We start from the raw sequence: 72089 nt of genomic DNA, 5'->3' as shown, positions 1-72089 counted from the left end.
TAATCTCCATTTTGGGTAATATATTTTATGATTCAAAGTCATTTCCACTGCACAGTGGTCCGAGAGATCTCTTGGCCTGATATTAATGAAACTAATACTTGTGAGTAAATTTTTTGTGGTCCATACCATATCAATACGTGACCACGTTTGATGTCTGTCCGAATAGAAGGTATAGTCTTTTTTCTCCGAGTGTCTCTCTCGCCACGCATCCTCTAAGTCAAACTCTTCCTTTAAATCTAAAAAGTTCTGTGGAAGTGTTGAAATTCTGCTTTTTGGGATTCTTTTTATTGTTTTACTTTTGTCCAATTGGCTATTCAACACTCCATTAAAGGCTCCCAACAAGATTAAATCATCAAATTCCACTCTGTGTAAATTTTCCTTTAAATTATTTGCAAATTTTGTCTTTGGACCGTTCGGAGCATAAATATTGCATATTACAATTCTTTGATTTCCAATTTTAATTGCAACCGCTACATATCTCCCCTCTTGATCCTTGAATACCAATTCAGAGGGTAAGTTTTCCCTGATGTATAAAACTACCCCTCTTTTCTTTTTCTCAAAAGAGGAGATAAATTCCTTTCCTAATCTTTTATTTATTAAGTGTGATGTGTGTCTCTGTGCAATATGTGTCTCTTGAAGTGCGATCACATCATAATTACCACGTTTCAAATTGTTAAAGACTTTCTTTCTTTTATTTGGGGAATTTAATCCATTAATATTTAGTGATATACATTTTATTTGTTGCTCATTCATCATTTTCCTTAGAGTAAGGGTCCAGTCCAGCCTTTTCTGATTCCTTTTCTGGGTCTTCCATGTCTGATTTGTCTTGGTCTTGGTCTGTTTCTGTATCCTCCTGCCCTGGTGAAGTAAATCTGGCCCTTTTTTTTCCCCCTGTCTTGGTGTCGGTGGTGTCTTCTTTTTTATTACCGGTTCTCCTAGTGGGGTTCCTGTTTCTCCCGTTAGTAACTTATAAAACTCCTTAGCCTTTTCAATCGAGGTGAGCCAAAATTTTTGATCATTATGAGTTGTCATGATTCCCTCATTTCTTTCCCACCTAAACCTTATTTTTCTCTTCTTTAGTTCCTCTGTCAAGAAGAAATATTGCCTTCTTTTCATCAGTATTGATTGGGGAAATTCTTTTAGTATTGCTACTTTAGTATCTTCATAGTGTAGTGGGTTTTTGCTATTTACCCGTAGGATTTCATCTCGTGTCTTCTTTCTAATTAAATGAACTATTATATCTCTGGGCATTTTGTTTTTTCTGGAGTAGAAAGTCGAAATTCTATAAATTTGGTCTATTTCTTGTTCCATCTTAATTAGTGGGAGATTCAGCCATGTTGCTAAAAGTTCTGTTATCAATTGTTGTATATTTTCTTTCGGATCTTCTTGAATATTTCGTAATCTCAATTGATATTCCAACTCCTTTAATTCTAATCTTTCTTGATTTCGTGCCAGCTTCTCATTTTTGGAGTCCAAAGACTTGATCTTTTCTTGTATTTTTTTCTGTGCTTCTTCTCATTTTAGTTCCCCTTTTTCTAGTTTTCTATAATCTTCTTTCAGTTGTACCACCTCCCTTTTAATTTGACCTACTTCTTCCTTTATTTCCTTTTTGATCTCCTCAAATTGCTCCTGGAAGAGCTGTTGTTGGAGATTTTGTTTTGTATTCATGTCACTTAGTTCCTTTTGGAACAAATCCTGTTTTTGAGAAATTTTCTGCAACTCCAACATCATATCTTTCAAGCTGACGTCTGCTGATCCCAATGAGGGTCTTCTTTGTAGTCCTAAGTCTCCTTTGGCCTTGAGGGATGCCATATTTTTTTATTTTTTTATTTTTTTATTTTTTTATTTTATTATTATTATTATTATTATTATTATTATTTTACAGTTCAAATTTATTTCCCCCTCAATTTAATTTCAATATGCTTCAATCTCTACTTTACCTTCTTCAATAACCAAATGTTACCCCCAATCCTAATTCTTAAATTCAAATTGTAAATTTGTACAATTGATCTGCAGTAAGCTTTATCAATAGTTAGTTTATTATCTTTAACTTGATTTAATTTATCAATTGATTCTTTAAACTATATTCTTGATTTTAATACAATTAATTTTTAATTTGAATTTATTTATCAGTATAACAGAATGTTCCGCAGTTCATCAATTTATCATTGCTAAGCTCTTACTCTAATAAATTAATTTAGTTTACCAATTCATTCCCTTCTTAATTATATATGGGCAAATAAAATATATTTCTTAATTCTTAGAATTTATTTCCTTCTACAATTAATTGCTTAGGACTCCTCTTTAATTTAATTAACCCCAGTTTTCCAATGCCTGCTCACGTCGCTTCTTGCTTCTATGCCCCTTACACAACCACGCTCCTCAGACCTCTACTGGAATCTTGACTCTCGTAGTCTTAGCTCTCATAGATTTAACTCCTTGTCCTACCGCTCTCCTCTCTGTTGTCAGATGTTTCGTTGTCGCCGTTACAGCCTCGTAGTTCCTTTAATTTGGCCCTCGTTACACCTCGCTGCAGTCTTCCGTCTGCGTCTGGCACCTCCGCTCCAGCTGATGTTGTTTCCCTCAATTAGGCCTCTTAACTCTTTTTCCTGCTTCCCAATATCCCCCTCCGTTTCACTGTTTCTCTGTAAACTCTGTCTCCGCCTTCCTTTTGCCCTTAGTTCTAATGGTCGCTTCAGTAACTTCCGCCCTTCCTTCTGCTCTTCCTCTCAAACTTTCTTTTGGATTGCCCTTTCCGGGCGCGTCCTCGACCAATATTCTTGTTTATAGAGAAGGGCAGTGTAGACCAAACATCATGGCGTCAAGGTCAGAGATTTGTTGTAATTTTCCTTTGTTTCAGCGGAGGGGGGATGAGGGGAGTAGGGCTTACAAACGGGCCAGCAGGGATTATTGTTGTTATTATATTATTATATTATATATCTTTGTTCGTTACTGCCTAGACCAGACCCTTTTCTCCCAATTCTCCTTTGCTCCTTTTGTTAATATACAAAAAAAAGAGAAAGGGCTAATGGTAATTAATTGATTGATTAATTGATTAGTTTAGAAGGAGATTTCTGTAAAGAAAAAACAGATTCAGCTTCCTCTTTTCACAGTGTCTCCATTTGGCACAATTGCCATTGATACAGTCCCATTCCAATGGCTAAGCTCTTCTTCTAACTTCTCTTATTTCTTCTATGTCTCTCTCCCCCACCGGGGTTTCTTACGCTAGGGCTAGATATTCTTTGATTTTGCTTTCCCACTCACCACTGGCGGTTTGAGTTGGGGCTGCTTTGTTTTCTTTAATTTCTTCAAGTCCGTGGTGCTGGTCGGCAGTTAATGCAGGAAAGTTTCCCGCTTCCCGCGGAGCAGTCCGCTACCCGCAGCTTGCCCTGTCCCACTTGATCTCCCACCCTTGAGGGGTGGGCGATCTTTGGGGTCTAGGGTTTGCCTCCCGGGTTTTGCGTCCCCTCAGCTACTCGATCCGGCTGAGGAGGGGAGCTATAGCTCAGACCCGACTGCTCAAACGCGGTGCTTTACCGAGAGCCCTCAGTAAAGCAGACCTGCCTCCATGCTGTCTCCACCGGAAGTCCTGTTATTGTTTTATTTTTAACACAAAGGAGAGCAAAAGGCATTTGTAAGATTTTCTGTTTCATATATCAAAAGAACTTTTTTTAGCTGGCTTTAGACATCATGAATCTTGACATGGGTAAGGAAGTGAAATGTCTTGGGCCCACCCTTTGCTGAGACACTCTTATATCTAACAGAGTATTATACTTTAGCAAAATACATTTTGAGACAGTCAGATTCAGCAGAGATTCATTCCTTTTTATTCACCTTTGTTTTTCTAAAGCCAAGTTCTGTATCCTTCCACTTTGTGGCAGCTGCCAAACCTGGACAGGTGTAACTTGCTATTGGAGAAGGGAAGAGGGTGCTGATTCAGACCAGAGCAAAACAGTTGGTCTCAATTCTAACAGGGTATAGGGTTACAGCCTGAACTGGATTGGGTTACACATAACTGAAGGCGCAGGTTCACAGTTCGGGAGTCCTCCTGGACTCATTGCAGAGCTTGGAACCCCAGGTTTCAGCGTTGACTGGGGGGCATTCACACAACTAAGACTTGTGCGCCAGCTGCGCCTGTAGCTTGGGAAATCTGGCTTGTCCGCGGTAGTCCTCACTCTTGTTATATCCCATGTAGACTACTGCAACACGCTATACATGGGGCTGCCTTTGAGGACTGCTCAGAAGCTGCAAATAGTCCACTGCAGCTATGTTGTTAACCGGAGCATCGCACAGGGAGCATACAACTCTTCTGTTGTGGCAACTCCACTGGCTGCCTATTAGCTACCGAGCATGATTTAAAATGCTGGCTTTCGCCTAGGTAAAAGTAAAGGTTTTCCCCTGACATTAAGTCCAGTCATGTCTGACTCTGGGGGTTGGTGCTCATCTCCATTTCTAAGCCGAAGAGCCGGCGTTGTCCGTAGACACCTCCAAGGTCATGTGGCCGGCATGACTGCATGGAGCGCCGTTCAAAGCCTATAAAGCCTTAAACAGCTCCAGTCCAACTTACCTGTCCGAACATATCTCCCTCTATGAATCAGTTCATAGATTAATCTCTTCCGGGAAGGTCCTGCTCTCGGCTGGTGGGGATGAGAGACAGGTGCGGCTGGTGGGGATGAGAGTCAGAGCCTTCTCGGTGGTGGCCCCATGGCTGTGGAACTCCCTCCCGAGTGGAGATCAAGTTGGATCCCTCCCGCCTGACCTTTAGAAGGAACCAGGCATTCTGCCCATCTTAGAAATATTTAAAGTGAAAGTGAAAGTTGAAAGTGCAATGACACAGGACTGTTTACTGACAATGGCTATGTCTTTGTGTGATATATGATGTTATTTTATGTGAAGTGTTTAATAATGTTTAATGTTTTATTAGGGGAGGGTCAACTTTGATGTTTTATACTGGTTTTTTTAATTGGGGGCATTGAATTGTTGCCAACACTGTGAATCACCCTGAGTCCCCATCAAGATTGAGAAGGGCAGTATATAAATACCACAAACAATAATAATAATAATAATAATAATAATAATAATAATAATAATAGTGAGATGAGGTTATGATCTCAAATACAAGGCACCCAGCTTTCCCTTTCCTTAGTTGCTCAGAGCAGCCAGATCTTCATGGTCCTAACCCTTTCATCTGTCAGGACCCAGGCTGCAGAGCACCAATAACCATGCACGGAGACCAGAATCTATCTAATATCTTTATTAAAGGAATATATAAAGTCAATAAAAACAAGTGAAGAATATAGTTCAGAAGTAGACCTTTCAGGAAAGGTCAAATATAGTCCAGGAAAACAATGTCCAATATGTGATATTAGAGTCCAAAGTTATAATCCAATAACCGAAACACACACTTTGCCAGGCAAAGTGTGGGGAAATGACAGGGTCCTTTAGTCCAATGAAGCTTGACAACAAGGCTGGAAGCAAACTAGATTCTTGGCAACAAGGCTTGATACGTGGCTACAAAAGACAATAAGCAAGAACAGGGTCCGTGGCGAGGTCCGTGGAACAAGGAAAGCTTGATGCTAGAACAAGGTCCGTGAAACAAGGCTTGGAACTTGGTCCTGGAGGCAAGGGACTGGAGTAGCGTAGTCCACACACGATCTCACTCCACAAGGTGACGAATTGCCTCCGCAAGGATTTCTTTGCGGGCAAACACCTATATAGGATCTTGTTTTCCCGCCAAGGAACACTTTCCCTGGGGAACAAGAAACGAAACCCATACTGTGTCCAGATGCATGACTCCTTAAAGTTTCCCAAGGGAAACAGACTTAATCAGCTAATTGTCTGGCAGCTATCCTGGCGCTCCTGCGAGTCGCCTCCCGAGCGCCTCTATCTCGATTATAATAATCCCGGCGAGAAAATGGGGGAGATTTCTGCTCAAGGCTTGTTTGGCTGACTTCTGGTGGGCAAACATCTTGCAGGTGCAAGGGCTCCAATTCTGGCTGAAACGGTGGGAAACCCAAGTTTTCCTCTTCATCTGCCACAATAGTACTGGGAACGGGACTACATGGCCCATGAGTCATCACATCATCTGGCAAGAAAAACAAGAAGCAGCTCTTCTCAGAAGCTGACAGCTTCCAGATGTGTGAGGTTGTAGATGGAGAATAGGGTTAAGATAATAAGGCATGTAATGACAGATGTTTGCACATGTGTACTGCACCTTGCAAGCCCTATAATGAGACAATATCAAATGAAACAGTGTCAGAAGTTTAGATTTCCAAGTCAGAAAGCATTCAGTGAAGTATCAGGGAAGAGCAGAGGCTGAATGCGAGTATCACTGTGGCTAATGATACAACTGCACTCAAGGCAAAAGCTGTTGATGTGCTCAGAGGTGAAAGAAAAATCAAAAACTGCACAACATAATTATAAAAACACAGACTCTAAGAAGCATAAATCAGGGCAAGTATGATAGACATTGTAAAACAAGAAATAGAAGGTATAAACGTTGCAATACATGGGGTGAATGAGCTTAAGTGGACAGGAATGGGAAAATTTGAATCACATAACCACATGGTTTTCTGTTCAGGAAGTGAAAAACATAGCATAAAGGGGTGGCATTAATAGAGAGGAGAGATATAACAAAAACAGTCAGGAGATATAATGCAAAATCTGATTAAATCATATCAATAAGACTTGTGGGGAAACCCCAAGTTTATGGTCCAACTAAGAGGCAAATGAGAAAGAAACTGTAAGATTCTGTACTGTAGTCCAGGAGGATATCACACACCAAAACAAGATATGGTGATTATACGCATTGGGATGCAGAAGAAGAAAACAGAAAAAACAAACACTGCAGGACAATTTTATCAAGGACCAAAAAATAAAGCAGGAGAGTAACTGACTGAATTTTTGTGTAGCCTGTTCAGTAGGTTGTTCAGGAAACCAAAGAAATGGCTCTTCAGGAAACCAAAGAAATGACTGTATGCATGGACATAACCTGATGGCCAACTGCTAATATTGAAAATTAGAGGAAAGCTAAAAAAAACAACTAAATGAATCATTTGGCCAAAATATAGTAAAGATAATGTAAAAATAGATTTGCAATATTAAACCTAACTGACTGGGAGAACCAGAACTCTGGACCAAAGCCACAGATGTTGCGAGGAAAGAATGCAAAAATGCAGTATCTGCATCCAAAAAGAAAGATATTAAGATGAGAAGCAAAGGGAAAGGGGAACAAAATAAGGCTGCCACCTTGAAAGCAACTGTTCAGTAACTTGATGGCAATTTTTTAAAAAAATCCAGCGACTGCACATATGCAACACAGGTAAATAATAAGACAGCAGATTACAGGTACAACTGTACTTCCATCACACATTCAATAATTAAAAAGATAATATCTGATTAAATTATTGCTCCAACTCTGAACACATGTAAAAGTTTTCTGGTTCTGTCTTTTGTATCCTTGGAAGGCATATAGACAGAATTAGTCTGGGATAATGGTCAGAAGTGACAGAATTCAACCACAGAAGCTAGAACTTAAAATCATTTGTGGTATATTCAAAGACAGCTCAAAGGATTAATTGGTAAAGCCCCATTTAGTCCATCGGTTAACATTTGGAATACAGCTGGGATAAACATATAAAAGTTTCTTTCTCAATCTCCTGAATTTTTATTTACTGACATCTCAATTTAAAAGCAACAGAACCAGAGGGGAGGGGGTTGTCATGGATTCAGTTAACTGAAATTTAAGGATGTGGAAGTGGCAAGTTTCCCAGCTACCTCCTTAGGGAATGGATCAGATCAATCTAAAATAAATAAACTATAAAAATGTGCAATATTTCTACAGTGAGATGTCTTTTAAATAACACAGTTTCAGGTTTTCTAGGAAATGGCCCTGTAAGTCCATTTCAGCATAAAATGTAGAGAAGGAAAGAATACACCATTGTATTCTTCCCTTCTGAATCGCCTTTAAGATTCACCAATTGTGAACTTTGGTTGATATCAATCCACTTCTTCAGCTATATCAATGGGATAGTAAAGCTGAAAATATTGACACTCAATTATTGATATGTGAAGGCAATAAATCTCCTTAACAATCTGCTTTAGTAAACAAATATCGCTTTCACACATCAATATTAACAGACTGGCTACTTGAAATACCTGTATCATATATCATAACTATTTCAAGATTTATGGCCTAGATGACTAACTGCCTCTTTCTATATCCCATTACATTGAATACATTCCAGTAACTGCTTAAATACCTGTGTCTTTAATGTCACTCTATCAGTGCATCTGAAAAATTGAATTGATAGTCACAAAAACTCACGCTGGAATAAAATTAATCTCAAAGGTGCTACTAGATTCTTTTTCCCCCTCACTCCATCCTTTCTCTCTCTCTTTCTCTTTTCAGGTTTCACTAATTTTCATTGCTGATATTTCTGGCTTCTCCAGTTTGTAGATCATTCAAGTTGAACAGCTCTCCATTGGACAGCAGTTGCATCTACATTGTAGAAATAATACAGTTTGTCACCACTTTACTTGCCATGGCTCAATGCTATGGAATCATGGGAATTATAGTTTCATAAGATCTTTAGTTTTCTCTGCCAAAGAGTACTGACACCTTACCAAACTACACATTCCAGGATTCCATTACATTGAGCCATGGCAGTTAAAATGATTTCAAACTGCATTAATTCCCCAGTGTAGATGCACTGAAAGTTAATCTTTTTGGATTCAATACTTATTATCGCTTTTTTACTCTCCGGAATGGTACATTGCAGTCAGTGGCTACAAAGCAAGTGGAGTCCAGAAAGGACTTGTGTCTGGAAATCAGATTCAGCTCCATGTCCTATTTAGAATTTCATTTTGAAATCTTTTATTGTTGAACTGTAACAATGAATTGTCTCTTACAGGTTCCTTCACCTTGAAAAGGAAAGTAAATTAAAGTGATCATATACAGAAAGTTCTCTTGTTCCTTTGAACAGCTCCCCCCCCCCACACACACACTATAGAGCATGCCATAAAGGAAGTATGGTGAAATTATGTCCCACTTTAGCAAGAGCAGGTAATAGTTTAGGCTTCAAAGCTTGGCCTGAAGGCACATGTCTCAATGTTACAGTCACTTTTTGGAAGCTAAGCAAGTCAGTCAAAACCTCTCGGGGACACTACTTGGAGATCTCATCCAGAAAACGAGCTCTGTTTTAGTGTATTACAGCTGGAACAACAGAAATATGTAACATCTTAAAGAGTAACCATATTTTGTTAAAACAAAAATAAAGATGGAGAAATGTCTTAGTTTCATTATTCCCAAATGTGACTTTGTAAAATCTCAAGTTCTATTTGTTCTGAAGAAAAAGAAAACATCTGTAGACTTTGGGAAAACCTCCATTTTGTTCCTATTGGGGTTGTCAGACTGAAAACTGGGGTGATCTCAAATATTAAATGTTTTTATAATAGAGGAAATTTCAGCAAGTACTGCTTCCTTGCAAATACAGTAGAGTCTCACTTATCCAACATAAACGGGCCGGCAGAATGTTGGATAAGCGAATATGTTGGATAATAAGGAGGGATTAAGGAAAAGCCTATTAAACATCAAATTAGGTTATGATTTTACGAATGAAGCACCAAAACATCATATTAGACAACAAATTTGGCAGAAAAAGTAGTTCAATATGCAGTAATGCTATGTAGTAATTACTGTATTTATGAATTTAGCACCAAGATATCACAATATATTGAAAACATTGACTACAAAAATGCGTTGGATAATCCAGAACGTTGGATAAGCGAGTGTTGGATAAGTGAGACTCTACTGTAGGTAGCAAGTAACACCTGATGAAAATCTCTCTTCTACCCACCCTTTATAGCAGTGCTTCTCAAATTGTGCTACTCCAGGTGTTTTGGACTTCACCTCCCAGAAGTCCCAGCCAACTTACCAGTTGTTAGGTATTGTGGGAGTTGAAGTCCAAAACATCTGGAGGAGCACAGTTTGAGAACCACTGTTTTATAATGATGGAAATAAATTATAAGTACAAGAGCTCTGTCTAGATTCCACTCTGGCTTAAGTCCATCCTTATGTTGCACCTGCCAAATTCAATAAGCAAATTTAATTCTAACATAAAGAGGACTGTGTTTTTCCTATGTGACACACAGGAGTTAAAAACACTGTATTCTTCTTGGATGTCTTCAAGTGATTTCCAGCTCATGCCAATCCCGAGATGCAACTATTACAGGGTTTTTCTGGCAAAATTTGTTCATAGGGAGAGAGCAGTACTTGGTCAAGGTCACCCAATGGGTTTGCATAGCTGACTGGAGGATTCAAACACATCCCCAGAGCTGTATTCCCAACACACATACCACCATCACATGTTGGTTCTCAAAAAGATGAGATGCTGCTCTAGAAAAAAAATTGAAACCTAATACTAATTTTCAGAATTATTCGAACCAAAGACTCTTTCAAACTTCACAATTATAGAGTTATGATTCCACTTTAACTGTCTATTGAATACTGGAGTTGATGAGGTGCTAGAGTTCTCTGGCTGCATGCCATAGTCTAAACAGTACATCCTAAAATTCCATATAATGAAGCAAATGCAATTAATAAAGAGTCATAGTGCTATAGTTGTGTATTGTGAAAAGGTCCCATACGTCCTTCAAGGATTTCTGTGTTACTACACATAGAGGACGAAATAACAGATGGCAGCTGGATGCAAAAACCAGAACTTCTTAGATTGTCCTTGCTACAAAAACACACCGTTACACCAAGCCATTTGTGTTTTTCCGTAACCTTTATAAATGACCCACTTTGCACATACTTAGAGGGATTTTAAATAAAGTTATCTGATACCTGAATGTGTTTTGCCCTTCACCACACAATTCTACATTGAGAATTATTATTGACATTTAAGAACACAGTTTTATGGCTGCGATCAAAATGAAATACGGGTAAATAAAATTGACATTATACCTAATATTATTCTCCCCAAAATGCAATACATAAAAGCGGCCCTACGCTGTGTTAATATTTAACACCCCAGAAAATGTATTACCCATTTCATCTAACTGGGACTAATATCTGTATATAAAAGAAAATGTTCTGGTCTCTTTGTGACCTAAGCCTATGCCTGATCAGCTACCAATGACATCAGAATTTGGCTGTTTCGAAAAGTTTGATGAAAGTAATGAGCAGTACAAAACAGCACTCGTCAAGATTTATGGGCTGGCATGCAAACAATAGGGAGTTCAGATATTGCTTCTGCCCTAAACTGAACAAAACTGAGGTCTTTGCTGGCAGTTTTGCAATTATATAATGTAGCTGAAGGCCCACTAGGGGCTGAATAAGCCACATTTTCCTGACATAAATCAAGACTTCAAGTCTTCAGCAATGAGATTCTTTAAATAAAAATGAGCAAAGAATTTCATATCTACAAAAAACATGAAGCTTTATTAAGGTGCTATGAAAACATGTATGTATATTAACATGCCTTTGTGGGTATGTTGATAATATATATGACACATTTTTTTTCTATTTTCCTGTTTTCATAACTAATGCACATTTGCTGCTCAGATCACAAATAAATACAAAATTCAAATATTATACAAAACAGAAAAAATACCAACATTGAGAAAAGGTGTGTGGCAACCCAAAAACATGTGAACTTAATCTACGATATAAAAACTGACTGCCTAGGGTATCGCAAAAAAAAAAAAAAAGATGAAACTTGAGGTTTAGACAGACACTAGGATGAAATCATCTGTTTTACTCTTTGTAACAATCACATTTTTAGACACAAATATATTCTGTCCTACTTCCACTTCAGTTTTGCAAATATGTTTTGCATGTAATATCCTCTAGCATGCACATTTTTGGAAACCACGAAGGATTAAAGAATCATTGAGTTGGAAGAGAGAACAAGGATCATTCAATCTATTATTTTTTTGTATGTAGTCTCCCCCAGTTTATGCAATATTGTACACGTTTCTTTGATTTGAGTATTTCATTGACAAGATTTGCAGAAAAGCAAAAGCTGAATGATAATTGTGTTCTAGTTCACTTATTAGCTAGGGAAGTGCAAATTGAAGTTGGTTCATATTAAAAGGAAAACTAAATTAATTTTTCCCTCATTCCCAGATGATACCTGTTCGCTTAATGAAGCTTCAGAAATTACACCAAAGGAGGGACCTAACAGAGACCTCTTTCTTCAATCACCGGGCAAATTAGTGTGAGAGGTCAGACTTACCCAAAGAGAAATACCTTTCAAGGTAAGAACCTCTGTTCCCACTTAGATGAGTTTGGGAAGGCTTACATGAGATCTCTTTCATGCTGACACATTGTTCCCACATTAGGAGGCATTCTCACACTAGAAAGTAATAACACATTGGGGCAATTTGATCAGTGATGGCTGTTCCACACATGAATGCATTCCCACACACATGGACTAGAATATTGCTTAATGCATGTTTGAAACAATAATTGTTGATCAAATAGCTTTAATGTCCTATTACCTCCCCTTAAACTAAAATATTGTGTCGATAGCAGTGAAAATAGAGCTTTGTAGATGGTGTGCTCATCTGTTCCTTGTCTGCAAGTTGCACATTGTGCAGTACGTATTGAGATGTGTATCCTATTATGTGTTGCATGACATGTATTGCTTAATGTTGCATATCTCCATATGTGCATATTTTTACTACTCTTGAGGTATGTTTTATGTTGAATTACAGCTGGTTGATTCACCATTATACTGTATTACATTGAACGGCACTTGAGATATTATCTATCTATCAATCTGAAAAGTATGATTCTTACAGCTTTGTGTGGACATTGGCCTGAATGTAGGAAAGCTAATGTGCGTTGAGGGGTGAGGCTGTGCACACTGGCTCTCAGTATGTCCCTTCCATCCTTAATCTTCAATTACATTCATTTGAATATGTCTGAAATGCAGTATGAAATCAAGAACCCTCAAAAATCTGGGTAACATTCTTTCAGACCTCCCTGCTCAACATGGAGGTTAAAGACCAAGTGTGAAGGGTTAGCACCAAAAGGGAGCAGTACCAGAAAGAATTCCCTGTCCTAGCCACCTACAGTTTCATTCATACCCCCCTACCATTTATAGCCCTTTAAAATGTCTAAACAAACATTACTGCTTTTCCCCCTTTTCTTTTCCATAATATCAGCACACACTATTTAATGTTGGTCAAAGTCAAAGTAATGCTAGAGAAGCATGAATCAATTTCTTAAAAGGTGAAATTCAATGATATTGCTGCTTATCAGGCCAGGTGTTAAAAATTTATTGGGCGTTAATTTAATTTCTTGACTGTCAACACTTGTCTGTATTGTAACACCCGCTAAACACTGTTCCACAACCACAAATTATGTCTCAACACAAAAACAGCTGCCTAATCAATATGACTGAGTGGGATATATGAGGAAAATGGAGTAAGCTCTGGAGGGCAAATGGGACCCAGAGGGATTAGACTTCAGTTAAAGTATACAGAACCATGACGTGAAGAGAAAAATTTAACAACACAAATGCTTAGCATTTGTTTTTTGTTTCGTTCTCACTGATATGACAGTATTTAATTGAAAGCCACCAACAATGATGCTGACTTCATATCCAGACGCATACATAAGGGCAAAGTCATACCTCATGTGATTTGTATAGAAATGCCCATAGCTTTTGGAAAATAAGTAGCTTACATGGGGTAAAAGGAATCTGAGAGGTCAGATGAATGTGAACACATTCTGCCTTTAAAAAGTTGAGGCCACCTTTGAAAAGGATTTGGAAATTAAGCAAGTGATGGGGAGCAAACTGCAAGCAACATTGTAACTACAGCTGGTGGACACCAATGTCTTCACTTAGATGTAGGAATGTAATTCTTCACTAGGTTTCTTCTCACAGGAAACAATTTTCTTCCTGCTGAGAGGAAAGCTTTGGCAGCCATTCCATTTTCAAGGCCTATTCGCAATTTGGGGCTTATTCTGCACACAATTTCCACATGGATGTCTACATTGAGATATTATTTCCTGTCCAGAGAATTGTGCTTTCTGCACAGGAAATTTGGTTTTGTATGCAAATCAACCATATGTATATTTTATAATGTTTATAATATATTAAAATAAAATACTTTGCAAAATTAATAAAATGGGGGTATTGGTGAATCAAGAGCTCCATATATTTCATCTTGGTTCTAGTTCTATTTAAAAAGAAAGAAAGAAAGAAACCATCCATAAATGAACAGGATGAATAAAATATTGATATATTATCTTTCTCATGCTCCATGTGGTTTACCCCTGAGCACTAAAACTTTCAAGCAATGCCTGCTAAAGAAAGACAGAAAGAAAGAAAAAATGACACTGTGACTGAAATATAGGAGTTGGGCAAGACTGATGGCTGAGCCACTGTTCAATTCCCTGGAATACTCACTTGTCATTTATATTGCAAAGCTGGAAAGAAATGGGAGCCAGTCTGTAGCTAAGGGATGTGCCATGATCTCTTTCTGTACTATACCTGTCTTCAACCTTAAAAAATGAACTGTAGTATATTACAGAGGTGCTCCTATAAAGCAACACTTCTTCACTTCACTTCACTTCACTTTATTTCTTAATTAGTCACTCTCCACCAGAGTGCTCCGAGCGACTTACAATTTAAAATATCATTCCACAATATAAAAACATTCAACATAAAAATATTCAACCTAAAAACACTTCTGCATGCTTTACTGCATCAAGGAGGAGAAAGGTAAGTTACTTCACAATCACATAACATCACATTTACCAATTAAACCCATTGACTGATGCACATCTCAAAACTTTGGTTATTTAGATATATTTATTAAAAGTAGCACAGCAGACATATTATTTTTAAAGCAGTAGCATCATTTTCATGGGTTATTCTATCCCAGAGACAAGACCAAAGTAATCAAGGTCCTGATTGAAGTGGCCGCACATTACTTTCATGTTGTTAAAAATAAAGAGGGAAGAAAACGAAATTACAAACACCATTTTGTATTTGAAAACCATAGGGAAAATTCTTAAAATCCACTAACCAGTCTATACACACAAATACATACACACATATACAGTAGAGTCTCACTTATCCAACATTCGCTTATCCAACGTTCTGGATTATCCAACACATTTTTGTAGTCAATGTTTTCAATATATCATGATATTTTGGTGCTAAATTCGTAAATACAGTAATTACTACATAGCATTACTGTATATTGAACTATTTTTTCTGTCAAATTTGTTGTATAACATGATGTTTTGGTGCTTAATTTGTAAAATCATAACCTAATTTAATGTTTAATAGGCTTTTCCTTAATCTCTCCTTATTATCCAACATATTCGCTTATCCAACATTCTGCCGGCCCGTTTACGTTGGATAAGCGAGATTCTACTGTACCTGGACCAAGACCTGATGCAACATTCTATGATGATGAAGCTACTTCACGGACACAATATAAAACCAAACATATAAGGGAATTGTGATGAAGTGCAATGGGGCACCATGCAAGATGTCCCATTGTACAATTGTGACTCTTGTTGCATAATAAAGCACTAAAAAGATGGTGACATTTTTCTGGCTTGGAGCAGGACACCTATCACTTTCCACTAGATTACCAGTCCTCCACGACTCTGTTACAAGCTGTTGCTCCCTTCTTCTGCTGTTGAAATTATGCAAGGATAACTTGTTATGCTGAGTATTGTACTGTTGCATTCATACTGTTGCACATTGTGACCACCACACAACAGCAAAATTGCTCCACCTGTACAATGGTTTTAATGGTGCAGCTACAACTGCACTCTGCTCCTGGGAATGTGACTGTTTCACAATTCTACTGTTCTAAACTGTGCAATAATGTCTTGGTTTCTGATGTTGTCGATTCCCTATGGCATGGTGACCATGGTCTGTTAAAATCTTTCAGTTGAACATTCTGACCCAAAGCAGAGTTGGATGGTCATTTCCTGTTTAGGCCCCAAAGAATTTTGAAAGGCAATACTGGTCCTTTTGAAGTGAATTTTATTAACTTCTTGACCAACCTTTTGTGAAATGGGGGAGCAGATCTGAACCTTTGAAACTTCAACAATTGTCTTAGGGTTAGATCTGGAAAATATGGAATGACTATGGAAAGGTCTGGACTATGATTATGGATGGCGTGATTTCTTATGTAATGTAATGTTTTAAATGTTTGATATATCTGTTTTTAATCTAATTTAATTTTAATTTCAATGTCTGTATTACATGTTTTAAGGCATTGAATAATTGCCTCCATGTAAGCCACTTACACCTTCGGGGTAGAGGATGGCGGGGTAGAAATAGAGCAAATAAATAAATAAATACATGTAGCAATGGGTTTGATTTTTCTCATTCCTCCTTTAGGATCATCAATTCCTTACTATACAGTATTTGATGAAATTTTTCTTTGTAAGACAGCATTTATAATGTAAGGGATCCGTTGCCAGGAATCGGAAGCCTACATTGCCTCCCTCCCTGCTGTCCAATTCTTTAAAGGGCCAACTTTTCACTGGGCCCTCCACTGTCTGATTTATTTTCAATAAAAATGAACAATGGGCCAAAGCCTAGAAGTATGGGTGCAACATCACTATATTTTTAGTGACTCCTAAAGATGTATTAGACCCTGGAGAGACCTTTATTTAACAAATAAATTAACTAGAACTCAACTTCCGAATTCAAGGCTCTTCTGGACTCTTGGACCAGTTCTTAAACACACTTCTGGAATGAGCTTCGTGTATTCCAAGTAGATTGGAATGTACTTGGTCCTAATCTTTTCTTATACTGGTTTTAAACCACTTCATTGACTGTGACTAGCTTAGTGTTTACACCTTTTTATTATTTAATATTTAATGCTTATTTTACTTAAGTGATATTTGTCTTTACTGTTCTAATGTAGCACAAATTCTATGTAAAATCATACTACGTATTTTGACATTAATATTGAAATCTGAAATATATACAGAAAGTCTTTACTTCGGGGGAAAATTGGACTTGATGTCCTAAATATAATTACTTATCCCAGCTAGGATTGATACAGTGAATCTATTTTTTATTGAATGGTGAGTTTATATAGTTAATTAAGTCCCTCATCTAGACTAGTTGGGACTAACAATTGTATTTAATCCAATGGAATATATATATAGAGAGAGAGTGGTAGGGGGATTGTATTGTTAGCGCTCATTGACAATTCACTTGTCTGAGCAATAGAGCCAGCTCTGTACAAAATGGCTGGTAATTATAATAGGTTAACACAATACTTTAAAATGTAAATAAGAAACCTGCTCTGATGTTCGAATACACTCTGACAGCAAACCATACTTTGTTTTAAAATGTTTTTGTTAGGCAGTATTCCCATAAATCTGTAGTAAGATTCATTCTCATGCTTGAAGCATTTTCTCTCAATATGCTGGAAAATATTTCCTTTCCCTTTGCAAACATTTACATCTCCTTTATAAATTATTGGTGCACTACAAATTATAACAACATACGCCAAGGAAATGTCCACCAACTGCTGCCAACTATTCTGAAATCAATTTAGGAGGCCTACATACAAGTCTACAATCAAATTAAGCAAAACTCTACAATGCTACAGAAATTAGATTATTTCAAATGCTTATCTTCCAATTTGTGCATTTGCTTCACAGATGCTGCTGTGTATTCCTTTCTGACTGTGATTTCATTTAATATCTTCCACTCCCGCCTCTCTTTTTTTTCAAAGCCTGTAATTGGGAATTCTTTTACTTTTCATAATAGCAGCAAAGATAGACAGAGATGGAAAGCGGTACGGACAACTTCTCCTTGTGCCAAACAGGTGCATCTTTGAATCACCTGCCAAGTGACCCTCATTTCACATGTCAACCAGAGTATTGAAGATGAGATGTAGGAGCTGGCAGCAATCAAAGTTGTACAGGGGATGCTGTAGAGCTATCCTCTCCTTTTTCATTGATTTCTCTTCTTTGCTGAAGTATTCTGTGTCAGACAGGTACAGGGGAGGCAGGGCGAGTCTGCAAACTCAAAGTGCTAGCTGAAACAGATGGCAGCACAGCGAGAAGTAGAAAATGATAGTCTAGGAATGAAAACTTGCAAGGCGATATGAATATTTCTGAGGAAATTCTTGGGGTCTGATATGCCAATTGACTGCAACATTCCCCCTCCCCCTTTTCCTAAAAACATGTGCTTAATAACAACTTTTATGAGAAGAATACAAAAAAGGGAAGAATAGCTATATATCAAGTGATGCATTGGCCTTCCAACCTAAACAGTGTGTTGCATAAGTCATGCAGCTAGATCCGTCTTCATGAGGAGAGTACATTTTGGCCCATGCAGGAAACTGAAGGCTGCCCAAAAAGCAACATGTAATGACTCTGTGTTAACAAAATTCCATCTGTTTTTTGTTTTTTTTTTGTGCTTGGCTCAAAAAAAAAGCTGCTCCTTAAAGCTATTTAAAAAGATTCACTCCCCCACTCTTCTGCATTGGCATTTCCATCATCCAGGAATTGAAATGTTATTTTTAGCTCAATAGATTGTTCCCTCAGGCACTGGCAGATTTTGTGACAAAGACAAACAAACAAGAAAGACAACTTGGGGAAAAATATTAGACCTTTCAATTTCAGCATGTCAGGAGCTAAAATTCAAGTGGGCTCTGCAACAAAATGACGCAGTGAAAACACTTTTTTAATATATTCCACCCAGCCAACGATACCAGTGAGGAAATCACTTATTCCATTTTCACCTCAACCCCATCTTTTGCTCAGGCCCCACAGACACAGACAGTAAAATCTGGCTTGAAGCCAGTTTGAGGTTGGGGTGTTCAAAAACATTTTATCCCCAATGCATGTTGCAACTTGCATCCACAAAGAAACTGTGTGATAAAAAGACTCACCACAAATCCAGATTCTAGCTACAAAATCTGTAGGATCCTTCAACTGTATAAACCAGGTATAAGAAGAATCCAGATGCTAAATACAAAGGACAAATATAATCAGAGCTAAAACTGAGTAGTTGTATTGTAAAAGCATTCCCAGGAAAATGTTAGCTTTTTCAGCCTCTGAAGCTAGCCTGGGGAAGATGTTTGTCCCTGCTGTTTGATAAGGAAAAAAAATCCCGGGCTTCGGTGGTCAGTCCGGATCAGAATGTAGATTAAGAGATCTGGTGGCTTTGTAAGGTTCCATGGGAGCTTGCAGACTGTTATGTGTGATACAGATATTTTAAATCCACGTTCTCAAATGTGGATTCTAGAGCAGAATGTGCATGGCTGTGTGGAAGCAGCCTTACTGTTCTGTCTTATTTATTCTTTACTGGATTGTTTTGTGATTAAATGGGATTTTTGATTAAGCGACATTGAATGTTTGGTTTTTTGTATGTAAACTGCTCTGAGTCCCCTCGGGGAGAGAGGGCAGTCTATAAATAAAGTTATTATTATTATTATTATTATTATTATTATTATTATTATTATTATTATTATTATTATTATTTCCCCTTCAATTCTTTTTCCAAAGATTGTTTCCCCTACTTTTGCAGGGTTTGTTGTTTCCTTGAGCATTTTAATGTCTTCTTGTTGCTTTTCAATAGAACCTGTTATTGCCATTCAAAATCATGATGATGATTATGATGATTTCTGACTTCTTTTTATCAGATTATCCATTGACGGGTTGGGGCAAAACAATCATTGAACTATCATAGAACTATTATGGGCTGTCTACTGTTACCTAACAATAATTACTGTTTTAAGGTTCACAGCATCAGGGCACGTTCATTAACATTTCCCCACCCCTTCTTATTTTGTCTCATCTTCTTTCTCCAGAGTTCTAAAGGAAGTGAATGAGAGAATGTTTACCTATTGTTTCTGCTGGGCCTCTCGAAACATTTTATACCATTGACTATAGTATCTCTGTGGGATGAGATTTGGGAGCACGGTTATTTAGTGGTTCAAGTTATTCCTGGGGGAACAAACTCTAAAGATGGTGATAGGGTTCTTCTTTGACACCCTGATCATTGGTCTGAGGCGTCTCTTAAGGCTATATTTTGTCATCCATACTGTTTAATGTCTCCATGAAAACTCTGCCAGAGGTCGTCCAGAGGTGTGTGGTTCAGTGTTACTAATATACTGATGACACTCAACTTTCTTTCCTTTCCATTTGATTCCAATGAAGCTATCTCAGTATTGGACAGATGTCTGCTGTAATTAATCACTACATTGAAGCCAAACAATCTGAAATGTAATCTAGGAAAAGACAGGGGTATTCCTCTTTGGTTAAAAGGCATATTATGGAATACGGACTCTGCCTGTCTGGATGGAGTTGCAATACCTCTGAAATCTCAGGATGACAAATTGGTATTCTCTGGGTTTCAACTTTGACATTGGATGCCCAGATTTTAGCAGTGTCCAGGTGTATGTTTGCACATTTAAAACTAATGCACAAGTTGTGTCTCTTCCTTGAGATGTTAGATCTGGTTACAGTGACAGATACTTTGATCACATTGTATTTGGAGTGCTATAACACACTCTATGGGGGGTTGCCTTTAGAAACTATTGAGAAATTTCAGTGGATCCAAAATCCTCTGCCCAAAATGCTGACGGGGCCAAGTTATAGGGAGACCATAACTCCCTTGTTGTAACAACTTCATTGGCTACAGTTCCACTGCCGGACACAATTCATGGTGCTGATCATTATTTATAAAGCCAGATACAGGTTAGATCTATATGAACTTGACATGATCTTAAGATCTACAGGGAAGGCTGTTATTTTGCTCCTGCCACCATCCTGAATTCACTCGATGAGGACACAAGTGAGAGTCTTCTCAGTGGCTCTCACCCTCTGGAACTCCTTTCCATGGAAGGCTAGACTAGCTTCCTCCTTGTTCCCTTTTTGCCAGCAGGGAAATACCTTTTGTTTAAACAACTTATAATATGTGCTCTCAGTGAGATCAATTAATTTAGATTGTGAGCTGCCATTGGTCCCATTCTGGGAGAAAGCCAGCGTATAAATGAAATGAAATAAATATTTTGCCTAAATATAAAACTGTCTATTAAAATAATAACCTGAAGCTACCTGTCTGCTATTTTCTAGGCTTGATATACTTTTTAGGACCTCATCAAATTTCATGTAGATATATAGGGGAAAGGAAAATGTAATATCATTTTGATTTCCCTATGTGTGCCAATAGAAGAGAGGTAATTCCAATTTCTGAATCTTGATCTGGATTCAAGATCAGGATCAGGTTGGGTCAAATCTGAATCAATCTGGAATGAGCTGGTACTGAATCCAACTTGGACTACATGTCAGATCAGGGGGCACATTTAATATTCCTTTTAAATTTCTCATTATAAATCAAACAAGCAGGTGCAGAACTGAAGTTAGTTCATTGCAATTTGCTGAATAATTGTGCACATATCTTTTAACAGGTTTACTAGGAGTCAATGTATGTTCTGATTTGCATGGTCACTCTGATTATAGTATTCTGAATAGTGAATACTTGATCTTGTCTGATTTTGAAAGCTGTATGTGGATGGCTTTTGCTAGTACTTAAGTGCAAGACAACAAAGGCCTTGGGTAGAGTTTTGGAAAGAATCTGCCTGAAACCTTGGAGAATCCCTGCCAACCAGATTTGACAAGACTAATAGACCAATTGTGTGGCTACACATAAAATAGCATTTGTTCTTTCTACTAATTTTTTTCAGTTTTCCAGTCTCCTGAAAAAGCTGGAAAGTTGAAATAAATTGTCATCTGTAATTTGTGTTCCTACACTCTCAGGGAAAGTAAGCAAAGTAGCCAATACTCCTTCTTGATATCTATCTGTATCTTGATCAAATCTTGATTTTTCTGCCTGGCTACATCCCTTGGGGATATAAAGCTTTATTTGACTCTACAGACAACTGAATGAAATATTCTGAAAGTTATCTTTCTGGTAGATAAAATGAAGTATTGTGCATTTTGTATTATTTTTACATGGAGGGCACATTCTGTTAAATTTTTAAAAGAACAGCCCTCTGTTGTTTTTTTAAATAAAACAGCCTCACCAGGACCACATTGGGATCACTGGACCATCATCTTACCTTTTGTGTTGCCCTCACCACTCCCATCCACAGAACTATTTGTAAATTCCTGGCTATTAGAGGTGCCCTGTTCTGACATCAGTAGAGGTGCCTGCATAACCAGGAAGAAGGAAGGGGGCCAATCTCCCCACCTTCTTCTTTCCCCAGGTGCCTCTTTTGATGTCAGAATGTGATGGCCATGAACTTGTTGGTGGCTGGGAGAAGCAACAGCAGCAACATGAACACAATCCATCCCCTGATGAGCACACAGACATGACGATGGTAACAATGTCCTATCTGAACAGCAAACTGGTCCAAATGAGACCTGATCTAGTTGTCCACATTGCCCTGAAACTGCAGAATACTAGAATTTCAAGCAAACTTCAGGGCACCTCCCAACTTTGGCTGAAGCAGGGCAAAGCCAGTTTAACCCAGGATAACTTGTGATACCACACATGCTGCAGTGCTGTGACAACAGCCAAGAGTCAATTCAGGATTAGTCCAGATTTTCATACCTGTAAAAATTGCCCTAAGTTTAATTGTCTTTATACACTAATATTTTAATACTTGTTAAATATGTAAAAAGAAAAAAGAATACATACGCATATATGTTTATATGGCAAGTAGAGGCATGCAGTCGTTGTTCCGAAAGAAAAAAAATCCTAGGATGGTAAATGCACTCTTACCATAATAAACCCATGAAACAAATAGTGATTTAGAAGCAACTCTTGTTTCTAGTACCAGATTAGAGCATAACGTTCCATGGGAAACCACATAGAAACATATACATACTGACGTCTCACTTTCTGTTCATACATGAAATTAGGGAATAAGTTACAAATTCCCCAGGTTAAAATGTTCAACGCCTCTGTTTAAGGAGCTTCACTGGCTGCCATTTACTTTCTGCGCCCAATTCAAGGTGCAGGTTATCACCTACAAAGCCCTAAACCGTTTGGGACCCACCTACCTTAAAGACCGCATCTCCCCCTATGAACCCGCACATTATCTTCGCTCGTCAGGGGAGGCCCTTCTCTCGCTCCCATCACCCTCGCAGTCACGGTTGGTGGGGATGAGAGAGAGGGCCTTCTCCGTCGTGGCCCCCCGGCTTTGGAACTCGCTCCCTAGAGAGATCAGGCAGGCCCCTACCCTCCTCTCCTTCCGAAGGAGCTTAAAAACCTGGCTCTTCCAAAAGGCCTTTGACGCTTAATTTGTTGTTGGATTGATCTATCTGCCCATTTTATAATAGCCCCATTCTTGAGGTGTTGCCATTGTTATACTGCATTTTATTGTCCATTTCAACTGTGAAATTACCTTCCCCATTTCGGCACATTCTGCACTTTGCCCGGGTTCTATGAATTAGTCTCCTGTTTTTAATATTGTATGCTTCATGTCGATTTTAACTATTGTTTTTACTGATATTGATGTTTTTATTGGGATAATTGTGTTATTGCTGTGTTATTGATATTTGTTTGTCTTATCGGGCAAGGCCCCATGTAAGCCGCCCCGAGTCCCTTCGGGGAGATGGGGCAGGGTATAAAAATAAAGTTGTTGTTGTTATTATTATTATTATTATTATTATTATTATTATTATTATTATTAGGTTTGTGGATGACACTCAATCAATCAGGCCTACTATCCCAGGCCTACTATAAGCACCTTCAGGAGTATTTCTTTGAACTGGGTGACTAGACAACAATAAGTAAAGTGAAAAGAACATGGTTGGGTGAAGAGTTGTTGCCTTTGCTCTTTTCTGTTTTGCAGTCACATACCTTTTTAACCTTAGTTTAAATAAAAGGTGGAAGGAATGTTGGAGATTTCCATATAATATTCTTACATGACTTCTCTGTTCAGTTTGTAGAAGCCCAGCAAACCAGGAAGGTCTATCACTAAACCTTTTCCAAAGCTCCTCCTCCTTAAGTAATAGTGCTCCAATAAGCTCTGTGCTATGGGATGTAGGGGCCACACAATTTAATTGTACTTGCTTTGAGTCTCATTTAAGAGAGTAAAGTGGGATAATGATCATGTTGATGATAATGGCACTGAATAAATTAAAATTGAGCTCCCAGCTATCAAGCCTAAATAGAGCACCAATGCTTCCGGCTGCTACCATTTAGGTCAGACCACCACACACCAGGATTGCAGTAGGGTCAACTGAAAAGGACTTTGTCAAAGGTCTTCCTGAACATAGAAGAAAAATTGTAGCTATGATTAACTGGCACTATCTACATTGCCATATGATTCAGTTTGAAACTGCATTATATGGTCAATGTAGACTCATTGAACTGCATTGAACTTCATTATATGAGTCTACATTGATCATATAATGCAGTTTCAAACCGCATTACAGTATATGGCAGTGTAGGTGGGGCCTATGTCACAGTTCTATTCTATTCTATTTAGAGTGTAAGATAAATCCAACATTAGTCCTACTTAAAGTAATTATCAAGACCCATTTATTTAAATGTATCTGCTCTCAATTGCATTTCATCTTGTGGTAGACCCTATGGATGTTGCTGAAGGTCAGCTCCTAACAGACCTAGCCAGCCTAGTGAAAGATGAGGGCTGTTGAGAGTTTGAGTTAAATAACATCTGGAGGGTCACATTTTCCGGCCTGTGAACTCACCTAATACTTTTCGTTGGAAGGATATTATGCTCAGCCATGGGTATCATTTCCCCAACCATGTTTTGAAAAATGAAAATCAGTGTTATATTCAGACAGAAAAGCAGGGAAAAATGAAACCATTTTCCTGTGACATTTTTCAGCTGGGAATCACACACCTCCACACAAGCTTTCTTTTTCTCTTATATTTTTCTCTTTAGGGGGAAAAATGGCATGAAAGTAAATATTTAATGGAAAAAGAAAAGAGAAACTGAAAAAGAAAAGATAAAAGGGTGTCTGTTGGGGGTTGGCATAGATCAATTTACTCCCCTTGAAATTTAAAAGAGGAATTAAATAAAATGAGAACTCAACTGACGAGGGAGAGAAGAAAACGAGACTGTTCCTCCCTCACATCCTTCTCAGCAACCATTCTTTTTGCAACAGTTGCTTTTGCAATACAAAAGAATTTGCATGCAATTTGGATAAAATTATAGTTTTGGATAAAATTATAGATCCAGGGTGCATTTGGTTGACCTGAAATAACTCCAAACCATAGAACCTGCACTGGAATCCCAGCCTAGTTTTCTCTCCAACAGTTCCTTTGAAATATTCTACATTTTAGGAAAGTGAATAAGTGAAAAAAAATGATTTCCTGAATTAGACTGTAATAGCTGAAACAGCCTGTCAAGCAAATGATGATTATATCTTTGCTAAATCCACTATAGTGACCCAGATATAATTCCGGAAACTCTCTCTGCCATGTGGCAGAGAGAGTTACCAGCCTATTTTACCTATTTTTCCTTTTAGAGCCTTCATGTACCATATTAACACATTGCTATTTCACATGGCTTTGGCATTGAAAATACCAAAGCACTGAAAATATTGTCTAAAACATATTACTTCCACTGATCAAGCAGCAATGTTGCTCAAGGCCTAAATCATTAGTCCTTTCTAAAGGAAAAGCAGAAAGGGAAATAGGCATTTATGGGAAATGAATACAAAACGTAGAATGGAAGAAACAAATAAATGAAGAAAGTGGGGACACAAGGTGATGTGTCACATGACTACCCAAATTATCATACAGAGGAGGAAAAGGCTCCAACATTACTGCACCTTGTTTGATGCCTTGGGAGAAATAAATGAATTACAAATTGAGCCATACAATTCTATACCATCATTTCCCTAGGTAAAAAAAAAAATCTGATGACAAATAATAAAACTAACAATAAAGTGATATATTCTTTTAAAAACACTGCAAGTTTGAAATAAAATAAAGCAATAACATAAGTGTAAGAATAAATATATAGCACACAAACACCATTCAAAGAACTTTATACACAAACTGTTAATTGAAAAATACCTGCTTACAAAGTCTTTCCTTGGCAGTGGAAGAGTACAGAAAAGGGCAATCCAAATTTCCCATGGAAGAGAATCCCACTGGCTGGGAGCTGCCACCATGACCCCATCTATACTGCCATATAATGCAATTTCACTGCATTGAAATTAAACTGCATTACAAAACTGCATTATATGACAGTGTACATAGGTCCCAAGAAAGCCCTGTTAACATGCCCTCAGAGACAGGCTAGTGATAACAGTGGGATTAAGAAAAAGCTTTTCACCAAGGACCTAGAGACTCATCTCTTACTCTTCCCCTAAAACAGACTTATGGCATTGGGAAAGATGGGCAGCAGAGTGAAGGAATTGCTTTGAGTACCCAAGGATGGTGCTGTGCATGTTGTCTTGGAGCATGTGACAGATATCAGTCCTCTGCACAAACTTAAATTGTGCAAAAGGCAGCCACAGGATTTAAAGTGGAATGCACACTCTATGCCTACTCTTTAAAATGTAGTGTGATGAGGCACCGACTTGGAAAATTGTGCATGACTCAACTAATTATCATTCAGAAATCAAAAAGGGCCATGACTCTATTGAAATGAAGAAACAGGTTGCAAGCATAAACCTTGTTTGTATAGACAGAAACGGATGACAGACAGATTATACATATATAGAGAGGGGGGGAGAGAAAGGGAGGGAGATAGAGAGAAAATATAAAACAACAGAAATTACTTGTAGAAAGAGGCTATCATATCTATCAACCTCATCACATGAGTAATTTTCTCCCCAGTTGAGCCCATCAGACGATGCAGTCTCACTTCTGACGGGACTCCGTGGTTCACCTGGGAAGAAAGCATCCCCATTATCTTGGCCCAGAATATGGGAGGCCTTCCTTGTTCCATTAGGAATCATGGATCAGTGAGGAGTTAGCTGTGCAACGATGCTTCCCCACATGTGATGGGCAAGGGTTGCTGCCAGGGAGGTGGGGTGTGGGGTGCCAGAATTGCCCCACTGCCCCACCAATTCACCTTGGAGGCTGGCAAATTGATTCAGGGGACTGATGGGGTCCTATGTCACTAGTAAGGGAAGAGTGAGAATCATTTGGCCCCTGAAACCTCCACCAATCCACCAATTCCGATTTTGTTTTGCAGAAAGGGACACCTTTTGTGCATGCTTTCCTCAAAACCATGTAGAAGTCCATAGAGATACACGAAGACACCGGAAAATATCACCAAACCACTTCAGGCCCCTACACAAACCCCAAATACCTCCATTTTCCTTTGCGGACCTGTTCAAATGGTGATAGGAAGTGATACAATGTTACCTCTTGTCATCACTTTGAAAGGGACTGAAGTTGAAAAAGAGGCATTTGAGCTTGCTATGGAGTTGGCCCACATATTGGGGGAAAGATATGACCCCAAAACAGGAGAGACAAATCTGTGCATTGGTTTAATTCATGCACATACTACGTAAGAACCAATGTGGTGTAATAGTTTGATCACAGGTGGGTGGGAGGTGACATGGGAGACCAGAGTTCAGCCCTGGAAACACACTGGTTGACCTTGGGCAAACCACACACACACAATCTCTTCCTCAGAGGAAGGCAATGGAAAACTCTATCTGAACAAATCATGCAAAAAAAAGTTATGATATTTTCACTTTATGGTTGCCATCAATCATAAACTCAACATGATCATAAACTCAAAGGCACTCAACAATAACCTTACTCCACAACAACCAAATTCAGTGCATCTGTATTGTGGAATAATTCCAGTCTTAAACCACTTTTAGTGCCATAGTTCTATCCAATAGAATTATGGGATTTGTAATTTAGTGAATCATCATTCTTTGGTAGGGAAAGAGAAAGATCCTGCAAAACCACAAATCCCAGGATTCTACAGGACGGAGCTACAGCACTTAATGTGGTGTCAAACTGCTATAACTCTGCAGTATCAATGCACCCTTAATCTATTTCACTTCTCACTTTTATCACTAATAAATGGATTGCCTGGTTTACATTAAGCTTTAGCAGCCTGAAGAATTGTTTTAAAGTTTCCCCCAAGTTTAACTTTCCAACTGTGCTCTTAATCTCCTGCTGAATATTGTTGGAGAGTATTAGTCACTAAGATTAACTGTAATGTGGAGAATTTCTTTTTTAGTAACTATGAGTAATCCTTTTTTTAGACATGAGTCTAAATCACATGTACTTTTAGAGATGATGAATAGCATGAGGATAACTACGTGTGAATTGATTTAAATAAAAATTAATTGAATCTTAATATCCTTATGTCACCTTATTTTTTCTAAATATTTTAATTTTTTGCATTACAGAATTACAGTTTATAATACTGCACAGTATAAACCAACTTAAGGTGGTAAGAATTTAATTCTGATCTCCTATTCTTAAATCTCATGTAATGCATTTTACAGATAAGACATATATAGCCTGCCTAATACACATGCCTAATGAGATTTTGATGTGAAAGCAGAAGGGAGAGTTGGAGCCTGATTTTGAAGATCATATTCTATTTCCTAGCAAAATGTTCTGTCAAAATAATATCAAAGCTAATATTTTAAAGCATGTGACCCAGTTTTTCCCATTATATTGTTTCATTGTATGCCATGTATATGCCTTCAAGTTATCTGATGGGCATCACTTGAATTTCATAGAGTGTTCTTTGGCAAAGAGCAGCCAAAGGTGATCCACCTTTACCTTCCTCAGAAATATAGCTTACAACAACTTCTATCCCTTGGTGGTCCTCTTATCTAGATGCTAACTAAGCCTGACTCTGCATAACTTCCAAAGGCCCATGTACACTGACATTATAATGCAGCATCAAGATGACTTGAAACCAAAATGTCCACATACTTAAGGGCATGCAGCACATTCAAGAAAGTTGCAGGAAAGTCCAAGTTGAGCCCTTGAGTGCGCTACAGCTGATCCCACTGTATCCCAGATAGCAGGGTGAAATTTGATCTGCAGAATGTGGAGCTCATTGTAGACACCCGCCCTTGCTGAAGCACTTTTGAAAATTTGAAACAAGGGGGTCCTGAAAAAGTGTCCCAGCCTTTGCTACTATCATTTTCTCCCCTTTTCCCCACCTCTGGGACCCTTATGCAACTCTCCCTTGGAAATGTGGGGAGAGAGAATCCCTGCAGAGTGGTCTGAGGCCAGGTTCCATGTTTACCCACCTGGCCTCAAATCAGCTCCAGACCTGTCAATCTAATAATCCACATGGAGAAACTGGTTCCTCCCAACCTGGTTCCAAGCTGCATTACAATGTCAATGTAGATGGACTACAAGCTCAGAAGGGACCTGGAGCCATTCGAGTATTTAAGCTGTACTCTTCATTGGATGGGTAACACTCTTTGTAAAATATCAGTTTTTTCATAATCATTTTTATTATTCACAGCTATTCAGAATCTGCATAATAAGGAGGCATAAGGGGACTGGCTTATAAAAAAAAGACATAGTAAGGTTTTACTATTTGGTACCAATATTCCACTATCCCAAAGTAGTGATCTGCAAACATGGGACTCCAGATATTGTTGGACTCCTAATAGCCACTGTTTTGGGACTGTGGAGGAAAGAACGGTCATTTATTTTATTCTGTCAACGTTTTGCTTGCAAAGAGAAGAAATCCCACTGATGTTTTCAATAAAAAGAAAATGGTAGAGGGTCAGTGAGAGGAGAAATATCTCTCCCGTGTGATGCAAAGGAAAACAGATAATCTGTAAAGAAAGCAGAACAGCGGAAAACATGCAATGGGGGTAGGAAAATCATTTGTCTAATTTCCAAACAGGACGTTGCAAAGTTAAAGGGCAAAACTACAATTCCCAACCCTTTCTAATCATGTGGGATGAAGTAAAAGAACCTAGTCTGCATGGCCGCTTGCATGATTGTTAAACTGGGCAACAGAATAGTTGAACAGGATTCTTGCTGTTTATGAAGAAAGATTATATTTTATGGCTAAATCAACAACACTGAATTATAGCAGTTTGGCACCACATTAACCACCATGATGTAATGCTATGGAACATTGGGATGTGTAGTGCCACAACAAACTAGAAACCCAAGGATTCCATAGAATGGAATCATGGCAGTTAAAGTGTTTTCAAACTGCTATAATTCCACAGTATGGAAGGTTTCTAGAAGGACTCTTTCCCCATTTTCCCCACTGCGTCTAGAGTGTATCAGTTTGATACCAATTTAAATATCATCACCTCATCCTATGGAATCTTGGGATGTATCCCTCGTAGACAGCTACTAGTGCAAGGAATGAGAGCTCTGTGGAGGACAATTGCCTTGGCAAACTGCAAATCCCAGGATTAAAGTAGTATCAAACTCCTTTAGTATAGATAGTACCCTCATATTTCATTAGATTTTGTGCACTGAGCAAATTGCATGGCAGAGTTAATCTATGGAGGGCAACAATGTGTTGTTATTTTCTCCTCAGTTTCTACCAGCATCCTATGAACTGTCTCTAAGTTTTATAAGAGCACATGGTAAAATGCTGCACTTATCACCCCAGCTTCCATTTCCCTATATTACATTCTCAGTATGTAATAGACAGCCTGATAGGACTTCCTCCTTCACTTTAAAAGTGATATAGCTCTGGCAGCCACAGCCTTTCCCACCTCGCAGATTGACCTGCGTTATAGCTGCTATGAGGTATAAAAAAGTAATCACAAGAAACACTCTCAAAATGCTCTGCTTTGCCATGCAATTTTGAGTACATCCAAGAGCTGACCTTTCAGCCTCACAGAAAATTGCTCTCCTCCCCCTCCTCCTCCCCTATATCTTTTCCCACATAGTGAAATATCATTGGCCTCCCTACTAAAATGGTGACCCTGTTTATAAACCTCTCTAATCCTCCTGCCTGCTTAGAGGCTAGGCTGCTAAACATTGTGGGAGGATGTGAGCCAGATGAGAGGCTACTGCTGTTGCCACTGCCATTCTGTGACTGAGAAGGGGGATATGATTTATTAAGCTACAAAGGAGATTTGGCAATGGGTGGGGTGTCTGCTCTTAGGACTTTATCACACAATGCTGATAAATTACTATTGTGGGCAATAGCGTATTTGGCCTGTCCTTATCATATGACATCATATATGTCCTGTTATCTCAGTTTCTAATACTGCACACCCTTTCAGTGATGGGAAAACTCATCAGTGGCTCTCCCAAATGCTGCTTTCCCACCTGTGCCTCTTGTGCATTAGGTCCCTTCTGCTGCAATCCTGATATCAGGAGTTGCATGGCAAAAGTATGATTCTTTTCCTATCCACTTCCCTCCCCCTCTCCACCTCACAATTCCCAAACAAGCTTATGTTGCTCTTCTTCTTTTTCCTTTCATTTTCCATTTCTTTTACAGGATTGAGTGGGAGAGGGATACCTTCATGTGGTAGTACAGGTTGTGTGTGTTCTGTTTTTGTTTTCTCTTTTATCAGGCTATACATACACAGAATCATAGAGTTGGAAGAACTATAAAGGGCATCTTGTCCAACCCTGTGGGATGCAGAGACATGAAATTAAAGCAATCCTGTGAAACGGCTATCCAACCTCTGTTTATGGACCCCCAAAGAAATTCCCACCGCCCTTTGAAGCAGTCTTTACCACTGTGAAACAGATATTACAGTCAATACATTCTTCTTAATGTTTTGATGAAATCTCTTTTCTTGTCACTCTAATTCTTTGTTTTCATGTTTTGGTCTCTGGAGTACCAGAAAACAAGTTTTCTCCATCTCCTACAAGATATCCTTTCAAATATTTAAAGATGGCTATTACATCACATCTCAATTTTCGCTTTTTCAAGTTAAACACATTCAGCTCCCTCAGTTGTTTTTCATATGGCTTGATTTCAAGACGTTTTAGTATCTTAGTTGCCCTTCTCTAGGTACATCTCAGGTTGTCAATCCCCTTCTTGAGTCCTGGAAAGGGAGACTATATACCTTCAGAGTCATAGTCCCATGTTCAAACCGCCATAAGCCCAGCACCCTGCGGTTCCATTCTTGGTTTCTACTCCACTGATTGAAGTCTTAGAATAATTGAATTGCACTGAAAACTCTTTGAGTCTGCCATAAGGTTGTAGTATTGCTGTCAGTAAGTTTTGTCTTTTTTCGGTCTTTTGATATTCCAGAATGGGAAAGGCCCACAATAATCATCTTGTCCAAACCCCTCCCATGCAGGAATGTGCAAATAGAGCACACATAAGAAAGCAACACCCAAACCCTGTTTAAAGACCTCAAAGAAGAGTCAATTACCTGCCAATCTATTTCTTTGTCAAACAGCTGTTATAAAGTTCTTCTTGTTTATGTAAAATCTCTTTTTCTGTAATCTGAATCAATTGATTCTTGTTCTAGTCTCTGAAACATTAGCATGCCCAGAACTAAATACCAGTATTCCATGTGAAATCTGACCAAAGCAAAATAGACTTGTTCTATCACATCCCTTAATCTAGTCACCTAGACTAGATTAATGCAGCCTAGAATTCCAGTTGCTTTATTGACTACTGCATCACATTGTTAATTCTTGTTTAGATTGTAGTCTACTAAGATCCCTTTCATATATATTGTTTTTGAGTAGGTATCACTTATCTTATTCTTGTGAGTGTCATTTTCCTTGCACAAGTATTCAGTGAGCAATACTACATTTGTCCTTGGTCAAATGCATTTTGTTTTTGCAAAGTTTGTCAATCCTCTAAAGTCATTTTGAATTATGATCTGTCCCTCTGGAATATCAACTACTTTTTCTAAGTTGGTGCCATATGTAAATGTGATAAGTATGCCCTCTCTTCGATCATGCAAGCCATTTATAAAGATGTTGAACAGTACTGGTCCCAAGGCAAAATCTTGGGGTCAAGGCACTATTTACTTCTCTCCAGTATGAAGCTGAATCATTGGGGAGTATTCATTGGTTTGGTCCATTATAACATCAAAGGGGAACATGTCCAGAGGAAAGCAACCAAGATGATCAAAGGTCTGTAAACCAAGCCTTAAGAGGAACACCTTTGGGAGATTTAGCTTAGCCAAGAGAAGAGTAGACTGTGATGGCATGACAGTTATATTTAAATATCTGAAGGGATGTCATGTAGAATTTGGAGCCAACATGTTTTCTGCTGCTCAGCAGACTAAATCACAAAATGATGAATTCAAATTACAAGAAAAAAGATGACACCTGAACTCCAGATTTTTTTTTTAATTTACTGTAAGAGATGTTCAACAGTGGGATAGATTGCCTTGGAGAGTGATGAATACTAAGAAATCTTTGGAGGTCCTTAAGCATTTTAGGCATGGTGCAACTGTTTAACAGTGGGGTTGGATTAAATGGTCCTTGTCATCCCTTCCAGGTATGATTCTAAAATAATATGATTTCTTCAACAGAATGGTTGAAATCAAGATCTCTTAAACTAGCAAGCTTGTGACTATCAGAAAAAGAAGATTAATATAGTATGTCTTCTTTCTCAGAATCCTATTCTGACTCTTAGTGATCACAACATTCAATTTGATGTGCTCACATACTGATAGTTTAACAATCTATTCCAAAAACTTTCCTAGTATCATCAAGCTGAACAGTCAGTATGTGCTCAGGTCTTCTTTTTCCTCTTCTTGAAAATGGGAGCAACATTTTCCTTCTGCCTGTATTCTGGAGGAAGACCTTCTTCCCAAATTTTCAAAGATTTTTGACAATGGCTCTGAGATTTTATATTCAAGCTCCCTTGAATGCAGTCTTTCAGTACCTAAAGAATCCCTTGACTATGTTTACTTTATTTATATATGTATAAGTTGACCTCATATATAAGTCAAAGGCAAGTTTGGGGATCAAACTCAAGTTTTTTGATATGATTGAAAGTCATTCCATGGAATGTAGAAAGCTTCAGAGTTACCTCGGGGGAGCAGCTGTCCTTGACTGCTGCTGCTGTCATTTGACTACCCAGGCATTCGAAAAGGCCTTTCATCACTCAGAAAAGGGAAGGGTTTCCTTTTTTAACAATATAAAAGTTAAGGTAAAGTATTAACTATTATCAAAAAAGGAACCATCTCCTTTGCTGACAGAGTAGTAAAAAGCAGGAGTTTAGAACCTAAAAGAGCACCAACCACTTCTACTGTGTGCCACCATTTTCCTGCTCAAGGATTCAACAAGGTTGGAAGTGACTTTGGATAGAATCAGAGTTGAAACAGACTACAAAAGCCATCCAGTCCAACCCTCTGCCATGCAGGAGTACAGAGGCAAAGTGCTTCTTTTAGGTTATTCTAGGATTAGAGATCTCTACTCAGAGAAGAGTATGGTTCTTTTTTAATAAGAGTTAGGGTACTTACATTGACCCATGCATAAGTTGATCCAGTTTTTGGAGGGTTGTTTTTTTGACTAAAACTTCTAGACTTATACACAAGTAAATACAGTATTCTAGACTAGTCACTTCACCACCTCATTTGTTCTGTTTTCTATAGATGGAACACTGTTTTCCTTTTGAAATGAGTGAGGCAAAGAAGGTGCTGAGAAGTTTTACCTTCTCTCTTTCCTGTTAGCATTTCACCATCCTTTCCAGTGATGCTATTTCCTTTTTATTCCTCTTACAGCAAGCACCGCCAACCCTACCTTTAAAATTACTAATACAGTAGAGCTGCGGTTATCCGAGATAAAGGGACGGGCCCCATCTCGGATAACCAAACAGCTCGGATAGGGTGAGGGCTCGCCGAGGGACATCTCCCCGGATCTCCCTCAGCCAGGCCCTTGCTGGAGGAGGGGGTTTCCTCCAGCAATGGCCTGGCTGAGGAAAACCCGTGGCATGCTCCTTGTTTCTCGGAGGGACACCTGTCCCTCTGAGGGGTGCTTCAGGGTGCTTCCTCCTCCCTCTCCTTCTCCCTCTCCTTCTCTCGCTCTCCCTTCGCTTGAGAGGAGAGGGAAATGCGGGGTGCTTCCAGGGCGCTTCCTCCTCCCTCTCCTTCTCCTTCTCTCGAGCAAAGGGAGCTTGAGAGAAGGAGAGGAAGGGACACCCCCAGTGGCACCTCAGATAAAGCGGATCTCGGTTAACTGGAACTCGGTTAACCGGGGCTCTACTGTATTCCTAACCTTCCTAACAATCTGAATTTTAGTTTTCCTGCCTTTCTTCCTACATGTACAGGTTACCCATGTGAATTCCTCTTTGGTGAGATGTCTCATCTTTCATTTTTTGTATATGTCTCTTTTAAATTATCATTACAAAAAGGAATGAGTTAGATCAAAATTTGAAAAGGAATCGCTTTGGTCTTGTTGGGGTCAATAGGAAGAAATCAATGAATTTTCATATTATTCTGGTTCAGTGCAATTGAAGATCAGGTGTTGCATCTTACCATTTTTAATTTCAGGCCAAGTTCTCTAATCTTTATAGGGATAAAAAAGACAGATGTTTGAATTATTATTTCACTAATTCTCTTTTGTTTCACTGATTTTACTTCAACCCAAATTCAGTAAGTGACAGATTGTCACACTGAAATGTATCAGTAAATATATTGCTAAAAAGATGAAGGAATACACACAGAGAAAGAAGGGATTGATAGATTCGATAGACAGACAGACAGACTATAGCTAGATATATCTAGATAATAGAGATAGATAGATGGATAGATATTAAAAATGAATGAAAGTTACCACAGTCCTGCTCAAATAAAAAGCCAGCACTGTTTCCTTACTTCCTAAAGATTGACAGTACGATTTCAGTTACGTTTATTGTTCATTCTAAACCATTACAAAGTGGAGTAAGAAAGAAAACAAATTTGATTTTGAAGTTGACTTTTTGTGCTTGGAGCATGTGATGAGGGAAAATGTTCTGACAGCTCAAGCTTACTCAAGCTTAATGACTGATCTAAATTGGAGCTTGGGAGATAAAAGAAATTCTTTAGTGATGCCTCAGTTGTCATTGATTGCTATGAGCAATTTTAAAGCTATTCAAAACGAGAATTGCCAGTTTGGTTCTAAAAGCAGAAAGAGTGGTACAGAGGCTGGTGCACATGGTATCTCATTAAAAAAAGAACAGGTTTGTATTACTTGTATGCATAGGTGATAATCACAAGTACCTATAGAGTGTCGTATATCAGTAGGAGATGACTCATTGGAGTACATGTTGTACTAGAGAAGATGGAAATGAAAGGAAACTGACTCGTTGATCCTTTTATTATCATCACTGGCAATAAAAAAGTTTAAAACAAAACATTAGATGTGAAAGACAAGCTAGTTAAGTATTAAGAAATTTCAAAAGAAAGGTTCACCTTGTAAATTACAATCTATGTAGAAAAGCTTTCTTGTCTAGGAGTTTGCCTCAAAGTTGGGCTTTAAGGTTTCTTTTCTCCATTACAATCAAAGAAATGAACTGAAATTCATAGACGCTTGTGCTAAAATAAATGTACAGGTGCCACTAGACTACTCCCTCTGTCTTGACTTGCCATTTATACAAAAACCATTTCAAATTGTTTTTAAAAAGAAAAATAGTACTTACTATGCTTATTAGTTGATGTATTATGTTTACTTGTCTTTTTATGGTTTCACATTGGTGTGGCCTTGGGGGCTATGTGGTGGTGGTTGGGATGTGGAGGGATGTGTGTGTTGTTTTGTGGTATGTGCCGGGGAATGCATTTAATTTTTTTGTGAAATGGCACAATGACAATCAAGCTATTATATTATAAAATGTATTATCTAAGCTGGGTATAATTTGTGATGTATAAGCAGAGCTAAAAGCCACAATATCTTCTGTATAAAGGAGGTAAGGACTAAAAAGTAATAAATAACAAGAAATGCTAATTAATCACATAAGTGACTTAAGGAAACAAAGAAAAATAAAGAATTCAGTAAGCATCAATAACAGAGAATGATAATAAATTGTGCCTGGTAGAATTTGAGCAACCTTAACCAGTATTATAAGAGTGTCATGATAACCATGTATAAGTCTGTGAAATGGTTTCATAAGGAAGAGGGAGCAGGCTTGTTTTCTGCTGCCCTTGAAACTAGGACTCGGAGCAATGGGTTTAAATTACAGGAAAGGAGATGCCACCTAAACATTAGGAAGAACTTCCTGACCGTACAAGCTATTCAACAGTGGAACTCTCTGCTTTGGAGTGTGATGGAAGATCCCTCCTTGGAAACTTTTAAACAGACGCTGGATGACCATCTGTTGGGGATACTCTTATTGCGCTTTTCCTGCATGGCTGTGGGTTGGACTATATGGCTCATATGGTCTCTTTCAACTCTATTATTCTATTATTCTATCAATACAGATGCAAGACAAGTCTTTCTATTGAGAGCACCACACAAATTGGATGCCATTAACAAAAAAATCAATTTATGTTGTGATTTGTCATCCTAGGTGATCACTTGTGGCTGACTATGGTTGTCTTCCATGTTTACAGTCTTGGTGGTGGGTCCATAATTGACTCTAGAGAGCTATACCAGATCTACATGGTCTTTTGCAGTGAGGAAATTGATTTCCAGAAGAAATACAGTCCTGACAAGGGTTGCTTGATGAGCCTTCCTTTCTCCCTTTCGCCCTCTGTCAGTGCCTCCATAGTGCTTGTTGGTAACAGCTGACCTCCAGTTAGAACACTTAATTGCCAAGGATTCTCAGTTCTCTGTGTTTATTCTACATTTCTAAATGTTAGATTTAAGCGCATCTTTAAATCTCTTTTGTTGTCCACCAATATTCCGATTTCCATTCTTGAGCTGAAAGTAAAGTAACTTCTTTGGGACAGTGATCGTACATTTGGACAATGTAGCCAGTCCAGCGAAGTTGATGGTGAAAAATCTTGGCTTCAGTGCTGGTGGTCTTTGCTTCTTCCAGAATGCTGACATTTGTCTGCCTAGGCAGCCACCTCTCCATAAAACCAACACTGATGCCCAAATACAACACTGTTTCAGCTCCTTGAGTACAACATGTTTTCAAATGAAGCAGAGAACATTTGATAGGGACATTCATAGGGAGACCAAGATGCTGTTTATAAAGTATTGTCCTGTTGTATTCCTGTGAAATATTGACTATCTACAAACGTCATTCTTGCCTTCTGGAATGATTCAATCAGTGTTACCTTTGAAAAATCCTGCAAATCTCCTGAATCTATGTTGTGTCTCCCAGAATGAAGAAAGAGGGAGACCCTTTTGATCTTCTGAGAGGAACATATAGGCATATACAGAAAGGGGCATTCAATCAGGCAATGAAGTGCCAAGCCAAATGTAGTTGATCTAAAATCTTATAGGGGAAAAAAAATCACAATACAGGTGTCCCTCCATATCCATGGATTCCACATCTATGGGTTCAACCATCCATGGCTTTAAAATATTTAAACAAAATCAATCTAAAAAGCAAGCCTTGATTTTGCCATTTTATATATGGCACACCATTTTACTATAACAGGGCAGATCTACTTAGTACTTGGGAGGGGAGACTAACAAAGTATACAAGGTACAGTAGGTTATATTCAAAGGAAGGCAATGGCAAGCCACCTCTGAGTATTCCTTGCCTAAGAAGACCCTATAAAATCCAAGGAGTCACCATACAAGATGACTTGAAGACACATTAACACAAAATAATAACTTCACAAATTCCTTCATGGGGAAAGTAAAAAACAAGGATGATATGGAGCAGAAGAAATAGTGCCATGAACCAAAAATGTGTAAGAAAAATCCCATCCAGATTAAAAATGTGGAACTACGACTAAAACCCAGAGAGATGGAAGATGTAACTACAACAAGAAAAGCTGCTAAGCAAGCAAAGAAAGTTAAGGACTGGTCAGATAATGAAGAAATGAAGCTCATGGATTTTAGCTGAAGAATCTAACCAACCTTCATCAGAGGTTAGCACAGCAGTTTAACAACTTATTGCAAACCACTTTTATTGACAACAGGATGACAAATGGAAGAACACTACTGATTATGAAAGATGAGGGGGGAAAGGAGCTGTTCCAGCAAATTACTATCCAATTACCTGTTTGCCAACAATGTTTAAATTATTAACTGGAATAATAGCTAGTTCAGTCCAGTCCCATTTAATTGAGAATTCTCTTTATCCCAAAGAGCAGAAAGCTAATTGCCCCAATTCTCAAGGAACAAAAGATTGACTATTAATTGATAAAATGTTACTGAAACAATATAAAAGATGACAACAAATCTGTACATAGCACCAATTTACTACAAAAAGCATTTGATTCTTTGCCACATACCTGCATTGAAAAGTGCTTACTTTTTTAGGAATCAGCAAAAACATCAGAAAATCCTATTCAGTGTTAATTAAATTATGGGGCCCTATGTTAACAGTAAATGAACAATTCGGCAAATTAATATTATGTTTGACTTTTTTCAGGGTGACTCCTTGTCTTCTTTGGACTCATTATTGCAGTAGCACCACTCTCAGTAATACTGAAGGGGAAAAAAATCAAGGATATGAAATATCAAATTAAGCGGTATGTATTTTGTATAGTTGATTTTATAGTCATATAGAAAATTCCCACCTCAGATTAAACCCCTATACAATGCATAAGAATGTTTAATGAAGAAACTTTAGTGGAATTAGGAATTGATAAATGTGCTATAATAACAATAAAAAGAAGTGAAGTGGTTATATAAGAAGGAGTAGAACTCCTCAGTGGAAATAACATCTAAAAGCCTCAGTTGTGATAGAAATTACACATATTTGGGAGGGTGGACAAAATTTAAGACAATCAGTATAATAAAGCCTGATAAAATAAACCAGCAGAAAAAGAAAATAAATGAGAAGGGGATCATCTGAAAATTGATACAAAATGAAACACTATAAAAAGAAATTGAAGATTGTGTTGAATTCCCACCCCAAAATAAAGAGACCTGACACAAAACATGGAGCTAAAGGGCAATTTTAAGACCTATTTATTTATTTCCTATAACTTCTGGGAAAACCAGCAAACTGAGTTAACCTGTCAGGGAAAAGAACTTGTAATCAATAAACACTTTGTTGCTAGTCATCTGGTGGGAAACATCCTTCTCCCAGGTGTCACTTTTGTTGACCACCCCCAAGGCCCTTCCTTGTACTAGCACCAAGTTCCTGAGGGCTATAGCTGTGTCCTTGGACAATCTAAAGTGGAAAGCCATCTTGAAGGTGCTCCCTCCCAAACCTCAGGATTTTTAAAGAGTGAGACACCTTCATTGCAGCCTCAAGAGGAATTCACAATTTACAGCACCTCGAGCCACAGAACCTAGAAAGATAGCTATGGGAGTCCACCCTTCATCCACAAAGGTGGGTGCCATGGTGCCTATCAGGATATCTGAAGACATTTATCTGATGACCTATTTAAATGAACCACCTTAAGCCAATTGCCACATATCTCTGAAACACTGTGGGGTAGCCCCCCCCCAAGAAACCTTGAAGGAAAAAAATTCCTACCTGGCCCTAATGTGACCAATCTGTACTCACATTGTCCATAGGATAGAAGGATGGGTCATGAGTTAACATTGGAAGAAGGTGTGGATCAGCCTTAAGTAGGCTCGACACCACCCCTCCCACATGAAACCAAATAGCCCCCACCACTGCAGGCTTCCTTCAAGGAGACATTCAACTCCCCCCCTCCCCCAGCCTCATGGGCTTGACCTTTCAGCTGTAGGTGGGGTTACTTACTTGTGGGTCAAGAGTAAATGCTTCAGGCAAATAGAATCAATTCAATAGAATTTTTTTAAAACTAAGAACACTACATGTCAACTCTGTAAAGAAAACAATATAAGTAATGATAACCTTATTACTGCATGCAAGAAAATCATATAGGTTGAATACAAGGCATGGTATGATAAAATGGATACAATGGTACACAGGGAACTATGCACAAAAATATAGTTTGCTGTCTGGAGAGAACTGAAGCTCTTTCCCACTACATAATGATAACACAATTATTTATTTATTTATTTACAGCATTTATATTCCGCCCTTCTCACCCCAAAGGGGACTCAGGGCGGATCACATTACACATATAGGCAAACATTCAATGCCTTTTAACATAGAACAAAGACAAGACAAACAATGCTGTGCTTTAGTTGCCATGGCAACATCCTATGAAATTCTTGGATGTACACAGATTTAAGTATCCACAGAAGTTGGAAGAGAAGCCCTAGAACCAAACCCCAGAAGATACCAAGGACCCACTGCAATGTAAGCTACTTTGTGTCCCATTTTATAAACAAGGTGGGATATCGGGGCCAGGCTGTGGTGCAGGCTGGTTAGCAGCCAGCTGCAATAAATCACTATGACCAAGAGCTCATGAGTTCGAAGCCAGCCCGTGTTGGGGTAAGCACCCAACAATTAAAAATAAAATATAGCCCCTGCTCGTTGCTGACCTAAGCAACCCGAAAGATAGTTGCATCTATCAAGTAGGAAATTTAGGTACCACTTTTATGTGGGGAGGCTAATTTACGACACAATAAAAATAATCCATCCGCCATTGAAATGAGGAAGTTGCCATCGCAGTGGATGATGAAGCAGCTGCTCCCCCTGTGGCCGGAATCAAGCGTACCCTCAGGAAGCTGGAAGCTGGAGAAGGTTTAAATTGCCTCTGTGTCTGTTTCTGTCTCTGTTCTATGTTATATGGCATTGAATGTTTGCCTTATATGTGTACAATGTGATCCTCCCTGAGTTCCCTTCGGGGTGAGAAGGGCAGAATATAAATACTGTAAATAAATAAATAAATATCAATCAATTAATCAACAGTCAGGAGGACTGGGGATTGGTACTCATCTCCAATTCTAAGCTGAAGAGTCAGCATTGTCCACGGACACCTTCAAGGTCATGTGATCAGCATAACTGCATAGAGCACCACTACCTTCCCTCTGGAGCAAATGTGAGTATTGATCAACTCACTTTTGCATGTTTTCAAACTGCTAGGTTGGCAGAAGCTGGGAATAACAGGGGGGCTCACCCCACTCCCCGGATTTGAACCACTGGCACCAACTTTTCGGTCAGCAAGTTCAGCAACTCAGCACTTTAACCCAATGCAATATATATATATGTCTTTTTTTTAATTCCTGGATCACAGCTTGTAAAAGACTGGGGTTGAGACAGAGTGTTTGCATCAAGTGAATCCATTACTGATGAGACATGTCACCTGGAAATTTTCCAAACCAAATGCTCACATTCCAACTGCTTTAACTAGCTCTATGAGTAACGGGTTCTAATGTCTGACCAAGGAAACCATCGTACTGGATGACTGCATGTCCTGCTTTGAAGAAAACAATTTCCTTTTTGAAAGTCTGCCGAATTCAAAAAGAGGCAAAAGCAGTGGAAGCCATGTAGTTGCCCATCAACATGTACCACTTGGGTAGTAAACTGATGCCATGAATTAATGTCATTTATTTAATGTATCATAAGCCAACCCCTATTATGGAGTCTCAAGGTGTATACTAACAAAAATAAAATATACAGTTTATCAACAGAAAAGTAAATGAGGCTGTAAAGGCTTTAATAAAAAGTTATGGTTTTACTTTTTTTTATTGTTGTTTTGTCATTTTATCCCACTCCCACCCTCCCACCCTCCCCTCCTTGTACATACACTTTATACAACAAACTACAGAAGTTACATTTGAAATATCTCAATCTTAATTTTTCCACTCCACATCTTAGTACATTCTCTAAATAGTTCTTAACTGGTTCCCACATCCCCTTGATTATTGCAATATTTTCAATTTTATCTATATTATTCCATTTGCAATTTGTGATTTCTACATTTAACATATCAACTATATACTTATACCAATTCGTCAGAGTCCATTTTGTTTTATCTTTCCAACCGCTCACTAAAACAATTTGTGCACATGCTATTAATTTGTCAATCATTTTTTCTTTTTGTATATTCTTCACTTCTGTTATCCTTGCATGTAGTACATTTCTATTAACTATTACTATTTGTAGATTTAGCATTCTATTGATTTCTCCTTCAATCATTCTCCAGTATTCTTGCACCCGATCGCACTCCCATATCATATGATTGAACACCCCTCTTTGTTCACAACCATGGCACCACCTATCTTTCATCCCTGGTAAAAACCGTGAAAGTTGTGCAGGAGTTCTGTACCATTTTTGTAACATTTTCCTTCTTGCTTCCCTTAATACATTGTACTTTTCTTTTGCTATATTATTTATTTCCCTTTGTATATCTTCCCTCTCAATTTCCATGTCCATTCTCCATGTTTGGAAAATTTCCTCTACTATTTCTTCTTTTACCGTTATAATTTGTTCATACAGATCTCCTGCCACCTTCTTTTCCTCTCTCAAACATTTCCTAATCACCTTCTCAAATGGACTGTCCTGTTCTCTAATTTTTTCTCTCAATCTAAAAATTTCCTGTCTTATAGCCCAGCTTTGAATCCAATTCCCTGATCCTATCCAATTCTGAATTTCTTTTTGTTCTACAGGGTCTCCATCTATTGTATACAAATCCTCCACTAACCTTTTCCCTCTACTTTCAATTGATCTCAATGTTCTGCCTATAATTTCATTGTTATTGTAATTAATTTGCCATATAGTTGCCATCTTATTCTCATTGCCTGGACTTAGCTTCTTCTTTCTTTTTTTCCACACTTTTATTGTTCCTTTAAAAGGTTCCTTAAATTCTGCTTCTTCTCTCCTACTCCATTCCCTAAATATTATTTCTTTTTCTTTAGTATTATTTATTATCTTCTCCATATTTGCCCATTTTTTTTTAGTATACTGTATTTCCAATAATCTTTGGATTTGAAACGCATCGTGATAGACTTCTAAACTTGGAATCCCCCAGCCTCCCTCTTCCTCTTTTGCATTTAACCATTTGTCCCTTATTCTGGGCCTTTTTCCTCCGACTGCCCATTTTCTTATTCTCCTGTCCCATGTCTTTAGTGTCTTCCTATCTACTGTGTTCGGTAATGTTTGAAATAAATATGTCAATTTTGGTATTATAAACATTTTTAGTGCCCTTATTCTGTCCACTCTTGTTAATGTTTTCCCTTCCCAATTCTTAAACTGTTTCTCTATTACCTTCCATTTTTGTTTATAATTCCCCTTGACTATACTCTTTGGGTTTTTATATATCCATACTCCTAAGTATTTCAGCTTCTTTAATCCTAATCTTAACCCTGATATTTTCCTAATCTCCAGTTGTTCCCTTGGTGGGGTATTAAGACATAGTATCTCTGACTTTTTAATATTAACGAATAGTCCTGATATATTTTTTAATTCTTCCAGTTTTTTAATAATATCTTTTACCATAATTAACGGTTGTAAATTTTTTGTAAATATTTTATAATATTTTATAATCTTGATTGCATAGACTAATGGGTCTGTATGACCCTGGTTGTGTTAAATCTCTCCCCTTTTTGGGTATAGTTATAATTTCTGATACTTTCCACGTTAGGGGGACTTTTTGCTTAGTGTATATTTCATTGAACAACTCTGTTAGGTGTGGTGCCAACTCTTCCATAAATGCTTTATAATATTCTGCTGGAAATCCATCTGGCCCTGGTGACTTGCCTCCCTTTAACCCTTTAATTGCCCTTATTGTTTCCTCTTGCGTTATTGGTTGGTTTAATAACTCTCTGTCTTCCTCTGCAATTTTTTCTCTGATATTTAAGTTCCCTTGCATTACCCTCTCTTCCTTATATAGATCTTTATAATATTTTGCCATTATCTCCCTAATCTTACTTTGCTCCTCTTGTTCTTTCCCATTTTCGTCTTTCAATCTCTTTATCCATGTTTTTTTCTTTTTTCTTTTTCAAATAGTAAGCCATCCTCTTCATTGATTTTATATTCCAACTTTGGGAATAGCTTTTAACGTATAGATATTTATTTATTATATTCCTTTCCTCAAATGCTTCTAATTGGTTTTTTTTTCTCCTTTAGCTCTCTCCAAATCTGTCTATCCTTAGTCCTTTTATGTTTGTCTTGCAGGGTTTCTATTTCTTTTATTCTCTTATCCTGTTCATTCCTCCATCTCCTTCTAAGATTTACCTCTAAACTTATACAGTGACCCCTTATCACTGCCTTACTTGCATCCCAAATTATATCTTTAGTTACTTGTCCATTGGCATTGGTCTCGAAATACTTATTTAGTTCTTTCCTAATTGTTTCATATTCTTCCTCTCTACTGTTTAAAACTGTGTTATATCTCCAGGTTCTTTCTTTTCTTTCTATTTCTAATTTTACTTTTACTCTTAATGGTGCATGATCCGATAAATGTATTGGAAGTGTTTTTGCCTCTAGAATCACTGATTGGTTTGTATTTTTCCCCAGAATATAATCTATTTTGCTATATATGTCATGTCTTCCCGAATAATATGTCCATCTATTATTCTCTGGTTCCCCTTCTAATAAATCATTCATGTTGTATTCCCTTATATTTAACTTTCTATTACTATTTTGCCTTGTTGTTACCAATTCCAGGTTATAATCTCCTGCACAATACACTTCTCCTTGTGCAAACTTATCAATTTCCCCAAATAGCTTTTTTAAATACTTTTTTTGATTTTTGTTTGGGGCATATATACACACTAAAGTGATTCTAATTTTTTCAATTTTCCCTTTAATCATTACCCATCTCCCATCTGAATCCCTTTTTACCATTTCCACTTGGAAGTCTATTGTATTTTTAATCAAAATTGCCACACCCCGTGCTCTATTTGAACCTCTCGATTCATACACCTGTCCCCAAATCCTATCATTAAATAATGGAGTATGGTCCTTTCTCTTATGACATTCTTGTAAAAGCAGAATGCCAACTTTATAATCCTTTACCATTTTCATAACTTTTGCCCTTCTTTGTGGAGTTGATAAACCATTAACATTATGAGACATTATTACTACTTCACCCATAACCAGGTATTATTTGCATTTACCCTCCTGTAGTTTCTTTCCCCTGTCTGCTTGTCTTCCCATCCTCCCCCATGCCCCCCAGAGTCCAGACCTCTCCCTCCTCCCATCAGAGGGAGACCTGAAAGAGTTTTCCCTTTGTTCTCTTCCATTCCCAGACTCCCTCCCACCGGTGACTGCGTTGCCATCCACTGCTCTCCCCTCCTGCATCTTCTTTTACCCCTTTAACCCCATTTGTTCAAATTTCATTATTCCACAAATGTTAGGCTGTTCATTCTTAAGTCTCTGTACAAGATCTCGTTTCAGTTCTTCTATTCTCCTCTCTAATTTTCTGTTTTTTAAGATCTCTTAATTGTTTTTCTATAGATTTAATTTGTTCTAAATCCAGGTCCTTCAAATTCCTTAAAGTTCTCTTTTCTTCCCTGTCCTTTGGATCTCCCATTGCAAATAGACTCTGAAGTAAGTCTGTCTCTGTTGGTCCGCCTCTCTCTGCAGTCTCCAGCTCCCTCGATGCTTCTTGTCCAGTCGGCTTGTCCTTGGTCTTATCTGATTCCTCCTCCAGACTGTCTGTTTCTTTTCCGTCTGTATCCAGTTTTAACTGTTTAAGCATTTTCCTCCCACTTTCCAAGTCAGAAGCTTTATATAATTTATTGTCTCTATATACAATTAGGGTGGCTGGAAAAGCCCAGGTATAACGTTGTCCTTTCCTTTCCAAAGTTCCTGTAATTTCCCTCATTTCTGCTCTCTTTCCCAATGTCTCTGAAGATAAATCCAGGAGTGGCCATACTTTACTGCCAGCCAAGGTCAGGTTCTTCATTTTCCTCAATTTTCGATAAACAATGTCCCTTTCAGCCTCCCTTGTGAACCGTATCAAAATATCCTTGGGTTTCCTGCCCCCTCTGAAAGCCCAATGTATCCTCTCGATTTCCTGCGATGGGACTTGAGCATTTGTTGTAAGCCATTCAGTTATAACTCCCTTCAGATTCTCCTTTATCTGAAGACTCTCTCCTCAAACGCAGATTGGCTCTTCGGGATCTGTCCTCGAGGTCAGCAACTTTATCTAGAAGTTTTCTATTAATGTCTCTCAGAATGATTAATTCACCTTTTTGTCTTCTGATCTCCGCTGCTGCCTCCTTAAACTTTGTTGGCATTCTTCCACTTTATTCTCTATCAGCCCGAGTTTGCTATTAATTTGTGTGATTTGCTCTCTTGTCTGCTCATTTCCCTGTCTTAAAATCTCCATGTTTAATTTAAGATGTTCCAATGTAGTTATAATTTTGTTCAATTTTTCTTCCTCCCCTTCCTTCTCCTTTCTGTCCGCCATACTCACAGTTGTCCGGACTTCTGTTTGGATTCTGAGATTTATGGCTTCAGTCACCTTTGATTGTGACCTCCCAGCCTTCTCTCTTTTCTCCTTTGATCCGGACTCCAGTTAAGGAGAGATTTATGACCCTTTATGGGCTTTTTGAGGCTTTAATTGCCTTTATAGTTAGGAGAGCAATTAGGCACGTCTACTCTCGTTGCCGCATGCGCAGCTCCCCCCAAGTTATGGTTTTACTTGACCCCAGGAAGAAACCAAGAATAGCACCATCAGGTCTCCAAGGGGATGGCATCCTATAAACAGAAAAGTCTCCAACCCATTTCTTCCTGCAGTGGTTGGACACAGTGGAAGGGTCTTCCAGCAGATTACAGTGTCAGTCTGTCTCTCAGGCCAGCCTGACATACAAGATAAGATAAAATTTCAGCAGAAGAACCAAAGAAAAATTCAGGCTTCTTTAAGCTTTTTGAAGAAAAGGTTGGAAATATATAAATAATGGCACATAAACCCACAAGTCAGCTGCATAGCCATCGCTATATGAAAAGTGCCAAGGTGGCTTCTAGATGTTTAAGCAGTAGGATTCTTTTTCCATGGCAAAGATAAAATAGAAACAGCAAGACTGGATTCTATAGAGTTTCTTCTCTTGACAGCAGAGATATCATTTTTTGACATGTGGAACAGGATGGAAAATGCTAGCCTTATAGATCAACATCTTTGTCTTGGTATTTTGCCTGCTGCCATTCCAGACATGTTTTGTAAATCTGACAAAGTAATGGTTGCTTTTTTTGATAGAAGTGTAGTTTTCCTCTTCAAAGCTACAAGTCATTCTAGACTTGAGATAGCAAAATGTGGCTTATCTTCAATAAGTAGGAGCTTAGCTTGGGCTAAAAGGGTGACTATGTGACATCATGTCCCAAGTTGACAGGGATTTATAACAAAATGTAGAACGCCATCATGAAGATGCCACATGGGGTTTTGTATCTGGCTCTGTAGGTGATGTTCATGGAATATTTTGCAACCAGCATTTCCTTGACTAGGATAAAGGTGTTCTTTGGCTTTAAACTTAAGATTCTCAGAGTCATACAACTTGTAAGCCAATCTTGTCCTTTATGATTGCATCAGAAGCTTAGGTCATTACATTTGTATCGTATGATATCCATATCTATAGGGGATATATTCAAAGACCCCCGTAGATACCTTAAACAATGGTTAATAGTGAGCTCTATATTTTGACTATACTGGGGCTGGAAGAATACCATAGAATTGCTCTGAAGAACATAGAAAGACCCATAAACACTTCTGTGGGGGATTTTTGGAAAATGAGTAGGTGAAACGGTGGATATTGAGTTCATACAAAGGGAGTTGGATGATACCAGGCTCTCAAAGACTTGGTTAAAAGCTTTATTAGGTCAATGCATTATATTAAAAATATTAGTGTGTGTCTGACCCACACTTTCACTTATCCATGTCCCAAAAAAAGTTATTTCTAAGCATTTTCTTGGTCATACAGTATAGTTCAATGATATGCCTCTATCAGAAAATGCTTAGTTTAATGGGTTGCTATTATCCACATTTTCATATTTCTACAGTAAGTCTGAGAATATATCTGTACATGAAAGCAATGTATAATGCTAATGTTTTAAAAAAACCATTAAATCCTCCTATTAAAACATTCATTTTAAATACATTTAAAATATAAGAAAGACTAAAATACTATTCTTCTGCCATAATCAATTAAAAGCTTAATAATAATAATAATAATAATAATAATAATAATAATAATAATAATAATAATAATACATTTGCTTGCCAGTGAAGAGAAAAGCAGAGAGTTCAACATAGTCTCTTGTGGAACAGAATTCTGTAACCTAGCAGAACAATCTTTCCATGTTCTAACAAAAACATATCTGTGATAATGGTGGGAGCAGGAGAAAGTAAATGTAAATCTTTACATTTATAGCAAGTATTTGTCCACCCACAATGAAATAATGAGACAAGACATCTGTGTTGGGATAACTATGGGCAACTTTTATTAATTGTTACCTATTTAACTTAGTTCATGAACTACAACAAACACTAAGTGGGGGTTGAACTTGAAGTTGGATAAGCTGAGGCAGTGGCCATGCCAGACATGCTCCTCAGCTAACTTGGGCGAGACACCTGAGTTCCATCTATTTAAATCAGTGGGACTGCTGCAAAACTACACTGGAATAACCTGTTTGAATATTAAACCCTTGGAAAATAAGTGGAAAATGTAATCTCAACAAAATTTAATTTGCACTTCATATTTAATGAACACCGATTTTCCCAGTAGGTGTTTTTCCGATGTAATTATTCTGATTTTATACATCGACCTACTGGAATTAAAAGTATAATAAAAATATTAAGACACTTGCAGCCCTTAGATTAGTTTATAATTAATTTGCAGTGTGCATTACATAAAAATCTGATTGGTAATCCTGATAAATTAGTCCTGTATGACCCTCTGGGCTTTGTTCTTCATTGCATACCTATCATAAATGCAAGTGCACTCATTTTCCTTTGACAGAAGACAAAAATATTGATTTTTTTAATTAGACAAGTTCCTTTAAACATGTGCAGACTTTCCAGAAGATATATTGTTTAATTTACTAAGTTCAGAATGCATATTTTTAAAATACACATGTGTACTTTTTATTCAGTACTAATTTTCAGTGGTATTATTTGTATCCTTAAAGGATGTAAATTAATTACATTGACATGCTTTTAACTGAATAGTGGACGAAAACAAAAAGAAAGCATACACAAAAAGGTGTGACACTCCTTCCGAAGGAAAATACATAAGAAATGCATTCAAACATTCATCTGACAGCATGAATTTTAAGCTGGTTTGCTTAGCTAAATTAAGCTGGAATCTTTGTCATTTATCTTAATCAAGTGACATTTATTGCAAACCATAAATAGCTCGGATGGTTAATAGGGGAAAAGATATTGTCCTGAGGCTATACAAAATAATCTTATGACGTGGTCTTGTGAGCAACTATGTTAGAAAATAAGGCTACGATCCTGCATAGTTATGCTGTCTAAATCCTATTGATTTCAGTAAGGTTTAAGCAGCTGTGCACTGGATTGCAGTTGAAGTGTCTGATATGAGGAATAAGATTTGCTTTCTTGGGGCAAGGTCATCACCAATGACATTGAGCCGGCAGGGAAACTAACCTGGAAAATCTGTGTCCTTCCATCAGCACACCCAACAATAGTTCAAAATGGGTTGAAGGTCAATAGCTGAAGGTGATCCATCAACTCAAGTTCATGAATCAGGCTAGGAGAAAAGTACAACTCTAGTGTCTGACTGACTGAAATATAGCCTTCTGTATCTCATGGAGCATATTCATGTCACTTATTAAAAAAAAATCATGTAGCTTGGGGCATTTACCTTTGTGTGGGTGCTTGTAATTTTAAATATTTCCAAGCTCTGGGTGGCTGCAATAGCCACTATGGTGTAGTGATTTGAGAATTGGACTATTGATCTTGAGAACAGGGTATGAATCCCTGCTTGACTATGGAAACCTACTGGGTGACCTTGCGCAAGTCACATACTCTCAACTCCAGAAAACACCATGATAGGTTCATGTTAAAATCTCCATAACATGGAAATTACTTGAAGGCACAAACAACATATTCTACAGATGCTATGCAATCTCTTTATGAGAAATTGTCTTAAGTGGTTCTGACTCTAGCCCAGTTGACATACAAAAAAAAATTAGGCAGCAGAATTCTGAGGTAGAAGAATTTACTTTATCACTTCAGCCCACAAGTAGTCGATGGCCTTTCTGAATGTCTACAGCACAACAGCAGATTCACTATGAGGTGCTTGGTAACTTCGATGACTGTAATGCAAAAAAAATCCACCCTAGGTTTTATTCTAGACCAGTGGGTCTCAAATTGTGCTCCGCTAAGCCCTAAGGGCTCCACAAAGCACAGTTAGGGGCTCTACGCTTCCCTCTTCCTCCCCCACTCCACTTCTTTCTCCAAGTGTGGGGTGGTGGGAAAGGAGGCACTAGTCAGATGGTTGCTCCTTCCATTGCTCTTGCCCTTGCTCTTTCCTTCCTTTCCTTTCCTTTCTAGACTTTAAAGAAGCTGTCCAAGGTACTGAACCCTGTCCTTCTGGGCAGCCTGGAAGTCCACCATAAAATTCAGGGTACATTTCATTGTACTACTAGCATAGACGTGTCTGGCTACTAGGGATGTACTTGTTTCAATTATTCATTTCCATAGGGAAGCATAACTGATTTAAATAGCTTTCTCCTCAGTGCATGAACATTTGAACTATTATAGCTGGAGATGTGGACTTGCCTGCCCCCAATTCCTTCCCACACACACACCTGAGTGTGGAAAGCCAAGTGAGAAAGCTTCTCTACCTCTAGCTAGCCAGCAATGAATAAACCTGCCCCCCCCCAACCTCAACTCACACAGCCATGTAATTTTTTTTCATGTCAGGAGCGACTTGAGAAACTGCAAGTCACTTCTGGTGTGATGAATGGCAAGAAGGAGGAAATGACAGTGAAGTGAAGAGGTTTCATCAGTTCTGGCTCTCATAGCAGGATATGGCTGATCCTCCTCCATTGGCACCCCCTGTTCCACCACACCAGCAAGGTCACAAGTCTGTCTGGAGAGAAGGGGAGGACAGCCAAGCTTCTCCCCCTGTAATATTCTTTCCGTCCCTACTGAGCACCCCAATTCACAATAAGGAAAAAGGCAGAATAGGACAAATAATGGATTTAGCCCAGTTTTCTCTCTCTGAGCTAATTTTCTACTTGAAGCAATTTTTATTATTATTTTAAAACTGGACAAGTATTGAAAACCAATACAGTGTGGTGGTTTTAATGTCAGACTAGGGCTTTGGAGGTTCAGATCCCTACTTAGCCATAGAAACTCCCTGGATGACCTTGGACAAGTCATGCACTCTCAGCCTAAGAGCAAAGCAATTGCAAACTCCCTCTGAAGAAATCTTGCCACGAAGCCTGCATGTTAAAGTTGCCTTATGATCAGCCAGAAATGATTTGAAGGCACACGACTATCGTGATCACACACTCCAGTCCAAAGTGGAACAGTCAGCTTAACTGCATGACCATTCTGCTACTCCATTTGAATGCATTTGTAGACTAGAATTAAATTCTCATTATGACAATGGAAAATGTTAGTGATATACACTTGAAGTGCAATTGCTTTTAAGACTATATGCAGTATACAAATGGTATGTTTACTTGGAGGGAAATCCCATTGTGTGCGCAGTGAAGAAATGTTGGTATGGGATGTCATTACTAATTGAACCCAAATAGTTCACTCACATTTCCACTATATTCATTTCCTTTATGTGTGGTTGACACTACATACACAGACTCCCTTTGTCTCAGTCCAGATGCATGGAAAGATTTTGTCCAAGGTGCTTGTATATAAGTTCTGTTTAAAATACTTTGCAAGCCATCCATTTCCCAGGGAGCTGGAATTTCTGAAATGGTGTGGTAGCCATGACAACAGGAAAAAACATACATAAGCACACATACCTGGAGCAGTGTATATGAGACTGAAAACATTAGCCACCTCAGCACTAGAGGTACTTGTGAAGGAGATTTGCATGACCTAAAGAAATATGTACTGGATACTCTTATTCAGAAATACAACATAATATAAGAGCGCCTGGGTCCACAAGGTCCCAATTAGGCATTGCAAAACTCAAAGAACAGTGTTGCTAAGCAATGCTTACTATTACCAAAGTAACACAATACAGCCAGATGCACATTACTATTAATTGAATCATATTTGGGCTCAGTTTCTCATTAAGCCTTCTTCCTTTTTTAAAGTAAAGGCCATCATGTGAATGAGTTGTTAGGGAACTTGAAATGACTGCAGTCAGATAAATGAGACAATATTTACAAAGTGCAATCTGTTTAAAACATTTAAACCATTTCAGAATCACTGAAAAAAGCTTCCTTTAAAGAAAATTAAAAATGGCCATGCATGCCCAGAATGATTGCCTTTTAGTCAATGAGCAATCTTTTTGGATACTCTTCAGCTGAAGTGCTGAAAATCCTGCATTTTCCACATATGCACACACAAGCGTGTAGAGGCTTGTTGAATTGTGGCTTGTGAAGGTGCTCAGCTCTCTCTGCCCGCTGGGCAAGTAGAAACAACACATCTGATGAACCCAGGACTTACTTTTTTCAGGCTTTGACCACCTGATGGATGAGAACTAACATCAACAACTCCCTATGTAATGGAGACTGGTGATGTCCATGTTATTGGATTAATCCACTCTGGGATACATTTACACAACACAGTTTGACACTACTTTCACTGCCATGACTCAATGCTGTGGAATCCTAGGAGCTGTAGTTTTGCAAAAAAAAAAAAAAAAAGGCAATATTGCTTGAGTGTATGTGCATGTCTTATGCTGCTGCCTCACCAAACTACAATTTTATGATTCCATAGCATTGAGCCATGGCAATCAAAGGGGTATCAAATTGCATTAATGCTACAGTGTAGCATTTAGGCTAAAGTTTTAGCACTTTAAGGAAGCTATCCAAGTGTTGAACCTAGTTTGTGGAGAGGGTTCAGCACCTAGAATAGCTCCCTTAAAGTTTATAGTAAAAACTAGTGGGAATTTATTCAAGCTCCAGATCATCACAGCTTCAAGGTATGGTCATTATTATGCTAGGTCATAGAAGAACTGGATATTCCATAGCAACGTCCCTAGCCCACATAGTTCCTATCACTCATTAAATTACGCAAATGTTTGAATTTTTGGTTCCTATGATTTCCTGTTATTCTCTCTAATGGGAAGAGATAATCTTCATTGGTATGAGTCTTTACCTATTTAGTTTGGCTAGGTGGCAGCTTTCTCCCATTCATCTACACTGATCCATAACCTAATGGATTCAATTAGCAAACAAATATTTAACCTTGTTGTGTTAAGGGCTTTCCATGCTTACCCAACTAACAAAACAGTGGAAAATTGCAGCTTGCATTGGAAAACCTATGGGTTTGGTCTGACAAAAGTTGTTATGAGTTCAGCCTATAATCATAATCCATTTCCTGTGCTGTCACTAGCATGCTGTGCAATTGACTCTTTTCTTTTCCACTTATTTTGTAGAGGGGAATAGGAACAGAATGGTTGCTCAGAAGACAGGACGTGTCTTTTTCTCTTATTTTTTTTAACCCTCTGTTCAATCTTATGTGCTGAAAATTTCAAAAGAGCTGCAAATAGCCTTTTAATCTAATATACATTACAATCTTTTCAGTTGGAAAATGTTCCAGTGATTCTCTCCTTCCCATTTTTCTCCATGGCCTCAGCTTACTTTTATTGCTGCAAAGTGGTTAAAAGTATAAAACTAGCTTCTGCTGAGAAAGTATGTCTTCTCCAAGGTTACCCAATGGGTCTTCATGTCCAAGGAAGAATTTGAACCTTGATGTCCCACAGTCCTAATTCAACACACAAGCCATTATGTTACAATGGCTCTCTAAATGGGGTACATGTATATGCACCTTCAAGTTGCCCATCATCTTATGGCAAGCCCAGAAATTTAATAGGGTTTTCTTAGGCAATGAATATTCTTTCTGTTCTTTCTAAAATATAGTTACCATATCTGATATTTCTTGGCAGTACTAATCAGGGCTGAATCTGCTTACTTTCTAAGATACACCAGGATATGGTGCCTTCGTGGTATTTACTTCTTAATAAGTTCCTATACAATTTCAGCCTAATATGATATAAATTATCAAACAACAATCTCTATAAAGATTGAAGATTAGTAAATACAGAAATTATTATTGCAGCGTATTGTAATTTGTAAGACTCACAATGTGTTTTGAAAGCTGACAACAGAAGTTACTTGCGGGAAAATTGAAGATAAGATAAGGCAAATTATAAGAGAAAGGGGGATTTAGCTAAGGAGCTTAGCAGAGTAATGCAAAGGTTTGTCTTAAAACCTCCATTCCTTTTAAACAGAGCCAATTGTTGATACTTCTCACACACAATCACAGAAAAGAATATAAGGTCAAGGAGACTAAGGATACAAAAGGGGAAGTAGGATAAAGAAATGGGAGTTCAATAAAATGTGTTGAATCTACTTCTGCACACTATATTATTTTATATAGCACCTGATGGTTTCTATTTTTCTATTTATATAAGTGAGAAGTAGAAAGTACCCAAACTACATTACATCTGCACATGTACACAAATGTTTGATACAGCTAGTTATGAATTATACATGTCAATGAATCTATCCTACACATGCAGAGTTTGTTTCCCAAATCCCCCCCAAAAATGGAAAATGAGTTATAGGTGGCAACACATTGTTGGAAAGGAGTAGATATTCTGTATAGATTAAAACTATCAAAATGTATCAAATCACTTTAGTACAGAGCTTGAAAAATTGCATTTTATAGCAAAAGAATGCATATCTGCAACCAATTTTTCTATTACTGTAAAATTTGTTCAGACAGATTTGGTAAGTTTTGGAAACAAGTTCATTATAATTATCATTATCATTTATTTGTATAGTGCCGTCATTTTAGAATGTAAGACCCTCAGTCTTACTGTCTGAAAAAGTGGGACACACACAAAAAAGAAAAACCCAGAATAAAAATGAAAAATTTACAAGATGCAAAAGATAGAGAATGAATGGCATTACCAAATATGAGACTATACTATGATTCAGCAGTTTTGGACATGGATAAAAGAGTGAGTTTTTCTTAAAAAAATAAATAAAATACTATTTATTTATTTACAGTATTTATATTCCATCCTTCTTACCCCGAAGGGGACTCAGGGCGGATTACAATGAACACATATATGGCAAACATTCAATGCCAATTGTACTACTTACAATTGAGGAAACTGATCTAAAATACAGACTCATGCATATCTGGTTTATGATAAAATGAAATCAGACTCTGTAGAGAAGTTATGTGTTAAACAGAGATTATTGATATGATTTTATTTATTTGTTTGTTAAAAGAAAAAAAAGGGTTATATATTAGCAAGGAAAAGCCTAACATGGAAACTAGCTGGAAGCAGCATTTGGTAGGTTGCCATGGTAACACAGCTTCTCTTGGGAGAAAAGGGGCGTGGCTAAGATGACAGTTGGAGCATATTCCTTTTTAAAAGTTCAGTTGCTGTGAGGGTTTAAAAAGGACAGTTGCGGTTAGGTTTTGAAAAGATTAGGAGCTGGGGAAATCAGCTAAGGATGGCAGCTTATGGTCACTCAGGGGAAAGGCTGGGAATATAAGTTGATCGGGAGTTTAGTATACTGTTTTAAGAGAAGTTATTTAAGAAATATCCATTCAAACAAGACGGCATTGTAACTTAAGATCCAGAACGTTTACTGATTGAAACCACACACGCTTATGTACCAAAATAAACTTGCATTTTGTTATTGTTCATAAAGATAAGTCTCCTTGCCTCTCTGTAAGCCTGTTACCTCATGTTGGTGGCAGTTACCGTACCTACCTATATAAGTTACCATCTTTACTCATTTAAACCCATCAGTTCTGTTATCCTTCCTTATCCACTAAATCCTCCCTGTCATACATTCACACATCCTCCATCCCTCCCTCTCACACGCGCGCACATCTCCTCAATTGGAGTCTCTTCAATTGGTGGCAGCGGTGGGATTAAAAAAAGGATTTCCCCCTGCCTGAGTTGAGTACCACAAATTGGGCTCTCTTCAGACTCCAACGTTAAGAAAGATGAAGTAAGAATCTCATTGATGAGAGTATGGCATAAATATAGAAGGGTTTTATATAAAATATCTGCATGGACAAAACCACAGGAGGCATTTCCACAACTAAAAACATCTAGGAGAAAATATCTACTTTATAAACAACTATTAGAAAAAGGAACTCTTTAGAAATTAAAAACACTACAAGAGCTAAAAAAAAAAAAAAAAAAAGATCCAACAATAACCTGGTTTCATTATAATTGACTTCAACAGAGACTTCATCTATTCAAAAAAAAGGGTGTACAAGAATCGGAGAATCAATGGAACCAACTACTACAGGGAAAAAATTAAGCAAACTGGAAAATTGTATCAACTTCTGAAAGATTTTACAATTGATGAACAAATAAAAGAACCCATGATTCAGTGTGCAAAAAATATAAGCCAAATAATATGTCTGGAAGAATTGGGGGAATTCTGGAAATGCAAACAAACACCTAGAACTTTCTACCATTTGTGGCAAACTTGTCTAAAAGCTAAAGAATTCTGGATAAAAATCCATAGAGACATAGAAAGTACAAAATCCCATTAAAACCAGAACTCTTTTTACTGGGATTATTAAATAAACAGATATTGAAACATCAAGAAAGGATCTTTCTTTTTATGACAACAGCAACAAGAATTGAATACGCAAAACTATGGAACCAACAAAATATACTAACATTAGAAGATTGGATTGCAAAAGTATCTGAAATGGACAAAATGGACAAATTAACTTTAGCTCTGCAAAAAAAACAAATACACAGACACTTCAAGAAGAATAGAAACCAAAGGAAGATGACCACAGCAGGATTTCTTGACAAAAATAGTATTCATAGTATATAGATACATTTTGTACTATTTATATACTTTACATTCAAGAGACCTTAGAGACTATGGATAATTGACCTGTCAGTATTCTTTAATTAGAATAGAAATGTTTTTAGCCTTGTTATTTAGATATTTCATAACTACATACAGTGTTCCCTCACTTATCGCAGGGGTTAGGTTCCAGGGCCATCCACAATGAGTGAAAATCCACGAAGTAGGGACACTATATTTATTTTAATATTTATACATTATTTTAGTAGTTATACACTATTTTAAGTCTTTATCAACCAACCGTGTGTTGATAAATCACCTCCTTCTCCTTCTGTTGCCACTTGGGCTCCTTTTCTGTCCTTTTCTCCCTCCCTTCCTCCCTTTCTTAGGCTGTAAATTGTAATTTTTTATGATTTATAATAGTCGTTTGGAGTTTATTGAAAAACCACAAAACCACGAATCCGCAAAAAGTGAACCGTGAAGTAGTGAGGGAACACTGTGTATATATATATATATATATATATATATATATATATATATATATATATATACACACACACACACACACACACACACACACACAAATACAAAAAGTTTGAGTAGTATTTTAAAAAAGAAGAAAAGATGACAATGTAATATAGTGAATTCTCACCTACACAATATTAAACTACTAATAAACGGAATTGAATTTTTAGATTTATATGGCAATCGTTAAAATTAGATAAAAGACATGTAAAGAACTGGAAGAGAAGATAGGAAGAACATTGGATAGTATGGGAAGACATGACTATCAGTTTTGACGTCGGATGACAAGAGTGTTATTTTCTGTTATAGAGGATATTTGGAACTTTCAAAGCTTTAGACAATGTCTATAATAGTATTTGAGTTCAAGATACAGATGTAATAATTATATAACAAATATAAGGTTTCTCTCAACCCCTTTCCTCTTCCTTGGTAGGATAGTAGACATTTATATAGTTCTAATTTACTAACTCCTTCTTTGTTCTACTTTTTAATTTGTGTGAATTTTTTGTGTGAAATGCATAATAAGAGTTCAGACTTAAAAAAAATGAGTTATCATTGTGTATGTTGATGGGGGCGGATTGTCTGTCAGATGCAGGCTATAAAAGTGGAGCTACATATCATGGCACACATAATTATGTGCATATAATTATATAACTTGCAGTTGGAACCCAAGTCTAAATACAACATTCATTTGCGTGTGCATGGGCAACATACCTCCAGCCAGCAGAACCAAGAAGATTCAAATACCAGGTTGGGATAACAAATGGCCACAACTTGTTTATTGATTACAGAAACAAGGGTTGGCTGGCATGCAGGGGTCCTGGATCAAGGATCCGGCATCCCACTGCTGACCGATACCACGAACCACACCAGGGTGCAGACTGACCAAACCGGGCCAACGTACCTGGAAACACCGGATGCTCCCTCCTCCTACCATTGGGGGGGGGGGGGGCGAGTAAGCAAGTCAGATCCAGGGCCCATGCCACATGCCACAAAAAGGGGGAAAAAATCGAGGCAGGCATGGTGCCTGCACTGGTCCTGGGCAGCCTTAAGTAGGCTGCCCAGGCCTCACCAGTGCCTGGCTCTGGCCAATCAGGAGGTAAGGCTGGGCACGCTCCCAATTGGCCAGCTGGCTGAGTGGTGGGAACCTTTCCCACTGCACAAGGAGCTTCTGGGAAGAAGAAACACCCTGCAGGTGCCATGCTGGGCCAGAGGGTGCCGCAACAGCCCTCGCCAGTAAGTCAGGCAAGGCATTTATTTTTTGTATGTACCTTATAAATGTCATCTGAAGATAATTTTTCACAATATTTTTCATTCGAAGTACTCAGGTTATATATATATAATGTGCTTTATCAGGGTTTTTGTATTCTATGATGTTTTTATTTTATTTTTATTTCATTTTCATTGTTTAGTCTTTATTTTAATTGCCATCATTTTGTTTTATTAAGTTACAATTAGGTTGTTTATATTGTCTAATGTGCTTTGTCTTGATATATACTGTTTGTATAGTTTGCTTTGGGCATTGAATGGAAACCACCCTGAGTCCCTTCAGATAGGACAGTCTATAAATAAAGTTTATTGTTGTTGTTGTTGTTGTTGTTGTTGTTGTTGTTGTTATTTTGTGCATAAAAACAAAATTTGCATTCATGGAACCATGAGAAATTTTGGGCTTTGGAGAATTTTGGATTTCCATATAAGGATGTTCAACTGTATTTGCTTCGGCACTGACAACCTATTTCCCCCAAAATGTATTCACAAAGTGGCCACAAGCATCCTGTTGCTCCCTAGAAGAGATAATTTTTGTGAGCTTTACATTTTAAAGTTAAATGCTAACTAAGAGTCTTCTGTCAATTTATTTTCCTTTTCTTTGGAAGTCAGAAAAGTATCTTGAGAGGAGCAGGAGAAATTATTGTGGTAGAAATAGATACTCTTCAGTCTCCAACAAAGCAACTTTTCTCACTTGGAGCAGAAACTATCCATCTCAGAATCCCTGGTGGGGAACTGATGCTCTGTGCATCATTTTATTTTATTTCTCCCTGAGAGCCTGAGAGGGCCATCTGCAGGTGGTTCCAGCAGGGATTCAGGATCTAGTTATTGCTGTCTTTTGTGCATTGCCTAGAAGGCATTATAGAAATGTAATGAATAAATATTTTCTATTTTCTTCATCTGCCATTGGTAACAGATGTTACTAGGGATTTCTAGTCTGCATTGCTGAATTTGCAGCGTTTTTCACTGGCTTACCAGAGGAGAGATTCTATCATTCTACAAACTAAACTTAGCAGTAATCCATCAAGGCGAAAAAGAAACCCAGGGTATTCATATGCATGAATTTCTCAGGTGCATCAAATACATAGAAAACAACCTATGAGTTTATATATAAATGAGAGTGCTTTTGTCCATGAAAAACAACACAGAGAATCAAAATGCCATGTGTTCTGTATCCTCAGATTTATGTCTTTAAATTTATTTTTTCCACAGGTTATGAGTAAATCAACAGGTGGGCAAGAGCTATAGAATCTTTGCATTCCAGTATTTGAAAAGAGCCACACAACATCTACATCCATTTTTGATGTAGCACATCTGGGGAAGAAGCAAAAGCAGCAGAAAGCCAAAGAAAGGCGGTGTGGTGCCAGAACTTAAAGGTTATTCTGTGTCAAGGCTACAGCATGTCAAGACTTTGAATTCTGTATCTTGTATTGTATCAGAAAAAATATTGTCACCTCTCATTGTAACCATTCACTCAAGGCTGTCACGATGCATTTTCGTACATAGCAGTGGAGTGGTTTAATAGTGAATCTTTGACACACTTTATGTGTAGCCACCACAAATAAATGTATTGTATACTACAGACACAGTACCAACCCCCATTCAATAATTACTGAGAATATACCAAGTGTTTTCCCTATCTGCTCCTGTTTTGACATCAATATTTCAAACATATGATTATGTGTTCTTGGGAAAGATAGATAGATTCCAGCAAATTGGGAACCCTGAAATGAACAGAATAACATCATAAAGCTAGATGTGAGGACACAAGGGAAAGCAAAAAATGTCAATGAGAAACAGACAATGCCTTTTGGATTAGTCACATAATTGATGCCCACTGGTCAGGGCTCACTCACTGAAAGTGATGAAGTCCCCTTGATATGTCCATCTTCAGTGAGGAAATCACTAAGAGTAAGTGAAGCAGGGAGGGAGAGGGGGAAAGGACCACGGCATCATTTATGTGATCATTTTTATAACTACAGTAGAGTCTCACTTATCCAACATAAACGGGCCGGCAGAATGTTGGATAAGCGAATATGTTGGATAATAAGGAGGGATTAAGGAAAAGCCTATTAAACATCAAAATAGGTTATGATTTTACAAATGAAGCACCAAAACATCATGTTATACAACAACTTTGACAGAAAAAGTAGTTCAATTAGCAGTAGTGCTATGTTGTAATTACTGTATTTACGAATTTAGCACCAAAATATCACGATTTATTGAAAACATTGACTACAAAAATGCGTTGGATAATCCAGAACGTTGGATAAGCGAGTGTTGGATAAGTGAGACTCTACTGTACTACCAAAAAATAATTGAAAGTTGAAACATTTTTAAACACTGTTCAAAATGTTACTGAAAGACAGTTTATAGTTCACTTCACTATTTCTACTAATTATCCAAAACCATCATAAGATGTTTTGTTGTGCGACATAAAGGACAAAAGGGAACCAATTCATCTAGCTCCATTCCATGAACAAAAGCAATTTCAACCATAAGTTTAATTTGCTGGTTTAACTGCTAGTAAGAGGACAGCATCTTCAACACAGAAGTGCAGCTAGGAAGATTTAGCAGAGGCCCTAATGTGCTGTATTCTTCTTATGGAATGTCTTCTCACCCATTCTACATTCTGCTTTTGTGGAATCAGACAGGTACTGTACTGACATCACAATTTTATATCAAGTAACTCAAGATAGGCTGTTAGGAATTGTGGAAGTTGAAGTACAAAACACTTGGAGGGCTGAATTTTGCCCATGTCTGCTCTAACAGATGCACCATGTTTATGTCAATTCTGACCACCATCACGGAAGGTATGGAAGAAAAAAAATCTTAATATTTATAAACTGCAATGCAACTGTTGCCCTTCAGGTGGTTTTGGACTAGAGTTCCCACAATCCTTCTTTTTGGCTATTCTGCTGAAGGTTGCTGGGAACGATATTCCCCCAAACATCTGAAAGCTTCAGTTGCTCGCTATACATACACTACAGCTATTTTTCCAATTTTTTCAGATTCTACCCCTTCAGAAAGATTAAGTATGTGTAATCTTCATTAGGTTCTTCCTTAAAACATTGCATACTTTCTAAAATACAACAGTCTTTACTTACAGAAGATATAGGTATGCTTATATTTGAAATCTTCATGATTTAGCCACTCAGAAGGGGTTTGTTGGTCTTCTGGTTGTTTCCAGCTTATGTTGATCCTAAACTAAACTAAACATTTTTTTTCTCCTTCGAAAGATTTTTTCAGAAGAGATTTGCCACTCCCTTCCTCCAAAACTGGAAGAGTATGACTTGCCTAAAGTTATACAGTGGATTTCCTTGACTGTGCACAGGTGTGCAACTCGGTCTTCCAGCATCTACTTCAACATTCCAACAATTACTAAGCATGATTCAACTGAAGGAGGAGAAAGATGGTAGTTGTTACATGCCTTTGAGGCAACTCTGCACTATGTTGACCCTACTTCTTAAGAAGATTTGTTCAGACAGGGGTTGCCATGGCCTTCTTCTTTGACTGAGAGTGAGACTCATCCAAGTTCACCCAGTGGTGTTTCACAGCTGAGCCCTTTACGTGAAACATGTTTTCCCAGAGTCCTAGTCCAGCATTCAAACCACTGCACCATACTAGCTATAGAAGAACATTTACAACCATTTATTGTTTACAATTAATGTAGAGGAATAACGGTTGAGATGTTCTGAAGTAAAATGTGAGTTGGAAAAAAAAGCCCTAAACCCAATCCAATTTCTGAAACCCCAAAACAGGATTGAAACACAAACTAGCCTTTGGTGCACAATCCTATTTCACATTCTTCAGAAATATTTTGAATGACGGTATTTCATTTCATTGCTAATGACAAGGCAATAGCAATAGCAATGTGCATGCAAATTTATGCGTGTACTGTGTACTGATTTGCTCATTCATCAGGGGCTTTATAGGCAAGTTTAAATTAGCTTTCTGCTCCTGGTACACTGAATGTATCATCTCCTTGAGGATAAAAATAGAAAGGTGACAAACAATATAGCTACTCTGTTGGCCTGCTACATAATAGTTTCCTTGAGGTTATTAACTTTTGGATGGCTTTAAATTGAGGTTTAAGAGATACCTTGTAAGAAAAGGAAATGAACTAATATCTCGATTGTAAAATTACTGTTTTAGGTCAAGCAAAGTACTAAGTTTGATAACATGATTTAATATGACAATAATGGTACATTAAGGCTTTATGAGATTTTTAACTTGATATTATATTCTGTCTGCTAACATATCAATCTACAGCCATTCAGAGAGAAAGAGAGAGAGAAATTACATTTTCCTTGTGAACACTCAGGGTAAAATTCCCCTCTTTGATCTGCTCTGTGGGAGTCCTTCCTACAATCCCATGAGTTTAGTCATTCTAATAATGCACTTAGGGATGCTTATTAAACTTTAAAGTTGTAGTGGCAGCAGGACATAGTGCCACAATTTCTGGATCACATTGCACCATAGAAGCAGGGTGAATTAACTCATTGTACCTGGTGGAATACTTCAGCTGATTCTGAAAAACCTCAGAGAATGAAAACGGGGACAAACGAGAGTGCCCAAGAGTAAAAGCCCTCAATGGGTTTCCAAGAGCACAATAGGGTTACATTTGTTACATTTACAAAATACCCAATATGTCGTGTTCTCATGTTGCTCAGTGGTGTTCTTCTTTAGGAAAGAGGTTGTTTGAAAATGCCTTTTTCAAATTGCCATCCCAATAAGCTTGCCAGTCATTCTCTTCAAAATGACATGCCCTTGAATGACCCCCCATTAGGAAAGTGTGGAATGATTCTAGTGAGTTAGTACACTAAAGGTAAGGCAAAGAAATGTGAGGGGAAAGAGTTCCATATTTTAAATCAGTTGTCAAAATGGAAAATGATCATGAATTATAGACTTCCTTACTTCTTTGTTTAAAAAGTGATTGGTAAGTAATTAAATGATGGATTTTGGAATTTTCTGGGAACTGGGAGGGAAAATCCAGAATACATATACGCCATTTCACATAAGTGCACAGTGAGATACACAGCACATCTACATTATAAAATTAAAGCAATTTGAGACCACTTTAACTGCCATTTCTCAATGCTAAGGGCTCATGAGAATTACAGGTTTAGACTTCTTTGCCAAAGAATGCCAGTTCCTCACCAAACTACTAATCCCATTATGTCATAGTAACTCTACAGTGTAGATTATCTAATGAATACATTCCCTTTTCAGTACTCCTACTCCTAAGGTTTGGAGAATACTTTGGGTTCCATATTAGGCAAAAAATGGTAGGTAAATAAAATAAAATAATAAACTGTTGAACTCATCTTCTGGAAATCCATTCAAACGCAATCAATGGAAGAATATACTAGAACACTGCTTTAAAAAGTGTATGATGGAATGATTGAAATACTTTGTATATTTTGAAATTACAGGTCAAGCATTCCTTCTCAGGAAATCCAAAACTGAAATACAGTAGAGCCCCACTTATCCGCCTTTGCCACCCTCCCTCACTCTCGCTCATTCACTCACTCACCGGGCTGGGTCCTGGTTCTACACTTGCTGCTGGGAGGCGGCCCAGTGAGTGACCCAATGAGCGAGGGAGGGTGAGGGGAAGCAAAGGAGCAGTGGCAACACTGCCCCCGCCGCTTGTCTTCTTCCTCCTCCTCTCCCTCCAGAGCCAGCCTGCTGGAGGAAGAGGACAAGTGAGGCTTGGATGGTGCCCCGCCACCATTCCTCGCAATCCCTCTCCTCTTCTGCGTGTGTAAATCTTTGCTTATTTTGTTCTCACATCAGGCAATTAAAAATTTCAAACATTTTCTTCACACTCATCAAAATTACAATATAGTATATTTGTGGCAAAAATGTTCAAAAACGTTTTTAAACCAAGCATATAGATTTTATACAATAAAAGGCTTTTTGCCACCCAGCTTTCTTTTTTGTGCAGAACTTGGTCTGACATCTTAATAAATGACTTACAGTCATGTAAGTTAAAATATTATCATTTATAAGCCATTGCAGAAGTTGATTTTTTTTTAGTGTCATCACACAATTACACAAATGGCCCAACTTGCTTTTCAGCGGCTTTAGCCCTCACTCAATGGTGATTCAGTGACAGTTGGGGAATCGAGGATATCTGTCCTATAGTCACATGGAAAACAATGACATTATGCTGTGGCGCAAGCTGGTGAGCAGCTAGCTGAGACCAATCACTCTGACCAAGAGGTCATGAGTTCGAGGCCAGCTTGGAGCCTGCATTTGTCTTGTCTTTGTTCTATGTCAAGGCATTGAATGTTTGCCTATATGTGTAATGTGATCCGCCCTGAGTCCCCTTCGGGGTGAGAAGGGCAGAATATAAATGCTGTAAATAAATAATAAATAAATTATTCATTAGAGAACCTCCAGAGATTTCCATGCATATTATTGTTCTGCATTTAGCTATGGGAGCATAGCTCCCACTCTCCACTGATGCCCCTCACTTTTTTCCAGCCACAAGATGGCCATGGAGTAGGAACTATTGAGATAAAAGACTCCGCATGATGTATAAAAGAGGGAGGACACAATGTAGTTCTGCCTGCAGAACATTTACACTATGTTTTCACAACACAGGATTTGAGTCATTTTTTGTGTGCAGAAAACAATGTTTTGTGCAAACAGGTTTCTGTGTAAAAAAAAAATCACAAAAAAATTCATCAGAAAAATCCCAAAATGTGAAGAAAACATCATGTAGGGACATCTCAAAATATTTTTGTTGAAGACAAGAAATTTTGTAAGGTAATTTTTATATTTAGTTTTGTAAATATCAACATGAGGTAATTAAACATGCTAGAACTTTGCAAACAACCAAGTCCAACTATGTCAAACTGTATGGCCTTGTATATACTTTTGGGATTTAGTCACAACAGGGGATTCCTAAAGAAAAGGAACCCAAGGGAATGGGACTTAGCTCTTTGAGGTTTCTACCTCCAACAGAAAGAAAACCTTTTCATTTGGACTCCATTTGGTGGGTTCCACGGCTATAGTATCCAAAAGATTTTTCCAAATGCAACACTGCAGAGACTTCTTGAGAAATTCAATGTCCTTTACTTAAAAGGGGGGCAGGTAGCCTCGCTAAGGACAAAAACAACCTGGATCTCAAAGGAAGTTACCTTTTCTATTGCTAATGGAATTGGAATTTTATTATGTGGATTTTAGGACTATTTCTCTACTTGTCTTTCCTGCCTACATGGAGAGTGCCTCCTGCCTACATATATATCCCTCCAGACCATCTTAACTAATGACAAAAACAACTTCACAAAACATTGGCCCCTGATTTTGACATCAGCATTTTTTCTTGTTCTTTCTTGTTGTATGATTTTTAACACCTTTGCCTTATGGAGAAGCCTTTAGAGCTTGGAAAGCTTACATGATTGGCTCAATGAGGCTGTTTTTTTTGGGTTTTTTTGTGTGTGTATTTTGGATGTTGTTGTTTTTTGCTGGAGGCCCAATATGCATAATCCTAAATATGTTTTCTAATCGTTGAGACTGGTAACTATGGTTAGTGTGACAATCAATCATGTACATTTGTCGTAAACTTTAACAGAGTTGCACTACCTGTTATAACCCAAAAGAAAAGAAGATACTGAAAGGGTGGAAGGAAAAAAATGTTGCAAGCCTTCAGTGCAGGTAAAATATTATGAAAGAACATCTGTTTATTACTGCAGTCCCCAAAAGCTTACATTTTTACTGCTATTTTGTTTACCAGTTTCACTGAAGGATTTCCAATGGCAATGTAGGTTAAAAGAAGATTTGAATTTCTGCTCATTTATGCTAATCAAAATTGAAATGGAAGCAATAATTTTACTGACAAAACATATATATGGCCATTAGAACAATCAAACAGACCTCAGAGACTGAAATCAGTTTGAAATATAATATTTATGGCATAATGTCACTGGGCAGCCTTTTTGAATATGTTTTCTTAAAAGGATGCTGTCTGTGATTTCTGTACAAACCTCTCTTTCATTAAAGGATTTGTCCAAAGTTCTGCTAATGAAGAAATTGCTTTTGTCTTTCTTCAGATTATAGTGGCTGAATCCCATTTACTGACTGCTGTCATTTAACATTGCTCAGAGCCTTGCTAACAGGGTCATTTACTGTGTTAGAAGTGGTGCTTTGTTTTATCTGAATTTATTAGCTATTGAAGAAATCATTTTGAATGTAAAGTTTCTTGGGCAAAAGGTAATATACAAAGAACAAAGACAGGTATCCTCTCCCATATGGAAGAAGAAGAAGACACCTAAAGCATATCCTCAGCTTCCATGTTAGGAGAGGTCCACTTGATAATCAGTCATGAGACAAAGAAAAGGACCACTTTATTTAGCCTTTCCTCCTATTTATTTATTTGACACTAAAAGGAGCAAAGCGAGTGGGACAACTTGATGCAGGTCCAGATGAGGCCAGACATCCACTTCGAGACAACCCCCTGCAGCTTTCCTTTGGGTGAATCATTTGAGCCCTGAGGACAGTCCAGATATTTGGGTTATTCCCTGATCAGTCACTTACTGGAAAGTAGACCTTGGGTACTCTTACCCAAGCACCACAGCTTCTCAATGAGAGTGAAATCCAAAGATTTGCCTTACGGTATACTCCTTAAACTTGTCCAAGCTGCATGACCTATGGAGGCTGTTTCAGTATCATACCATATACGAAAATGGGTGCCATGGTGAACACTGAACTCTTTTCTCCCCTATTATCAAAAAAGGGGGAAATTCCTAGCTAGCCACGAAGTGACAGGAGAGGCTCACACTGCACTGAGGGCAGGAGGGTGGGTCATGTTCAGAACTTGAAGAGGCAAGTGAAGGGGAAGTCAGGCCTTAAGTTGACTGTAGAATCAAATGCATCAAATGCAGCAGTTGGTATCTTACAACAAAGTCTTCTGGTCTCTGACCATGGAGGCCATCCAATAAATAGGTTTCCTTCCTGCAGTATCTGGAAGCATATTACTGTTTTAGCCTAGAAAGCAGGACTTCATTATGTCATCAGGCATCCATGTAACATGACAGTTCCACCAGTTTATAGATTAAGTCAAGCTTTCATCTCCAAAGAGTACCGAAGTTCATGAAGTAGGATAAGGATTAGTGTAGGGTTTTCTAGATTGGATTTTAGGGGTTTTAGGTCAGATTCTAAATTTTTAGATCATAGTTAGATTTAGGTCTTAACTCTTCACTTGACTTTACATCACACAGTGGTTGTGTGCACTATATATAATCATCTGGATTCCTTCATTTAATACAGGAGTGACTTAGATGAGAGCTGTTTCTGTAGTTCCCAGAATTACCCAGCATTCAAAATATATGCCCCCAAAGGCACTCTATGGGGTGTAACAGATATTTCTACCATGTACTTTTGAAGGCTTTCACAGCCAGAATCACTGGGGGTGTTGTGTGGTTTCCGGGCTGTATGCCTGTGTTCTAGCAGCATTTTCTCCTGACATTTCACCTGCATCTGTGGCTGGCATCTTCAGAAGATCCTCTCAAGATGCCAGCCACAGATGCAGGCAAAACATTGGGGAAAATGTTGTTAGAACACGGGCATACAGCTCGGAAACCACACAACACACCACCATTTCTGCTGTCTTTGAAGCTGTCCCAGTTCCCCCAAGGATTACTTATAGCAGAGGCTTTGCCATTTTTTTCCAAAAAGAAATTAAATCACTATACTCCCATTTTTGCAACCGTCCCAGATAGATTTTTTTTGAACCCCAAAACACAGTGAAAATGTTTCCATGCCTCTAGAAGTATCTGAGGATATGTGGAAAGAGGTAGAAAATATTTTTGCCTAATTATTAACAAAATGTGCAGACAATAGCATATACTTGAGTAAAGTAACAGTAAAAGAAACAGCATTATCTGGAAGACGATAAAACAAAAACAAAAAAGGGAAATGACTGCATCATCAAGAAGATAATGAAGTTTAAATGAGATACAAGATATAAACGTAATGCACTTCAAACCAATAAACACTTTCAAACCTTTTAGTATGAATTAGCAATATTTCAGTACTGTTAACGACTGAATTAACATTTTTATGGTTATAGTTTGGTAGATGAAATTGGAAACTTTTTACTTGCATTGTCTAATTTTGTTTTTATTAATGTTTTTGGCTCAGGATCATACTGGCCTAATCAAAACATCTTTCTAAAGTGTAGCTGTGGCTCATATTAAAGAAATTCCTTATAAGAACATACAACAATGTTAGCTGGATGAATACTATTCAAGGATCATCATGGACAGCATTGTGTTCCCACGGGTGTCAGCCAGATGCCTCTGAGAAACCCACAAACTTTTATTCTGAGCTGTTTCAGTTATGTTTGATGACATTGTAAGCTACAGTTTCTATGAATTATTATTCAGTAATGTCTGCTGCAAAAGTGTAACCATAATCAGTTGATGGGAAAAATCTACCAATAGGCACAGATCACTCATATTCCCATTACTTACCTGGTGTGATGGAGCAATTCCATGTATGTGTTAGTGTGCTGCCACTGAAGTGACTTCAGGGAACAGGATTTTCCCCTACCTCCCACCTTCCACTATTTCCAAGGTTACAATTTTTGAATTTAAAGTTTTACTGTATTTGATTTTTTAAAATTAAACATAGCTGGAATTACAAAATTACTTTAAAACTATTTTCAATCAATTACAGAACTTGTTTTCGTGTCAGGAGCAACCAGAGTTGCTTCTGGAGTGAGAGAATTGGCCGTCTGCAAGGACGTTGCCCAGGGGACGCCCGGATGTTTTTTGATGTTTTACCATCCTTGTGGGAGGCTTCTCTCATGTCCCTGCATGAAGCTGGAGCTGATAGAGGGAGCTCATCCACGCTGTCCCCAGGTGGGATTCAAACCTGGCAGCCTTCAGGTCAGCAACCCAACTTTCAAGTCACAAGGCTTTTATCCCCTAGGCCACCAGAGGACTGTGGAAGTGTGAGAGAGTGGGCTTATGAGGCTTGCAGAAGTACAAATGTAAAACCATGGACCAGTGAATTGGTACAGTTGGGCAAATGCAGAGATGTGAAATAGGAGGATGCTGATGGCACTGTGTTGCTACTATAAGTGATCATGCAACTGCCATGGCACAGCAGCTTTTTGCAAAAAAGTCTTAAGTTTGCATTCCACATATGCTTCCTTAGGGTGTACTCCAACATGGTATCCATGTGAAGACATGCATAAATCATTTAAGCAACAATTTTATTTAAATCAATAATTCACAGTTCTTGGGGGCTCAGCAAGTGCACTTCTCACAAGAAACTAAAGGGATAAAATTGGCTTGCTTAGTCCAGGCATGAAGAAATAGTATTAGTTATGTGGTAGGCAAGGATCCTTTCTACACATCTTATTTGTATAGGACAGCTGAGGGGAAATACTAAAGATTATGATCTCTTTTATGCCGAACAATCAAATGTTGATCTACATGGTGTTACTCATTCTGTTTAATGGCACAGATGCCTGGCATGGATTTAATAGGGAAAACAGTGAAGACAAAAGCAGGTGAAGAATGAAAACAACATATTGCTAGAGGGAAACAAAAGGTAAATGTGACACTTTTTTTAAAAGGAAAAGCAATCAGTATGTCCTTGAAAAGGAAATAACCAGGGGAGAAAGATAATGAACTTGGTAAAGACACTGAAGACGAGACATATTGCTTAAACTGTTGATAAGGAAGACACAGAGGAACACAATTCATTGCTTTATTTTGCCATACCTTGCATTATGGTGTCACGTAAAGGGGAGAGTTATTGTGTCAATAAAAAAAAAGCTTTAGGAGAGGCTTCCTGAACTAACACAGAAAACAAGAAACGTATTGATTGGCAATCTAGAATCAGATGACCAAACAAAAGGTAATGCCATTGAAACAAATGATAGCTTGCACTTGACATTTGACTAAACTGGTAGAAAATGAGAAGTTTATGCAACATATATGTGTCCGTGTGCAAAGTCATATTTTCTCCATGGTTTGCATCCAGTTTTGAAAAACTAGGGTCCTTTCAATCATTTTGATTCTGCTTTAAATACCATGTCTGCTGTGGAATTCTGGAACTTGTGCTTTGGGGAATCACTAGAGCTTTGATTTTATTTTTGAAAATATAATCACAGGATTCTATAGTATTAAACAATGGTAGCTAAAGTGGAATGATAGTTCTATATTTGTGAGGAGCCAAGCAGGCAGAAAAAGAAAGGGGCCACATTACTCTATTCCTTTGCTCACACAAAATACTAACAGGAAGAGGAAAAGGGTATGGAGAGTGAGCTGGCAGGTGGAGAAAAAGGTTGGGGGGGTCAAAGAGGCCACCCCTCTATGGGGCCATGATAGATAGCCCTCCCCAGAATTACCCATCTTTATTTCCACCACCCAAGAGGCCCCTCACCGCCATCAGAGATATTAAAAGTTTTTGCACCCCCAAGCCCTGTAAAAGTGAGGAGCCTACTATGATAGAGCCTATGATACTCTGTCGCATCAGTCTTTGCATAGCCCTTCATAGTTGGCCATGTCCACTCTGAAATTCTGGCCATTGGTACTTTGAACCCATCTGATGGAATAGACTAAAACTGGATTTTAATTTTAATAATTTTAGCATGA

At 38.0% G+C, this 72089-nt stretch overlaps 1 long non-coding RNA gene across 2 annotated transcripts; it reads left to right on the top strand.

Moving 5' to 3' along the window:
- Window positions 1-12130: 12130 nt before the first annotated feature.
- Window positions 12131-65870, top strand: LOC134295483 (uncharacterized). 2 transcript variants are annotated; one of them, XR_010002077.1, is made up of 2 exons: window positions 12131-12261; window positions 60685-65870. It is a non-coding gene; the product is annotated as an uncharacterized LOC134295483 (long non-coding RNA). The 2 variants fall into 2 exon arrangements; XR_010002076.1 differs by lacking the exon at window positions 12131-12261 and adding an exon at window positions 38511-39412.
- The last annotated feature ends 6219 nt before the right edge of the window (window positions 65871-72089 follow it).

This window comes from Anolis carolinensis, chromosome 1 (assembly GCF_035594765.1).
Source record: "Anolis carolinensis isolate JA03-04 chromosome 1, rAnoCar3.1.pri, whole genome shotgun sequence".
NCBI classification, from domain to species: domain Eukaryota; kingdom Metazoa; phylum Chordata; class Lepidosauria; order Squamata; family Dactyloidae; genus Anolis; species Anolis carolinensis.
The sequence above is the reverse complement of the archived record's forward strand: the minus strand, read 5'-3'. Positions and strand labels throughout refer to the sequence as shown.